Source organism: Pristis pectinata, chromosome 24 (assembly GCF_009764475.1).
Source record: "Pristis pectinata isolate sPriPec2 chromosome 24, sPriPec2.1.pri, whole genome shotgun sequence".
NCBI lineage: Eukaryota > Metazoa > Chordata > Chondrichthyes > Rhinopristiformes > Pristidae > Pristis > Pristis pectinata.
The window spans coordinates 26,512,033-26,584,121 of NC_067428.1; the positions used below are offsets into that span (position 1 = coordinate 26,512,033).

Consider the following 72,089-nt stretch of genomic DNA (forward strand, 5'->3'; position numbering starts at 1 on the left):
CAAGAGCTGGCAGACGATCGGTGGATCCCAGTGAGGAGGGGTTGATTGGGCAGATGGAGTCAGAAGGAATGGGATCTACCTATAGCTTTGCTAACTTTTGTTCTACCCCTCTGCCTATCCTCTTTATATTGGTTGCCTCCCCTATATTCTTTCAGTCCAGATGAAGAGTGTTAACCTGAACGTTGACTGTCCATTTCCCTCTACAGATGCTGCCTGACCCGCTGATTTCCTCCAGCAGCTTGTTTCTTGTTCCAGATTTCCAGCATCTGCAGGCTCTTGTGTCTCCTTTGTAGAATAACGCCTTTGACCACAAGTCAATGAAGCAGAGATCTGCATGGAATGTTCCCAAGCCCTTTCGGAAAAGGAGGCAGTGGAAAAAGTGGGCAGTGGAGCCGAAACATTCTCCTAGCAAGTCATTTGGCAGAATGCCTCATCCCCAGATCTTTCAGACAAGCACCAAGGCCTTGCTTGTCTGTCCAGAAGAAGGACCTTCCCCTGCAGATCCTTCTTGCACAGCCAGAGTCTCAGTACCTCTTCAAACCGCCCTTAGAAATTCTGCTTTGGAGCTTAAAGAATCATTCCCCCCTTTTCTGGAAAGCACATTTTCTGAAAGGGATGGAAAAGAGATGTAGTTTTTTTTTGTCAAAGTTTATCCCAAACTTGCTCTATGGGTTGTTCCTAGAGACACACGCATGAGACACAACCAACTGCTCCTGGAAGATTACCAGTTCAGTGAAAGGCACTTTGTGATTTGCCCAAAACTTGCTTGTATTCCATTGCAGGGAACTAAACACGGCCGAAGGTTGCTGACTGGCACAGTCCATAGTCCAGGACTATGTGCTCGGGGTGTACAGAAAGTCAAAGTTGAGTTTATTGTCATATGCACAAGTACTTGTAAGCACAGGTGCAATGAAAAACTTACTTGCAGCAGCATCACAGGCACAGAGCATCAGATAAGCAGCAGTCACAAGAAAAGAATATAAATGAAACATAAATTATGCATAATTTTTACAAGAAAGAACACAATTAGAACAAAACAAAAGCAAAGTCCATTGTAGTGCAAAGTGATCAAAGTGGTCATAGTGTTACTATACTGAGGTAGTGATTAGGGTTGTGTAGGTTGGTTCAAGAACCAAATGGTTGAAGAGAAGTAGCTGTTCTTGATCCTGGTGGTGTGGGGCTTCAGGCTTCTGTACCTCCTGCCCAATGGTAGCAGCGAGAAGATGGCACGGCCTGGATGGTGGGGATCTTTGATATAGATGTTGCCTTCTTCAGTCGATGCTTCATTTAGATATTACCGATGGTAGGGAGGGATGTGCCTGTGATGTATTGAAGTTTGGAGCAGTTGCTGTAAAACTCTATAGGAGAAGGACTACAGCTTAGGGTCCTCCCACCACTGAGGGGATAGAACTTGCCTTGCAAACTGCACCTTGGGCTGCTTGGTCAAGGAATTCATATAAAGGAAAGTTGATGCCATGTTGATGTAATGTAAATAGAATGATATGGCTTGCACTTGGAATGTTGATAAATGAACAGAGTAAAATCTATATTTTGCAAATCTCATGAATAGTGTAACTTTTTTAATTAACAGGATGATCCCAATGAAGCAAAACTGAAAGAACATGGATGGTACAAAAGAACAGAAATGATTGTGTACCATTGCAAGGGATGAAACATAAACTTCCTTTGAATTTTTCCATGAAATATAACATATAATGTTGTGAATGACAGGATATAGCCATACTTGTGAGATTTAAATGAACAAAATAGCAACTAGAGATGTCCTGACTGTAAGACATTCCCCATCACTGGAAGAACTGTATGTATAAACTTTCCATAAAGTTTTCCATGAAATAAAGAACTTAATTTTGTATGGAAAATGAGGGTAAACCAATCCTCGACCGAACCTTGTCGACTGGCACAGTCCGAGCTCCACTGTTCATGCTGTGAGACACATTCAAGCAAGATGCAACCTCAGTGTAGGACCTAGGGTGGGTGGTTACTGTGGGGTACACCCCCTCTCATCCCCTTCACACACAATGTTCCAGAGGACACTGCCCATGGGGTATGTTATATTTTTCTAAAAAATGCAATTGCCTTGGTGTATGATATACTGACTGAAAATTTGCAAAAAGTTGCCCTGTGTTTGCATGAACTTTGTTCGTACAAACTGTTCTACCTATTTATTTCTCGGAAATACTGTGCGTAACTTTGTACATAATGAGGGGAGGTCCTAGCAGCTGCCATTGGTACAGAACCAATATTTGCATTGACCAGAGAAGTCTGAGCCTGGCACAAATCAGGTGGCAGTTTATAGCAGATAAACTCCTGTCAAAGTCCCCATCCAGTATTGTCAGGCACTCCCAATAATACCCATGTGTGAATTGGCTGCTGGGTCAGTTCTTGGCCATTTCAGGACTCAGGCAAGGACAAAATCAATTTCAAATTGAAGCTTTGGACCGGAAATTCTTCTGAACCTTGTTTCTGTTGTTCAAGCAGCAATCTCCCTAACCCTGTTGTTAAAAGTCTTAAAGAAAATTGTAATGGCCCATAAAAGTCCATCACTCTTTCACCTCTCCCAATACATCATGGGCACATACCTCCCTACCATTGGTAGTATCTACAGGAGGTGCTGCCTCAAGAAGGCAATGGCCATCATCAAAGATCCCCACCATCCGGGCCATGCCATCTTCTCGCAGCTACCATTGGGCAGGAGGTACAGAAGCCTGAAGTCCCACATCCCACACCAGCAGGTTCAAGAACAGCTACTTCCCTCAACCACTCAGTTCTTGAACCAACTAGCAAAACCCCAATCACTGAAGCTTAGCAACACCGTGACCATTTTGACCACTTTGCATAAAATGGACTTTGTTTTTTTTGTTCCAATTGTGTTCTTTCTTGTAAAAATTCTGTATAATTTATGTTTAATTTATGCTTTTCTTGTGAATGCTGCTTATATGATGCTATGTGCCTGTGATGCTGCTGCAAGTAAGTTTTTCATTACAGCTGTGCCTGTGACAATAAACTTGACTTTCACCTACGGAGGAATGTATGGGAGGGATTGGTAGGGTCTTCCAGGGGCCAGAGGAACTTGCATAAGCTTCTGAAGGGCAGTACGTGCACTTGGCAACTTTCTGTGCAGCATAATTTGCCCCACGGGGAGGCATCTCCCACCCCCTCCTGTCAATGGAGCAGACACTCCTTCTTGGCCAGCAGATGAGTGTTGGTCACATGGTGATGGGATCCTTTAAGGGCTGCCTGCCGAGGTTAGAACTGTGAGGAAAGGTGGGGAAAACTTTTGTTGTCACTTATTTTTGTCGGAAATCTTTCTTCAGTGATTTAACCTGACAAACACAGAACCACTTCTCTTTTTGTAGGATCTCTGCTCGCACTTCTGGCCGCTTAACTTTGAGGGGAAACCTGCCGAAACCACCAGATGCCAAGATGACTGGGATCCCGGTTTCTGCCATTTGAAGGTTCTCTGGCAAGAGGGAAGGTTTGGTTTGGTTTGGTTTATTATCATTGTCACAAATACAGTGAAAAGCTTTTGTTTGCGTGCCATCCAGACAGATCACTCCATACATAAGCACGTTGAGGTAGTAAAAAGGATAAACAGAATGCATTATATAGTGTTACAGAGAAGTGCATTGCAGGCAGACAAATGCAAGAGCAACAACAAGGTAGATTGGGAGATCAAGAGTTCACCTTTTAGTGCATGAGAGGTCCGTTCAAGAGTCTGATAACAAAATAAAGTGTAACAGCTACTGAGAAAGTGCAGTGCAGGTAGACAATAAGGTGCAAGGTCATAAAGAGGTAGACTGCGAGGTCAAGAGTCCATCTTATCGTACTAGGGAAGAGTTCAATAGTCTTATAACAGCGGGATGGAAGCTGTCCTTGAGCCTGGTGGTACGTGTTCTCAAGCTTTTGTACCTTCTGCCCAATTGGAAGGGGGAGAAGAGAGAATGACCAGGGTGGGAGGGGTCCTTGATTATGTTGGCTGCTTTCGGGAGGCAGTGGGAAGTGTGGACAGAGTCAATGGAGGCTTGGAAACGCTCTGCCTGAGGTGGCAGGAGTGAGCCTGGCCCTTTAAATAATGTTCAGAGTGAACCTTCAGTTACAAGCCAGTTCCTTTGTCAGTGATCAGCACCAGTTGTGATTCAAACTAATGCGGTTCCAAATCTAGCTAGAGACAAACTTGGAGTGTGGCACTACTGTTGAAATTAGCCGGGCAAGCTGTATGCCACAAAATGGGTGCTGGGATACACAAAATTCTCATACTCAGCAGCACATTAATAACTGGTATTAACTTGCTTAGAAATGTGTGTGTGTGAAATCGACTAATGCTACATTAATGCAATTTTCATCACTGCAACGGCAACTTTTTTTCAGTCTCACACAGGTGAATTTCTAGGTCTTGCTAGCAAGAAATGAGTCAGCATCTTCAGGGAAAGAGTTAAGCAAGGGGAAAAGATAAGAGCTTTCCCCTTGTGGTTAGATGTCTCGACCAGTAATAATAATCAACAACAAGACTGATGAAAATATCAACTATTCTGAAATTAAATTAATGTCATCAGTATCTTTAGGGATTCCCATTAGTCTGGAAATTCATAATACCTCTGCTTGTGGCTCTTAATTCTACAATCAATGTTTGAAACAGAAAATGCCAAAAAATATTTAGTTTAAAATAGAAATTGCAGCAAAGACTCAGCAGGTCAGGCAACATGTGTAGAAAGACCAACAAAATTAACATTTTAGATCAAAGACCCTTCAAGTATCTTGTCTGAAGTGTTAACTATTTCTCTTTCCACAGATTTGGTATTGGTATTGGTTTATTATTGCCACTTGTACTGAGGTACAGTGAAAAACTTGTCTTGCATACCGTTCGTATAGGGCAATTCATTACACAGTGCAGTTAGATTGAGTTAGTACAGAGTGCATTGAGGTAGTACAGGTAAAAACAATATCAGTACAGAGTAAAGTGTCACAGCTACAGAGAAAGTGCAGTGCAATAAGGCCTGACCCACTGAGTCCTGCATTTTCTGTTTTTAGTTCAGATTTCCAGCATCTGCCTTTTTTTAAATTTTCATTTACTGCCAACAATACTTACCAGTATCTGAGGATAGGGAAGCAGAATTAACATTTCATGCCATCACAACCTACTGGTTTCCTTGTCTAACTGATCCTTGTATCTGTAATATGCCGAAATAGTCCAAATATTAAGAGTTCCACTGCTTGTGCATGGATAGGTAGACAGCTGTTCGTACAATACAGGTAGACACACCCGCTGAAGAGGGAACACATGTTTGAAAACATAAACGTCCATATTAGGAGCAGGAATGGGCCATTTGGCCCATCAAGCCTGTTCCACTACTCAATAAGATCATGGCTGATTTGTCAGTAACCTCAACTCCACGTCCCTTCACCCCTAATCAAACTTCAGTCTCTGGATCACAGTTACCACATTTGCTTTATCCAAGTAAGCATTAAGCTTCCTGCCAATTCCTGCATCTACCAAATCAAAGTGGGAGCATGGAAAAGGTGAACTTTGGATCTCTAAAACCAGTGGGGATATGGGAAAGTCTGCTGGAGGAGGCAAGTAAAGCAAGTTGGCTCAGAAAATACTGCTCCCCACTGGCCTGGGACTGAGAAAGAGGATGCTCAGGCAAACAAGGGCACTTCAGTTATCTTGCAGGATCCAGCAAGCAAAATAATGAATGACATCTTACAAAGAAAAATCCCCTGCCAGGCAATACCTGGTACTGCAACTGCAGTGTCAAACCTCACAGCTCATAGATTTTGATATATGATCTCTCAACTACGTTGGTCTTTTATCCTTTGCAAATATTGTTATAATTAATGAAATAAATGAAAAAGACATTCAACTGTTTTAAAGGTCTTTCTGATTTTTCTCCCAGTGGTGCCTTGGAGATTAACTTCTGATTCCTGGCGCATCCAGGAGGATTGGCAACCAGACTGCACTTATGCCTTTGTCCAAATGTAGGACCCATGCCAACTATAGATGGAGTGGGATGTACTTGCAATCTTTGGCCAAGTAATACACATATCATTCTTTCAGTTTGCCTTTCTCTCTTACAAGCATTTACAGATAATAAATCAGGGTTTCCACATCTTCCTGGGTAGGCTAGTACCTCCTTCATACCTGTCAAGGCCAAAATGGAACATTGAAAAACAAAAGACTTGCTTTTATTCAGAACCTTCCACAGCACCAATTAAGTACCTTTGAAGTGTAGCTACTGTTGTAATGTGAGTTAGGAGTCAGGCAATTTGTGCATAGCAAGCCCCCACAAATAGCAATGTGAAAAGGACTGGATAATCTGTTTTAGGATGACTCAGTGAGGGAAAATGTTGACCAAGGCTTTGAGCTCTTATTCAAAATAGTGACATGGGATCTTTCACATCAGTTTGATGGAACCGGCGAGGGTTTTGAACAATATCCAAGATTCCCTCAATGCCTTATTGGAGTCATAGCTTTATTTAGTTCATCACGAGAGTGGGACTTGAACCCAGAACCTTTGGGCACACAGTTGAGAGTGCTACCAACCAAACCACAGCTGGCGGGATGCATACTCAGAATGTCAATGTGAACCTTGCACTTCATGACAGCCATAACATAGTTTTTAACTACAAACAGTATATTAAGAGAACTTTCACCCAATATATCGATATGGATATATTAAGTATACCAAGGGGAAGTACCTTGACATGCAAAAGGATTACACAATTTCTCCAAAGTAAACTATCAAAATATTTTTCCTTTCATGAAGAGCCACCATTTTGGATTGACTTCAATATTCTTGTGACATACCAGGAAGGATTGGTCCACCTCCATCTTGTTTCAAAGAGGGAAGAGTTTCCCAAGTTTGCTCAAGGTCAGTAGATAATTTCATGCCTTCTGTTATAGAAGTATTAACTACCAGGTTGTTTCAATCAAAAAACAGAACAAGGAAAACTGGATTAATGACGAGGAATAGTTTTCTGATAATATTCATATTTGAAACCGAGAAAACTCAGAATAAAATGTATTTGCTTTACCCCCTTCAGAAAGCAAACCTGAACTATTCTAGTTCCAATATTTGAATAGAATACAGTAATTGAATGGGGATATGTTATCCCACTATAACACTGACCTTTATACAATTGTAAACTGTGTATCATTACACCACCTCACATGAATCATCAAACAACCAAGTAGATCCTTAAGTATTTTTAAACACTAAATGTGGACTAAAAGAAGTGTTTCATAAACAAGTACTACTTCTTTTTTTTATTTAATAAACTCTAAATAAACTGGCCCAGTGACCCCTGTTGACAGAAGAAGGTATTACAAAATTTAGAAACTAGTGCCGTAAAACTCTGATAATCCAGCACACCTAAAACCTTGATGGTGCCAGATTAGCAGAACTTCTGGACTATTGGATGTTAGTTCTACAATACTCCAATGCACTTTTAATTCATTTTTTTAGACACTACACAGCAGAATAATAAATATTCCAGTGAACCTGGAAAATTTAAAGGGAACTCAGGAACAGAGGCCTAGTGAGTTAAAAGTAGTGCAGGAACTGGGGCCCAGTGTGTGAAAGTGAGAATGGGAACTGGGGCCCTAGTGTGTGAAAGGGAGAATGGGAACTGGGGCCCCAATGTGTGAAAAGGAGAATGGGAACTGGGGCCCCAGTGTGCGTAAGGAAGCAGAGGAATCAGTACCTGGTGAGCCAGATGCCAAATGATTGGGATATCCAAATAGTTAAACAGTGTATTATTAGAGTTTTACTCTACTTTTTAATCACAGGCATGTCAAGCACATCATTGCAATGCCAAAAAAAAACAATAGCAAACAGGCACTGTTGATGTTTACATGACAAATGGACTCTAGTCACCTCTACTTCTGTAATATTTCGAATACTTCTAAAGAGGCATTTCTTATTAGTGAAGTACTGGTCATTATCTTGGCCATTGGACTGTTATAGTACTGTCCCTTGTTGTATTAAAGTTATAAAACATGAAAATGCATGAGGAAAAAACTGCTCAGATTTAATACCAACAATAAAAAGATTGGACAAAGCATATATTTTTGGTCCTAATAACTTTGTGATACTTTGAATTCAAAGATCCTATTTCAGTCACCTTTCACAGGGTCGAAATGTCTAATACTAGATAGCATGCACTTAAGGTGAGAGGGGGTTTAGCTCAAACGAGATTTGCGGGTCAAATTTTTAACAGGGTGGTGGGTGCCTTGAATGCGCTGCCAGGGATGGTAGTACAGGGAAATACGATAGAGGTGTTTAAGAAGCTCTTAGCTAGGCACATGGATGTGCAGAGAATGGAGGGATGTGGACATTGTGTAGGCAGACGGGATTAGTTTAGTTAGGTGTTCCATGACTAGTTTAATTAGTTTGGCACAATATCGTGGGACGAAGAGCCAGTTCATGTGCTGTACTGTTCTATGTTCACTGAAATTGCAGAGCTATACAAGGTCCTCACCAGTCTCATGTAAAGTCTTGGAACTGGAATTGGAATTGGTTTATTATTGTCACATGTACCAAGGTACAGTGAAAAACTTGTCTTGCATACCATTTATACAGATCAATTCATTATTGGTATTGGTATTGGTATTGGTTTATTATTGTCACTTGTACCAGCACGGTGCATTGAGGTAGTACAAGGTAAAACAATAACAGAATGCAGAATAAAGTGTAGCAGCTACAGAGAAAGTGCAGTGCAGGCAGACAATAAGGTGCAAGGTCATATTGAGGTAGACTGTGTGGGCAAGAGTCCATCTTTCCATACCAGGGAACCATCCAATAGTTTTATAACAGCTGGATATAAGTTGGCCTTGAGCCTGGTGATACGTGCTTTCAGACTTTTGTATCTTCTACCTGATGGGAGGGGGGAGAAGAGAGAATGTCCGGGGTGGGTGGGTCTTTGATTATGCTGTCTGCTTTACCAAGGCAGCAAGAAGTATAGACAGAGTCCCTGGAGGGGAGGCTGGTTTCCGCGATGTGCTGAGCTGTGTCAACAACTCTCTGCAGTTTTTTGTGGTCATGGGCAGAGCAGTTGCCATACCAAGCTTTCTTATTTCATACTAAATATTAAGTATCCTTATTTAAATACAAAAAGAATTTTAAAAAATCATACTGTATTCTTGTTTTCATTTTCTCCTAATGGGATTGGGATTTCCTTTGGCAATGGTTAGCCTCCAGCATCTCACCCCAGGAGACTTTATTCTAGGGAAAGGCTAGACAATGAGAAGATCATTGACGGGTGTCCACAGAGTCGGGAAGCATTTAGATGTGGGAATCATGGTCAACTTTCATTCGCTCGATAAAACTTGGTGACGAGCTTTAATGGTTTCTGTTGCCAATATAACTGAACTACATTTAGTCAACATTTATAGAATTGACTACGTAATAGAATGTAGGTTTTTACTGGTCTGTGTGACTCAGTTACTTACTGGAAAACTTGCAATAAAACACATCCAGATGTTATGGTTGTATTTTATAAATAACTGGCATCGTTAACAATGACAAGCTGCAGAATTGACATAAACCCCATTTTGTTCACTACTGACCTTCAAGGAAGGAAATTTACATTCCTCATCTAGCTGCTCCCAGACTCAGCAATCTGGTTGACTCTTAACTGCCTTCTCAATACAGGGGCAAATAGGGATTGAGAGCAAATACTGGCATCACCGGCAACATCTGCATCCCATGAATGAGTAAATAAAAGGCAAAGCTGTGAACATCTGTCATCATCACACTATTAAAGTGACAGCATTTTCTGCAGTTAGACACAGAAACCAGAAGTATTGCCCTGCCCTCCCACACAGTGCTCTATTGAAATCCCCTTGAATAAAAATCTTGCTTAAATTGCTGAATTGGCAAACCGTTCTTGGTGTAAAAACCCTTGAAAATTGTTTGTTATGTTGAATGAGACGTAATAGAGATTTAATGACATACTAAGCTATTATTGCAATTGAACAACCTCTTTCACCTTAAAAAATTAATTTATGCATGCCCTGAACATGATTGTTTCAAAATGTTGTGCTATTTAGAATAATTAAAAATTAATTTTTATTTTATTCTTTTTTTGAGGAGGGAGTACAACAGCACTGATAATGTGTATTTAAGGCAAAGATTGATAGGTTCTTGATTGGTAAGGGGGTTACGGGGAGAAGGTGGGACAAAGGGATGGAAAAAATTAGCTATGATTGAATGGCAGAGCAGATTCGATGGGCTGAATGGCCAAATTCTGCTCCTATATCTTACAGTCTTACAGTATGGCTAGTTTGGTTGCCTGTCCTGATTTGTTCATGATATTTTAGTTCTAGCATAACCTCATTTGCTCATTCCAACTTTTGTTTGGACATCTACAACAAGCAATGTCTCAGGAAGGCGACGTCCATCACTAAGCACCCCCTCCATCTGGGTCATGCCCTCTTCTCGATGCTGCCATCAGGCAGGAGGTACAGGAGCCTGAAGACCCACACCTCAAGGTTCAACAACAGCTTCTTCCCCACTGCCGTCAGGTTCGTGAATTGACCTGATTCTAGCTCAGACCATACTTCCCTCAACTTGCACTCACGTCATTATGTTTGTTTTTGTTTATTTTGTTGCAATAAGTTATATATAATTTATGTTAATTTAAGCATATGTAATTCATGTTTGTAACGTACTGTGCTGTTGGCGCATAAAGCTAATTTTCATGGAATTTATACCCTGGGTATCTCTGCCCATGACAATAAACTTGAACTTTCTTTCAGCCTCTGCAAAATACTTAAAAGGTTCATTAAAATTTAGAGACTTTACTGCCTGCTTTGCTGCCTTTGATGGGATGCATGGCAGAGACCATCCAAAGATGATGCCAAAATGACATTTTGCTATAGATCTCAAGATCTTTGTGGGGAACATTCTTTGAACAAGATCTTTGTGGGGAACGTTCTTTGAAGTTAACAATGAGCATCATCACTTCACAGCTGACCACAGAATCCAGCCCAATGTTTGATTGACCACCCAGTAAGAGAGGGTATGTACTGACCTTCTAATACTCTGTCTTGGATTTGTCACAATGAGGTTTTTAATGTAGAGAAACAAAACACCTCTTGCTCATAACCACAGCAATTCTTCAAGGCAGAAGACATATCCTGCCACGCCCAATCAGTAAGATCAGGAGATGGCTCCTGACTATGACTTGTGTAGGGTTCGCACAGAGTGTGCTGAGCTGTCCATTTCGTGAGAGCATCTGAGAAGTTGGTGATGCATGTGTCGACAGAATCTGGCAGTTCCCATTTGTTCTAAGGCAGGCAGGTGAGATATAATTAATGTGACTGTGTCTGGGAACAATGTTTCTGTCCAAATATGTTTCACTGATGCCATTATCCACTCAATATATGTCTCACATTTCTCACAGATACTTCAATGGTAAATAATGACCGTCAAAAATTGTGTAATAAAATATCACAGTGGCTTTCAATGCTCCTTGGTACAAACAAATCGCAGGAGTTTTTTTCTAATTTATTCATTTTGTTAGGATTCATGCATCAGTGACAGGGCCAGCATTTATTACCCATCTCTCATTGCACCTGAGAAGGTGGTTGGTGATGAAGTCCTCTGGTGAAGATACTCCCACACTGCTGTTGGGTAGGGAATCCAAGATTTAGCCCCATTGATGATAAAGGACTAGTCCTTGTGCCACTTGGAAAGGTATTCCCGTTGATCATCTTGGTGTATAATTTACTAAGTACAAGGAATTTTGCAGATGGTGCACACCACATGCTCTGAGTACCAGGAATGGAAGGAATGAATGCTTCGGGTGATGGGTAGGGATTGGTCAAGCAGGTTGGTTTGTCCTGGATGATGTTGAGTTCTTGGGTGCTGTTGGAGCTGCACACATCCGGGCAAGTGAATGGTATTCCATCACACCTCTGACATGTGCTTTGTATATGATGGTAAAGGCTTTGTGGTGTCAGGAGCTAAGTCAATCAGTGGAGGGTTCCCAGCTTCTGACCTGCTCTTGAAGCCAATGTACTAACACTCAATCTACTAAGACCCACACTCAACGTCTCAGGAACAGCTTCTTCCCCTCCACCGTCAGATTTCTGAACGGTCCATGGACCCATGAACACTACCTTGTTATTCCTCTTTTTGCACTATTTATTTATTTTTGTAACTTATAGTAATTTTTAAGTCTTGCACTGTACGACTGACACAAAACAACAAATTTCACGACATATGTCAGTGATAATAAACCTGATTCTGATTGGTCCAGTTGACCATTGGTCCAGTTGAGTTTCTGAACTGGGTAATGGCAGATGGTAGATGGTTAGACTCTCGCTTGTAGGTGATAATCATTGGCTTGCACTTTTGTGATGCAAAGGTTACTTCCCATTTATTAGACACATTATCCCCACCAATACCATCCTCCACCTTCCCCTTCATTCCCCACCCATCTGATTTTCAATTGCCAGCTACCCATCTTTTCTTAAGTTCTTTTGGGATGTGGGCATCACCGGCAAGGGTATCACTTATTGCTCATCACTAGATGCCCTTGGTGTTGAGCTACTTCCTTGAAATGCCATAGACCTCTGATAAAGATACTGTATTGTTTGGTAGGATTTAGGTTCATCATTGATGAAGGAAAAGCACTAGGTTTCAAGGGACTCAAGGGTCTCAACTCGAAATGCCAACTGTCCATTTCCCTCCACAGGTGCTGCCTGCCCCGTTGAGTCCCTCCAGCTCTTTGTGTGTTGCTCCAGATTCCAGCACCTGCAATCTCTTGCTTCTCCCTTAATTTCGATAAAGTTTGTAAAGTGCAAATTTAGGAGGTAAAGGGGAAAGAAAATTATTTTAGATTAATATTTTTACTTATTTAATGTTTAAAATTATTATTTCTTAAAGCATTTTAATGTTTTAACTGTCCTTTTTATGATTTTATTTTTTTAAAACTACCTGGTTCAGTTTTATTGGATTTTAAATGGTTCTGAATGTTGAAGCCATTTATAAACTGTTAAAATCACTTACAGGTGCCAGCTGATGGGATGGTTCAGGAGGGACCACCACACTTTGCCACCTGTGGCCCAGACCACAGCAAAGCACAGAAAGCCAGCAGGATTGGCCCCTGCTTCCATCCCAGGTTACTGCGAGTGTGCATGGACTTAGGATGGAATATGCGGGTGAGGAGCTGGTTCAGCATGATCTGGCCCCATCCGCTTCTTAAATCATTTAAAGAATATATATATTTTGTGATATTTATACACTTTCCAACACTTTACCAATAACCTAACCACACAATGGGCAGTAGATACTAGGAGAATAATGACCCATTCAAAACTGGTAGCAAGGAAAGAGGGTGAAAAGTAAGAATGTGTTCTGTGACATAGAGTAAATGTCAGTGTGTTTGTGTCAAGAGAGAAGGAAACAAAACCGTACTCTATCTTCACATCATCATGTGAACTACCTTTACGCATCTCACTGTTAGTGAGTCACATCATCATTGTCTGCTCTGACCTTTTCAAATGCTCAAAAAATATTCCAATCTACCAAGCGTAAAATTCTGACTGTGCCAAATCTCTGTATCCCGCTCCAGCTCTCCAAGACTCCAAACTTCTTTCATTTTCTGTTCTCTTGAACATACTTGCTTTTACTTGCAATTGGTAGCCATGCCTTCAATGTCCACTCTGCAAGTTTTATAATTCCCTGTGTCAACCTCTCCACCTCTGTGCTCTACAAAATTTCTCTAATCATGTTTTTGGTCAGTTGCCTAACATCTTGTGTATCTCAGGTTTTTATATCCTTCTTCCATGAAACTTCTTGGGATATTTTATGACATTTTATGCATGTTAGGCAAGTCAGATGATTTTTCTTGCCATTTGGCAGGAAAATGGCGTGCTGCCTAAATTTGCCTTAAACCAGTTCGTCGAGAAAGATGCCCCATAAGAAGGGCTAACTTGAAAAATTACAATCAATTATTTGTCTCTTAGACTGCTACTGCAAGCAAAAATTGCAAAGCATGAATCTGAATCAATGATATTAGTTATGGACTGAAACATATCTCACAGAACACCATACATTTTTAGAATTTATCATAAAGCATCCATTATATTTAAGCTACTGATCCCCATGCCTAGATTTGATATGTCTCAATGCTAAATGCTAATTAGGCATTAAATAATTGGTGCTATTTGGCATTTGGTATTTCCAGGGTATAAGTAACATTTAAAATGCTGAGCATCAGATTGTATTGTGTGACCTTTCCTGCTGTTACATTATGCTTACCCCACAGGAAAATTGCATTTCATCATCAGATGCCTATTGTCTGAAAGAAGTCTGATATTGCACACAAGCTGCACTGATACCTCAAGCATGAAAATTCTGCTTTCTTTAGGCCTGGGGCAAACATATCTTGCAGGGGCTTTCATCTACGGACAAGTCACTATTTAAAAGCAGGATTCTTCCATCAGAATCAGAGTCAGAGTCAGATTTATTATCACTGACAGATGACGTGAAATGTGTTGTTTTACAGCAGCGGTACAGTGCAAAGACATAAAATTACTATGGATTACAAAAATAAATAGTGCTAATAAAGGAATAATGAGGTAGTGTTCATGGGTTCATGGACCATTTAGAAATCTTCTGAAGACAACCTGTTAGTAAACAGCCAAAGTTACCATTCTCTGCATGTAATACATGACAGTATGTGCTACCAGACTATTAGACTGTAGTAGCATGTGACACAGTGGGTTATGGTACTGCCTCACAGCTCCAGTGACTTACCTCTAGTGCTGTTGGTGTGACGTCTGCACACTCTTTCTGTGAGTGTGGATCCCCCCAGGTGCTCCACTTTCCTCCCGCATCCCAATGGCTTGCTGAATGGTAGCTTAACTGACCCCCTTAAATTACCCCGAGGGTAGGTAGGTGGTTGGAGAGTCAGTAGAGTTGAGTGTGTGAGAGACTAGGTTACAAGGAAATAGGTGGGGGAATGGGATTCCTCTCAGAACTGACATAGACTCAATGGGCTGAATGGCTTCCTTCTATGCCATAAAACATGAAAGCACAATGAGAACTACATCTTCAGAACTGATAATAAACAACTGGTGAGATGTAGGAATCCTGACTGATGTTTTCCACTGCAACCAGTTCCTGTCCCCTCACTATTGAGAAACATCCTGACGTCAAATAATACAATTAAACCAGCGTTAACCACTGAGATATGACTCAAAAATAAAAGTGAAGCTAAAGCAAGAATATATTGGAACTGGTATCCACCCCCACCATCCTGGCCATGTCCCCTTCTCATTGCTGCCATCAGGCAGGAGGTACAGGAGCCTGAAAACCCACACCTCAAGGTTCAACAACAGCTTCTTCCCCACTGCCATCAGGTTCTTGGACTGACCTAATTCTTGGTATTGGTATTGGTTTATTATTGTCACTTGTACCGAGGTACAGTGAAAAACTTGTCTTGCATACTGTTTGTACAGATCCATTCATTACACAGTGCAGATACATTGAGTTAGTACAGAGTGCATTGAGGTAGTACAGGTAAAAACAATAACTCTGAGTAAAGTGTCACAGCTACAGGGAAGTGCATTGCATGTAGACAATAAGGTGCAATGTCACAACAAGGTAGATTGTGAGGTCAAGAGTCCATCTCATCGTATAAATGAACCATTCAATAGTCTTATCACAGTGGGATAGAAGCTGTCCTTGAGCCTGGTGGTATGTGCCCTCAGGCTCCTGTATCTTCTGCCTGATGGGAGAGGGGAGAAGAGAGAATGACTCGGGTGGGTGGGGTCTTTGATTATGCTGGCTGCTTCACCAAGGCAGCGAGAGGTATAGACAGAGTCCCTGGAGGGGAGGCTGGTTTCCGTGATGCGCTGGGATGTGTCCACAACTCTCTGCAGTTTCTTGAGGTCCTGGGCAGCAGTTCTACCTGACACTTTGCACTAATTTCATTATGTTTATATTTTTTAGTTTTGTCAGGTAAGATGCACAATTTATGTCAATTTAAGCTTATGTAATTTAAGCTTGTCTTGTTTGTAATGTACTGCGCTGCTGTTGCAAAAAGCTGATTTTCATGGTATTTATACCCTGGGTATGTACACCCATGACAATAAACTTAAACTTTTTCCTGACTTTCTCCTCTCTAAGTCATGGATTTGAAACTAATGCAGAATCCCTTCACAACCTCAACATCGATAAGAAAAGGAACTTTCTGCGTTGAATGGTTCAATTGTATAAACAAATCAAATGGGATTGAAGATGTTCATTTGTGTAATGCTTTATCACATCTCTCAGATAGATAAAGGAGGAAATAGATGGTCACATTGAGAGATCAAGTAGGATGGGAGGAGGTTTGCATAGAACATAATTGAACACATGGATTGATTTAACTGAACGGCCTACCTCTGTGCTGTAGACTTACTTCTTTGTAAAAACACATTGCAGAGGCTGAGGCTAAGCAGAAAAATTACCATAAGTCAAATGATCAGTTAATCAACATTTGTGGTGGAATATTTTGAAGGTCATCAGGCAAACTCTGTATTCTTCATTTGGCACCAGGGTTTTGCTAATTCCATCAGAAAAGGCAGACTCTGTTTAAAGTGACACATGAAAGGCATTTTGTGGGAAGGACATTTAAAAAAGAATAAATTGTTTTATAAATACCTGTCACAAATTTAGAAGTTTAAACTGCAATTAGAGTCTCTTACAGAATTTTAACTGGAGTTGAAGGTTTCCAAATTGTACAATGATTCATAACATTAGTAACAAGCAGCATTTTAGTAAGTTCCTGAAATGAATGTATCATGACGAAGAGGTATACTTGTAATTCAGGTCTGTGCACAGGAAATATTACATTTAGCTTACAACTACTCAGACCGACTGGTCTGAGCAGGTATACCTGATAAGGTTCCAAATGAACCTTATTTTGTTCTGCTTTATCTAACACAGTAGGTTTATACTTCCCATTATCACCTTCCCATTATCAGATCCCAGCACAGGTAGTCTTTGTGTTCCTGCTCATTATCCTCCAGCAGCTGTCTGTACCTTCACCCCACCTGGCTCCATCTGCCTTTTATTCCTTTTCCTCGTCTGCTTCTACCTATCACTCACCTGCCTGTGTCTCCCTCCTCCACCTCTCCTCCTCCCCTACCTGGCTCCCATCTGCCTGTCATCCTCCACTCCTCATTAGTCTGCCAATCACCTATTGGCCCCTGTCTCAGCCCTCCCCTTCTCCTCGTTATACTGGCTATCTTCCCTCTCTCCATTTAATCTTAACAAGATATCTTTATAAGTCACATGTATGTCGAAACGCACACTGAAATGCATCTTTTGCGTAGGGTGTTTGGGGGCAGCCCCCAAGTGTCGCCACGCTTCCGGCACCAACATAGCACGCCCGCAACTTCCTAACCCGTATGTCTTTTGGAAAGTGGGAGGAAACCCACGCAGACACGGGGAGAACGTACAAACTCCTTACAGACAGCAGCTGGAATTGAACCTGGGTCGCTGGCGCTGTAAAGCGTTACGCTAACCGCTACACTACCAAAAATGTTGACATTTCCTTCCCCCACCCCTCGACCGACGCTGAGTTCCTCCAGCACATTGCTTGTTGCTGCAGGTTGCAGCATCTGCAGTCTCTTGTACCACATATTCCTTTCTCCCTCATGTTTGGTGACTTCCACTTAAGTGACCCAATGCTATTTGCCTCAACTGTTCCTTATGACAATTGACTTCAATTTCTAATTTCAAATACGGTATTGGTATTGGTTTATTATTGTCACAGTGAATAATAAGTGAAGTGAAAAACTTGTCTTGCATACCGATCATACAGGTCAATTCATTACACAGTGCAGTTACACTGGGTTAGGACAGAGTGCATTGATGTAGTACAGGTAAAAACAGTAAAGTGTCACAGCTACAGAGAAAGTCATCTCAATGTAAAAATACGTCACCTCAATGTAAAAAAGTATACTTCCAGCACTCCCCGAGAGTTCTGTATGCTCTGTGAGTGGCTAAAGCATTCGGGCACAGTTTGGCCATTGGTCGATTTCAGCCAGGATCTAAAGTTGCCCTTGAACACCCATGAGATGGAAAGAGAACAAAGAGCCAGACTTCATTGCTGTCCAGCAATTGCTGCCGGTTGTAAGTATGTAGATGGTAGGTAAGGATAGGACTAAAATGTTCTATTCCTATTGTTGATTTTCCCTCTCACAACTCACTCATTAGAGCCCTGCCTTTATATAATGCATTATAAGGCTCCCTCATGAAAATAGTTCTACATTTATATCACATCTTTCATAACCATGATATACCAGTGTTTTATACCTGTTGACATAATATTGCAGTTACTATTATTTTGTAGGCAGACAAGTTCTGTACAGCACACTCCCACAAAAGGCATTGTGATAATGACCAGATTATTGGTTTCAGAATCAGAACCAGAGTCAGGTTTATTATCGCTGACATACGTCGTGAAATTTGTTTTGCAGCAGCAGTACAGAGCAAGACTCAAAAATTCCTGTAAGTTACAAAAATAAATAAATAGTGCAAAACAGGAATAATGCAGTTGTGTTCATGGGTTCATGGACTGTTCAGGAATCTGGTGGTGGAGGGGAAGAAGCTGTTCCTAAAACGTTGAGTGTGGGTCTTCAGGCTCCTGTACGTCCTCCCTGATGGCAGTAACGTGAAGAGGGCATGTCTGGATGGTGAGCGTCCTTAATGATGGATACCGCTTCTTGAGGCACCGCCTCTTGAAGATGTCCTCGATGGTGGGGAGGGTTGTGCCTATGAAGGAGCTGGCTGAGTCTACAACCTTCTGCAGCCTCTTGCAATCCCATGCATTGGAGCCTCCATACCAGGCTGTGACGCAATCAGTCAGAATGCTCTCCACCGTACATCTTTAGAAATTTGCAAATGTCTTTGGTGACATACCAAATCTTCTCAAACTCCTAATGAAGTAGAGCTGCTGGCATGCCTTCTTCATGATTGCATCAATGTGTTGGGCCAAGGATAGATCCTCTGACATCCAGAAACTTGAAGCTGCCCACTCTTTCCACAGCTGACCCCTCAATGAGGACTGGTGTGTGTTCTCCTTACTTCCCCTTCCTGAAGTCCACAATCAATTCCTTGGTCTTGCTGCCATTGAGTGCGAGGTTGTTGTTGTGACACCACTCAATCAGCTGATCTATCTCACTCATGAACGCCTCCTCGTTGCCATCTGAGATTCTGCCAACAACAGTGGTGTCATCGGCGAATTTATAGATGGCATTTGAGCTGTGCCTAGCCACACAGTCATGAGTGTAGAGAGAGTAGAGCAGTGGGCTAAGCACACATCCTTGAGGTGCACCTGTGTTGATTGTCAGCGAGGAGGAGATGTTACTACTGATCCGTTCTGACTGTGGTCTCCCGATAAGGAAGTCGAGGATCTAGTTGCAGAGGGAGGTACAGAGACCCAGGTTTTGAAGCTTGTTGATTAGTACTGAGGGGATTAGTCAATGGGGCCAATCTGGATATAAATGTTTGGCAGGATATCCATGCTCTTCAGAATAGTGCCCCAGGATCTCCTATAGCCACTTGAGAGGGTGGACAGTCAACTTAACATCTCACCTCTGATGCATCTCTGACTGTGCAGCACTCCCTCACCATTGTACAGGCATTTCAGCTTGGATTTTGTATCTGTTTAAATAACGAAAGACTATTGAGTGAAATCCTGTAGGATGTCTGATGCATGTGAGATTCTATTTCAGGAAGGAGTCAATTGCTTACAGAAGAGGGGAGAAAACTGGAGGGGGACAATGAAACATCTTTGTTTAACACAAGTGAAGCCGATCACAATCACAGCATTCCAAGTGGGCACAAGGTGACACACTCCAACTTAATTACAGATACCGTGACCTTAAATCAAAGAAAGGGTGTTAACCAAATACTCAGGTTCATTGTGTTGGTGCAAGAAGTTGTTTTTGTTATGTCTGAGTCCAGACAGAAGTATTTCAGGGATGCAAAAGACCAGAAGAATACGGTGTTGACTCATATAGAAGCCAGTAAAAGCATTAATTGACTTCTGCTTTAGAGTAAAGGTTATACAGCTATTTCATACCATAAGAGCACTCCATGATTCTAAACATCCCAAGCCCAAAATTGGCAAAAATCTAGGCTACTTTAGTGGAGTACTGGGCAGAGAACCGGAATTGCTTACCAGTTCCATTTATTTTCTGAGCACTCAGCAATCCTTAAAGCTTGCTCAGAGACAGAGCAAAAATACAAAGCAGACACATCCATTTTGTGCCTGGTGTGGAAATAAAAATGGAAATCACCTTTGTTATCGTATGCCAACTCAAGCTGCACTCAGAATCAGAATCAGGTTTATTATCACTGAATTATGACATGAAATTTGTTGTTTTGCAGCAGCAGTACAGTGCAAACATAAAAATTACTATAAATTACAAAATAAATAAACAGTGAATAAAAGGAATAATGAGGTAACGTTCATGGACCATTCAGAAATCTGATGGCGGAGGGGAAGAAGCTGTTTATTGAGTGTGGGTCTTCAGGCTCCTGTATCTCCTCCCTGATGGTAGTAACGAGAAGAGGGCATGTCCTGGATGGTGAGGGTCCTTTTTGAGACACCGCCTCTTGAAGATATCCTCAATGGTGGGGAGGGTTGTGCCTGTGATGGAGCTGGCTGAGTCTACAACTCTCTGCAGCCTCTTGCGATCCTGTGCATTGGAGCCTCCATACCAGGCAGTGATGCAACCAGTCAGAATGCTCTCCACCAAAACTCAAATTCCTGATGTTTTGGGCCCAGGATAGATCCTCCAAGATGTTGACACCCAGGAACTTGAAGCTGCTCACTCTTTCCACTGCTGACCCCTCAATGAGGACTGGTGTGTGTTCTCTCAACTTCAAGCTTGTTTCCAACTGGACAGCAGCCTATCAGCCCATAGCTCATGCAGTATAAGTAACAGTCCCAAGTGGTTATGTCCTCAAATAAAATGAAAGTTGATCAAGAACAGCGACTATAAGAACACAAAATGAAGGAATACAAAACATTTCCATAAATAACTTCTCTGGTGCCATAAGAAGTAAAATGGCTTTTAGTTGGACTATAAAAAATTAAGCTGGGAAATAGACAGTTGATGCTTCGGATCAAGACTCTACATCTGGATGAAGGGTCTCAACTGAAAACATCAACTGCCCACTTCCCTCCATCAATGCTGCCTGACCCGTTGAGTTCCTCCACCTTTTTGTGTGTTGCTCCAGATTCCAGCATCTGAAGTCTCTTGTGTCTCTAAAAAATCAAGCTGTGTAAGCCAGCCCAGCTTACTACATTTGGCTTTGGACTCCCCTGGACACTGAAGATGACCCCAACTTGGCATTCAAACATCAGGCCCTGAAGATTAGTTGGTGATGTGGGTGAGGGGGCTGGTTGTTGCATGCTTGCAGTGCATCTCAATTCAAATGAGGCTCAAAGTTGAATTTGTCACAGACTGAGGAGTGAAGACTCTCCACAGGTCCAAAGGTAAGTTTTGACTTTTACTTATAAAGCAGGCATTTTGTGGAAAATTCATTCCATAGCTCTCCATCAAGTCCACACCCCACTGCCCATATCAGTCCACACTTCAATGAGCCCTTGAACAACAATCAACTCCACACTGAAACGAACCATCACACTAGCCTCAAGTTCTGGCATTGGTCATTGGGTATCCACCACCAATGTTGGTTCAATTCCTACATTGCCATGGTTTGCCATGTTCCATTTTGTTTTATACAAGACTGTCACACTGCTCACATCACACCTGCCTTTCCTCAATAGATAGATTTTTCTACAGTGCTTCATAAATTAATGTCATCATACCAACGATGACAACTCAATTTTGACTTGAACTTGAAGATTGCTCTTAATCATGTTGTAACAAGGGTCGCAACCTCAATCCATCCCAACGTACACATTTCTCCTGCTGCCTCATAACCATCAGGTTCCTGGATCAGAATTCCAAACCCATTTTGCCTCACAGCAATGAAAGAAAGAGGGACAACTAGCTTTCATTACAGTATGGAGCTAGAATCGAGCCCAGGTCAGGACATTGTTCTCTTGAAGTTCATTTTAACTTCAGCCTTAATTACTTTATTTTTAACATTTGGAAGTCATTCTTGCAAATTACAGGTCTGCACTTTATTGCATAATAAAAAATTACATGCGGTCCAGAAACAAGTTACTTTAATAAAAGGTTTTATTAACTCAGAGCAACAAACCAACTCCATGACAGATCTACCTGGACTGGTTTGCCATGTTTTGTTTTGCTTTATACAAGACTGTCACAATGCTCACATCACACCTGCCATTTCTCAATAAACACCAAAAAGGTTTTTCTACAGTGCTTCATAAATTAATGTTTGTTCCATCGTTCATCGGGGGTAGATATTACAAGGTAGAAGTTTTACAGTATTCTGCTGGCCTTCAACTTCGACGCAAAGCAAGTAACCACAAAGTCCAATTTTGATCAGGGCTCAAGCTTCATTTAAGTTCAGCTGGTGAGCCAATTGTGCACTTCCCAGGCAACTAACTAACAAAGTTAAAGTGCTCCTACTTTAGAGTATCCCTCACATTGCAAAGCCCTTCAGTCAAATGCTGGAAATACTTTGGGAAATGGAAAAAAAATTGGTTGCTGTTTGGGGATCAAATGTACTGCTACTGCTGCCGCAAAACAACAAATTTCATGATATATAGGTCAGTGAAAATAAAAAAAAGTAAAGAATCCTTTGAATTTATTAGTGAGGCTACAGTAGATCGAGCATAGGCCATCTCACAGCTAAATTAGTTATGTTCACCGCCCAAATTACAGATGCACTTCATATTATTCTCCGTCCCTGTGATTTCTCACTATGGAGCAGCAGATTATAACAGAGAAGAATTCAAACTTTATTTTTAAAAATTGTAGGCTGCCTGAAATGGTGGTGGAGGCTGATACCATAGGGTCTTTCAAGAGACTGTTAGATCGGTATATGGAGCTGAGTAAAATAGAGGGCTATGGGTAAGCCTAGTAATTTCTAGGGTAGGGACATGTTCGGCACAGCTTTGTGGGCCGAAGGGCCTGGATTGTGCTGTAATTGTTCTATGTTCTATGAGAGATTGTTTTTTGCAGTGTCAGAATCTTAAAGAATTTTCCCCAAATTCCACTCCTGAGTGCATCTGAAATTTTCTACAAACTGTTGGTTATTCTAATTATAATTAATGTGCCTGTGAGAAGCATCCCGCATGCTGTTCTGATCTGAGATCTGAATATTTTTTTTAAACCAAATGCAAGCACTTTACTGACAAGTACATAAACTACTATATGCTAGGGATTATTTTCCCAAATGTAAATCAGTAAGTTTGACCTGAATTTACTTTTAGGAATATTGTAATCTTTTGCTTTGTCCATATTCTGCTTTTACTATATTTTCCCCTCAGAGAGTTCTGCCTTGAGGCTACTACTTTTCTCATGCCTAATTTCAAATCCCAGCCATGCATGTCCAGATGGTAGAGGGCAGCTGCTAGCCAAGAAAGAATTAAATATGAAAGGAATCTGACTAAAACTTCATTAGTGTTGTTTAAGAGATGTGTGCATTATTCACTTGGAACATAATAAGCCTGTTGTACATGGCTGGACCTTGCACCATTGCTGCAAATTATACAAAATGAATGCACTGTAGGACCCTGAAGCTATATTTATGCGGGTGTGTCCTAGTAGCAATCCATTAATGAACTCAATAAATTTTAGGCTTTGGCTTATAATTAAAACTGCACTTTCGTTGTAATGAAATGAAATAGAAAATGATTTGAGCATGACTCGCAGGCTAAATCACAAAGGTTTCTCTGTATGAAAAAAATGGTTATTTGTGCTATAAAAAGTCTCACAGACAAAAGTTTTACTAGTCTACCAGTTTACAGCAATTCAAGTTTTGAAAAGCCAAGCAAGCAGTAGGCTGAAGATTGAAATGAGGTACTTTTAAAAATGGAGTTGGAGTACCAAGCGTTGGTTTCACTGGACAAACAGCTTTGAAGTCATCTACACCCACCCCATTTCTGCAGTGTTCAGTCATTCAATTATGATTCACTGTGCATCACTGCAAAAGTGAGTAGCAGACCTCTGCAACAAATCACAGTACAAACACTCTTCAGTGCCTCCAGAATACTCTACTGGCATGGGTGTCCTTTTACAGAAAGCACGGCACGAAATGGTACAATTCAGATGTGAGCTGTGCACTCTGCCTTATTGCAACTATTACCAAGGATTACTTTATCACACAAGAAAATAGGAGTAGGCTACCTGGCCAACCATTCAGTATGATCACGGCTCATCTGCCCCAGGTCATGACTCTCCTTCTGTGCCAGTTCCACATAGACCTCAATTACCCAATCTTTCAAAAATGTATCTACTTCGTCCATAGATACCTCCAATGATCGAGCCTCCCCCTGTACCCATGCAACCATGTCCTGTCGTTACAGGTGACCCCACCGGTAGAAACATCCCACCAGCCAGCTCGTCTCATTCCATGTTTCGATAGGATCATCTTTCATTCTTCTAAGCTCAAGATCTTCTCAATTAGGATTGTTCTGCAATTAGCATACCGAAGACAAAGACTGACCACAAACTTAGCCTGTTAGAACTTATTCTAATTTCAGTCCAAAGTGATTTGGAAATTGAAGTAAAACTACTGGTGGAAATGCTAACTCAGGCAAGCTATTCGTCTTCCATTAGGAGTCAACATGGACGATGTGCAATCAGCCCCAGTGATGAAAATGGCATGCACTGACAAATCAACTTGCATCTCAAAACAATTACTTTCTTTGCTATCCATATTTAAACAGAAGCACTTAGCTTACTTACTTGGAATACTGAAAAAATAAATTGTTTAACATTACTAATACTACCAAGGAAAAACATGAAAAAAATTGCAACTGTTAGCCTAGGGCAAGACAGAGAAACTTTGAAAGTTATGAATAACCCGAGTATCAAGGTGAATTTTAGCATTTAACATTGGTACAGGCATTTCAATGCCAGCTTCCACTCCTTCTGTGCAAAACCTCAGAATCCAGCAATGAGTCCAAAATTCCCTGGCTCACTGGAAGGCAGTCAGATGAGCAACTTTTGGTTGTGAAATAATTAAACAGTTATAATTACTGAAGCAACAAGATCACCAATTGTTTAAGTACACCAAAACATCTGAATGCCAAAGGGTATGTGTGATGCATTGTTATTTGTCATGACTTATAGTTACAAAATAGGGGTGGGTCATTTAAAACAGAGGTATGAGAAATTTCTTCTCTAAGAGGGGAGTGAACCTTTGGAATTCTCTGACCCAGAGGGTGGTGGAATCTAGATCATTAGAAATATTTAAGGTGAAGATAGATAAATACTTGAACGATCGAGGAATTGAGGTCTATGGAAAACTAGCACAGAAGAGGAGTTGAGGCCATCGTACACCTTGACGTACAAATAAAATTCAGTTAGGGAAAAACTTCTTGAACATGCATTTCTAAAATGCAAGCAGAAATGACTGTCAATGATATTACTACATAGGTCAAGGGAGAGGACAGCAAGCACTAGTCATTAAATGCTTCAAATATCTCATTTTCAGTAAGCCTTAAAATCAGTTAGGCTTTTTAGAAATGCTTTCATTCTCCTGTTAACTCCTTATAGACTAGAGGAGTACATTTTCTCAATGCCAGATCACAACTGTTACCACTTTATAAACCAATTGAGAAAGGCAGCAACCACACCAGACCAAGATAACCTTCCTTGCATCACATTTCCCAGCAATGAAAATGGCTCAGTCCAGGAATTCATGGTATAATGAGCTGGTCAATGCGAATTAAGGTCCTACACAAAGAACTGGTATTACCTAGCGGCATTTTGGTTCTTAGTTGCCCTCATCCAAGTATCGAATTTGGAAACTGGTTTGCTGTATCTTTCCTCCATCCTGTGCTTCTTCCCCACACTCAATATTCTGGTGAGTGCTGGAGACAGCGAGGATACGACAAAGGTTAGTACTGTCCATATCACTAAAACAACTTAATATCAGGCACTATTAAACATTATGAATATTGTAGGACTACAATGTGAAAGATACTGCTATGAATAAAGTTAACAATAATGAATAATCAGGGTACAGATGGCATCCATGTGTGAAAGTAACTCCTAGACCCTGAAAGTAGTGACTCCATAATTCCTTCAGTAATATGTTATTCTCTGTATTAACCCAACAATATTTTAGGATTACTCCCTTCACTTTGGATCACTGATTATACAACTGAATAAAAGCAATGATTTAAAAACCTGCTTCCAATATCATTTTAAGTAAATGAACATTTGATAATTTGAACAGAGATTTGTATATGTACATAAAGTGCACTTCCTCAAATTGTTGAGCATCACTCAGTTATAAGGTATTTTGTTAATTGTTTACAAAAGTAAATAAATAGTTACAGGGAAGTGTTGATGTAAAGGTAATCACTTGCATGTTCCTGCGATGCAATCATAATTACCTCCTTAAAGGTACAGCAGAAATTTTAACTTACTACATTAGCTACAACCAGAAATCATGGTATGATCTACTCAGGTTTACACGTGGCAATGAACTTAACTTTTAGTTTAAAACAAATGTCAACGAAATTCAGAAAACCATGGAAATTACAAGAATATTCAATGGTATTCAAGCAGAAAGTAACTGATCTCCAAAAATATACCAAGATTGTAGAACCAATTATTTTAAAATTATGCTATTAAGTTCTTATCTTAAATATTATTTAGCATTACACAATTTTAACCGTGCAAAAATGTAATAAAATTCAGTTCCCCAACTAATTTTGCTTTACCCCAGAGAAATACCTTTTTTTTACCCCAACACTCCTCGCCTAGCTTCTCTTAATTATAAGCTTACTAAATAAAAAATTACATCTTCTAAGTCAGAAAATCTATGATCTAGATTTTTAATCAAATCCATTGTCAGTTGAAAGTGTTTACAAGTAATAAATATTAAATATTTTCTGGTCTTGCTAAGGTCTTCTCATACTTCAGATTATACTATTCTTTGTGGCGTACAAGACATATTCAATCCCAATTGGTTCTGTGGTAGATATGCACAATCTTTCACCACCAATCCTGTCCTCCAAACAACCAAGTAAAACGGCATAACATGGTTTCATGTATATGATGTACAACTTTCTGCAGTGTTATATTGTCCTTGTCTATTAAAACTGGATTTCTCCATTAACATAGCAGAAGGGCATTGCTGATCATGTTCAAGATGTTAAGAAGTGTTATGCGGATATTAAGAAGTGTAAAATTTTATTCCACTCAGCACACACTTTCAGAATTGTGGCACTGGGGGAAAAATTGTGTACCAAGGATGATGCAGCTTTCCTCTTGCAGATAAACATGGAAGCTCATTGTTCTCCAAGATCCAATGTACCTATTTCTGACCTATCTCGAGTTGTTATTCCATAGGGGAACAGACGATCAAGGCCATCTGCTATCTTATCCAATTTTGCCCCAACTACCTTAGAGAAAAGCCAGTAAAATAAATCCCCAGAAAAACTGTGGGGTTGGCAGAGGAGGAGGAAGGGAACACGGACAGTGATTGGCACTGGCTTGTCATGGGATTCAATTGATGGGTTGTCAAAGTCTCCTTATTTAACATTTTATTCTAACCTTGCAATGCAAATCTCTCATTGAGTGGGAGCTGTTTTAAGGTTAGTCTTTAATCACCACCGCATGTGGAAATGTGTCTTAAGCGCTATGTGGATTGATCCATGGAGTGTAAAGAGGGAGTCCATTGATTTTTTTTAAATAGTTCACAGCCCCTGAGGCAAAGAGGGGCAAGATTTAAAGAGTGGAAAGTTTAATGCTGCAAGCACTCTGTTTAAAGATCAGCCATGTGGTGCATATAGTAACTGCAGGGCTAAAAGACAATTCACTTCTTCCTCTCTCCTATGACCAGAAAGAAATCAACAGCTCACGAAAGCAGAGGAGTGTTTATAGCACTGACAAGCACCAATGCCTTAGATGGCGCCAGTGTGGTGACTCATTGCAAGCTGCTCCCTGCAGATCTATTCATTACTTCTATTATAATCTTTCTACTCTTTTAAATCTAAATTCTAAGACTCCAAGAATATATACTGCATTGCTACTGCTTTTCCCTTGTACTACCTCAACGTACTGATGTGATGAAATGATCTGTATGGATCGCATGCAAAACAAAGTTTTTCCACTGTACCTCAGTACATGTAACAATAATAAACCAATTTATCAATATTTGATAGCCAGAGTAGCTGCAGATTCACTCCAGAATGGTAGTAACAGCTACTTTCAATTTAGGGTAGTGCCAGGGAACTGGATGGGGCTCAGCACACCAACATTTTCTTTTTGAAAACAAGAAACAAACAATAAGTGCCTACAGATACTTGCCTATGAATCACTGCCATGATCCATTACAACTCTCTAGCTTATCAAGCTATCAAGTTTGGATTGTTACCGCTCTTGGCCTCATGCCTGTTCTTGACTTGAGGAGCAGATGTGACATCAGATATCAAGTAGTACTTGGTGCCAGAAAGATCCAGATTAGAGTTTCTAACATGCATTTTCCTTCTTGGATGCATGAAATGGGGGTAAAGAAGCATGCCTTTGTGAACAATCTGAATGCTCAAACTTTTAAACCAGAAGGCTGAACAACTACTCAGGCCTACAATTACTATCACTACATACAAACCATGGGCCAAATTTTACATTCATAAATTTGCATAAAATTCAAAGCTCTTGGAGAAAAGGCATTTTTTCCATTTAGTGTCTCCATTGATCAAGGTCATTCTAATCCTGTCACTGGCAGGTCAGGGATTTTGTCTGTGGTGGGTGGTGAGGCAGGGTGTTGAGAAAGTGAGAGCTCCAAAAGGTCACTTTATAGCCCAAGAGATGATACAGACTAACTGGATACTCTGTATATTTTATTAATTATACTTTCTCCAAAGATTAGCCCCAGATTTGAAGCTAAATGCAAATTCCTAATACATGGAACACATTTAAAAGATGATATTAACTACAAGTTACACCCAACCAAGGAAGTCAGTGTATACCCCAAATATCAGATAAGCCTTCTCAAGTATCTAGATTCAATAACACACCCAAAACTGGCAGCTGCTCCAAGCAAAGGAAAGTATTTTAATTAGTTTACTTTATTTTAACTTTAATACTTTGTTAGCATTGTGGTTTTTGATTTTTAGAAATATTTTTATTCGAATGGTTTTAAATGTCTCCATCAGTGACATTCAAGTCAAGTGGAAGTCTTTAAAGAGCTGCCAAAGGAGGCCAGGGCATTAGCAGTACCCTGTCAGAGACCAACCTACATCTTGGAGCGAACTCCAACTCATGGGATACTCAGTATGTTCAGCCTTCTGCACTCAGAAAAGGCTTTTCCTTTTTAAGTCTCAGTTGAACAGTTTGACATATTTAACTATTTGCCCCATTGAAAAAAGTTAATCAAAGTTGCAGTGGTAATAGAGGCATGATAATTCATCATTGCATTGACCACTGGCATCTGCCTTTGCGAAATAAAGGAATATTTTCCTCAGGAGAAAAAAAAACAGACATAAGTTTTTATATATTTATTCAGATAAATTCAAGCCATTTTACTGTACAAAGTGTTGGTCTTCTTCCCAAATGGTCGAGCAGTTTCATGACATTTTCTTCATCCTGCCAAGATAAAGAGACATTGTGAGAAGGAGTCTAAAAACGTGGAGACGCTAAAGAACAAATACAAGTACCAAGCATTGGATGTGATCAATGTCATACCTTGATGCAAACAATGTATCCCATGCTTGCTTTTTTTGGATTGAATGCTTGGAACTCATTAACCGTGAGGTTATCAGTGCTGCAAATGTAAGAATTCTCCACTTAAGCTTCCCGTGATTGTATTAAATATTCCCAGAACTGGGAGTAAAATGCAGAAACTACACCACACACTCGATGGGCAAGGTACTGGTAACAAACTCTTCTCATCAGCCCTGGGATTGTCATTGAGTCCTGGGAAATATGTTTGGTATGCTCACTGTTGCTTCAGTTTTCTCTCTAAATGGTATAAAATTGAAGCAACACTTTTCCCATTTGGTGACTCCTGATGTTAATCAGCACTGCCCTACAAAAAAATGCTAACTATCTTGTCCCAAGCACATCCTAAAATAGCAGTGCTCCCAGGGGGAAAAAGGGGCATAGTTCACTCCCACTATCTAGGGTATTGTTTTTGCTTCTATAAACAAATTTATACAACCTTGTTCATAATAAAATTTAAAAACTCAAAATCTGTAAACTTTTAAATTATACTTGGGATTCAGAAACTTAACCAAATTTTATTCCCTTTTTGAGTCAATTAAAACCTGATACTGTGCTGACACTAAGTAGTCTTAAGCCATAATAGGATTGATATTTTCTTCACGACATTGTGCAATTTTACAAATGGAAAGTACCTGAAGATGATGAAGATACATTACCAGACTCCATTCAAATTCATACCCCTGACCACGTAGGGGGCTTTTTATCAGCAGTGGTATGGACTGACATGCAACCTATGTTGATACAGTCAGCTTGGAAAGTAAATAGACTCCATAAATTTAAATGGATTCTGTCAATCCAGCTGGTATGTCACTTCAGTTTGTCTGACAACTCTGATTTGCACATGCAAATTACACTGCCACAGTCAGAATTTAAACCAATGTAATTTATTTGATGACACTGTAATCAAATAAATGACACCATCACAATCAGGGTATTAAGCAGCTTATTAGGTAGAAAATAATAAAAATCCAGGTGAAATGGGCTCAATTTTTCTTAGTGGAAATTTAGTCTGCTGTAAAAGGAATCAGCAAGAAAACCACTAAATTACCCCGAGCATTCTGTGGGATCTCTAAGAACACTGCAAGGAAGAAGTGGTCTAAAGTTATTTCTGGGATCAGAGGATTAACCTATGAAGAGAGAAAAAGACTGGGCTAATCAGGAGGTTAAAAGAATGAGAGGTGATCTTACTGAGACACATAATTTGGAGAGGGCCTGAGAATTTATAAGCTGAGAAGGCATTTTGTCTCAGTGGAGAATGTAGAAATGGAGCAGAGGCGAGAAATTTCTTTACTCAAAAGGTGTTAAAAATGTTTGGAATGCTCTGTCCAAAAGGAATACATATTCAATGATAAGACAGGTTCTTTTGGTACTGAGGAAATCAAAGGATATAGAGATCAGGCAGGAAAGCATCATGGTACAGCACGGGAACACGAGAAGTGGGGCCTTGGTGGGCAGGAAGGGAGTGCGAGAAAGACTCAGATGCCAATCAGGATATGCAAATAGTGGATTATCAAAGTTCAACTGTATTCATTATTCCCTATAAATTACAAAATATTACCTAATCCTAGAGGAGGAGGAATATATTTTGTAGTTTTCCCTATCTAAAGAGTGCACTTTCCCACAACACAAGTTTGGCAAGCTGCCCATGTAGAGAACTGGTCATAAAAGGTATTTCATGATTCAAAACAAACTAAACTGTAGAAAAAAGGTAGGTACTAAATGCAGTTCTTAATGCTGTGAGGAACTTCAAAATTATGAATATTCCATTGAACACGGGGAAAGGCAAATTCTAAATTTGCAATCCAGCTATTGTTGGAAGTATTCTACCAGTGAAGGCGGTGTGGATTATGTTAAATTCCACTGCACTGCTCAAAAAGCAGAGAACTGTGATCACTATTTTTCACTCAAACAATACATTGCACTTTGAGACACAGGAAACACAGGAAAGCCACCATGTCTGCAATACTTTGCTGATGAAGCACTTTTTAGACCTGGAGACAAGAAAATATGTCTCTTTGGTGTTTGCTTAAATTTGTGAAGTGCATAACTACAAAAAGAACAAATTAAAAGATACTTGTTCTTCAAGTTTCTTAACTAAAAGTTAAGAGATTTTACAGAAATCCAATAGGTACTTTTCAAATATACATGGTTACCAATGAGCAGAAACACACTTTAAAATTTTTTAAGTGTCACCGGCAAAACAACTTTTAGAAAGCTATGTTCAGTTAGATTTTGTCTCAACCTCCACTAGGGCTGCATTCTTGTACATTCTACAAATTAAAACATCTTCAAGTGGTGTTGTAGAGTTTTCCGCAAGTCTAATAATAAACTTTCCTTGATCCAAGGAAAATTAAAATTACAAGTGGAGTCTTTTATTAAATCAGTTCCACATCATTTACACAATTCCAAAGTAAATAATTTAATTCCCAGGAACTCTTAACTCCTACCTTTCTGTTCAAGGTCCAGAACCCCGAAAACAAATGGCATCCATTTTCAAAAAAAACCCTCACTGTAAGTATTAAAAATATACAATCCAGAACCCCGAAAACAAATGGCATCCATTTTAAAAAAAAACCCTCACTGTAAGTATTAAAAATATACAATCTTGATATGCTAGATACTACTGCTCCATAAAAATAAAATGCTTATAATAATCACCACTTCATCAGAAGTGGCACTTAGCTTGTTATGTTGACATTGTTATTACTGGAAATTTTCCACTTTACTACTTTGTTTTGGAATAGGTTTCTTTTCACGTACCCTCACTCTTTCCGCTGCCCTTATAAACTGAGTCACAAACAGTTCCGTACTCGTGGGAGCCCAGCCAAGCAAAGTTGCTCTGCAACAATATATCTACACAATAATTATGTGCAATGGAGCAACTTTGTTTATAAACTACTTTTATCTCCACACCCTTGCAAATTTAAACATTTATGTGAAGAAAACCTAGGTCAATAAAGTAGGTGAACCTCTTCCCTGCCCTCAAATTTCCCATCGCTTTGGTAACAAGAAATAGGTTTCTTGCTTCCTGCTCCATACTCCTGAAGATAATGACATGCACTGAACCCAACCATCCTTTTCTAACATTTAAGAATTAACAATAAGCATTTCTGGCCAATTCAACAGATATGGTTATCTAAGCTGAGCTCAATTTTACTCCACCCAATGGATCTCTATCAGAAACCTCAATATGCAAGGATGAGAAGCATGTCTGTTTTTGTTTATCCCTTTGGTCCAACATTGAAACCAAATTCCAATTACAAAGCCACTCTTTGAGAGCAGTAAATTAATCGCAGTTCAAGATCACAATCAAATAGAAACCACTGTTGCAAGAATCCAGAGAACTAAGTGTATCACCTAGTGGCAGAACACCAGCAGTGCAACCACACCAAACAGCATTAGCTAAAAACTGCAAAAGCACAATGAAAATAAATTACACATGCCCCTTCAAGGCTTGATATACAGCATGCAGAGTGCAAGATGATGATGTTCAGGGGGTTATCTCTGCCAAGTTAATCCTGAGTGAATAACTGTATTGGAACTTCTGAGCCATGAAGCACCCACCATGTCCAATTCTGATCACTGTCCAATCACATCACTGCATACCAAATACAACCACACTTCAACCCCATTGCTCCATTCCATCCAGCTAGAAGTGCTTGCTTCAAATCACAGTTATATCATGCATTAAATCGGATAATCTTGGTACCCACACCTCCTCCAGTTCTCAAGAGCAATTAGGATGTGTAACAAATGCTACTCTTGCCAGTGACACCCAGATCTTAAAAATGAAGATGAGGTTATCTTGCCAATATTTGACCTGATGCTATGAGTTATTCAATTTTTGCAACACAACAAGATACAAAAACCTGGTCAAGATCAACAAAACCACAGAAAGTTATCTGAATTCCAGTACAATGTGAATTAAGTTCTTACCCAAAAGTCAAGCTATTCCAGTGCTTTTATGATTGCTTCATTGGTTTCTATACTAATTAAGGCTTCCGCTCGTTCTACCGCATCAGTGGCAGATGAAAGTTCAGCGTTAGCCTTTTCCAGGTTGGCCTTTGCAGCCTGCAATGAAAATTCAAAAACATTAATTTCTCGATACCAATGCTGCTGAAATTTTCGTCCGGAATTTTTTGCGGGGTGGCGTGGCGTGGCTTTTGGAGAAAAGCGGAGTAAGTATCAATTTAATTATTAACATTCTTGACAGAACTGTTTAAAACAGCAATGAAGTCCTCACTTTCATGCAATACTTGACACATCTGCTCTCGTGATGACCTACGGAAGGCCGTCGTGAGGGTGAAAAGGCAATTCCGTGCAAAGTCAGAGACACAATCGGATGCACGACAGCTGTGGCAGGGTTTGTATGCCATTACCTCCTATAAGGCGAAACCCAACAGCATTAATGGCAGTGATGCTTCACTCCCTGATGAGCCCAACGCCTTTTATGCACACTTTGAAAGGGAGAATAACACTACACCTGTGCGAATCCCCACAGCATCTGGCAACCCTGTGATCTGTCTTGGAGGCAGACATCAGAACATCCTTCAAGAGGGTAAACCCTCGTAAGGCGTCAGGCCCCGACGGTGTACCTGGCAGGGTATTGAAAATCTGTGCCGACCGACTGGCTGGAGTGTTCAAGGACATCTTCAACCTCTCACTGCTGCAGAGGTTCCCACCTGCTTCAAAAGGGCATCAATCATACCGGTGCCCAAGAGCAGAGTGAGCTGCCTCAATGACTATTGCCTGGTAGCACTCGCATCTACTGCGAAGCGGTGCTTTGAGAGGTTGGTCATGGCTAGAATTAACTCCTGCCCGAGGAAGGACCTGGACCCACTGCAATTTGCCTACCGCCACAACAGGTCTACAGTGGATGCAATCTCAGTGGCTCTTCACTCATCTGTCTAGCTGCTGTTTATCGATTACAGCTCGGTGTTCAACACCATCATCCCCTCAGTACTAATCAAGCTTCAAAACATGGGCCTCTGTACCTCCGTACCTCTCTCTGCAACTGGATCCTTGACTTCCTTATCGGGAGACTACAGTCAGTGCGGATCGGTAGTAACATCTCCTCGCTGACAATCAGTGCAGGCTCACCTCAAGGATGCGTGTTTAGCCATCTGCTCTACTCCCTCTTCACTCATGGCAGAATCTCAGATGGCAATAAGGCAGCATACAGGAGTGAGATAGATTGGCCGGTTGAGTGATGTCTCAACAACAACCTCGCACTCAACGTCAGCAAGACCAGGGAATTGATTGTGGACTTCAGGAAGGAGCGAACACACACCAGTCCTCATCAAGGGGTCAACGGTGGAAAGGGTGAGCAGCTTCAAGTTCCTGGGCATTAACACCTCAGAGGATCTATCTTGGGACCAACACATTGATGCAATCATAAAGAAGGCACACCAGCTGCTCTACTTCATTAGGAGTTTGAAGAGATTTGGTATGTCACCAAAGACTCTTGCAAATTTCTACAGATGTACAGTGGAGAGCATTCTGACTGGTTGCATCACCAACTGGTATGGAGGCTCCAATATTCAGGATCAAAAGAGGCTGCAGAGGGTTCTAGACTCAGTCAGCTCCATCACGGGCACAACCCTCCCCGCCATCGAGAACATCTTCAAGAGGCAGTGGCTCAAGGAGGCGGCATCATCATTAAGGACCCTGACCATCCGGGACATGCCCTCTTCACATTACTACCGTCGGAGAGGTAGTACAGGAGCCTGAAGACCCACACAATGTTCAGGAACAGTTTCTTCCCCTCCGCCATCAGATTTCTGATCAGTCCATGAACACTACCTCATTATTCCTCTTTTGCACTATTTATTTTTGTAACTTATAGTCATTTTTATGTCTTGGTCTCCTCCCACATTCCAAAGACGTACGGGTAGGTTAATATGGATTTAAAATGGGCGGCACGGACTCGTTGGGCCAGAAGGGCCTGTTACCACGCTGTAAATAAAATTTTTTAAAAATTAAAAAAAAAATAAACCTGATTCTAACCTTAAAAGTTGGTCCAACGACCTGTTCAGTTGAGTTATCCAAAAGGACAGCAAAATATATTTTCCCATATTTATAGCTGCAAAATTACACTTTTTGTTAACTATTTTGTGAAAAACCCAACCCTAAAATGCATTATGACAATAGTTGTACTTTTATGCAGGAATTCTTATCTAATCCACTCTAAAAGTGTCAAGGCTATTTAAAAACTATTTCTGGACACAATCACTGGAGCTTCCCTCACCCATCAACATAACCTTCAAGTTTGAAAGGAGGACAGATTTACTTGGATGTTCCAGAGATTCAAGAGACCCAAACCAGGTGTTTTTCTACTGTTAACAGCACATAAAACACATCAGTGCTTAAAAATTACAGTGCTTAAAAACGTATGCACAGGATACCCTTGCAATATATTGTGGATAAATACAACGTTATTCTCTTCACTAGGGTAAGCAAAAAGGCAGAGTTTTATTTAAATGGTGAGATTGGTAAATGTTGATGTACAAAGACTCTGGTGTCTTTGCACACCACTGAAAGAAAACATGTAGCTGCAGCAAACGGTTAAGGTGGCAAATGGTACATTGCATTCATTACATAGGTTTCAAGTTCAAGAGCAAGGATGTATCACCACAGTCAAAAAGAACAAGGGGAAGGTTTCATTGAAACCTACAAAATTACAACAATGCTCAACACAAGAGTGTCCCCTGGCCTAGGTCAGAATATGGGGTAAGACCCTTAGGACTGAGATGAGGAGAAATTTCTTCACACAAAGCGAGCTGAACTTGGAGAATTCGAGAACAAGTTGTTGAATCTATTTGAGGAGATAGATTTCCAGACAAAAAGCATCAAGGAGCACGGGAAGAGAACATAGGTATATACAGCACAGAAATGGCCCTTAGGACTTACCTCATTCATGCCAACCATGAGACCTATTCACATTAACCCCTTTTTCTCATTAGGCCTGCATCCCGCTACACTTTTCCTGTCCAACTATGTTGGTTTTCAGTCTCCCATCGATAAAATTGTCCTGCTTTTCAGGTATTTCCTGGCTTCACCCCACCTTATCTCTGCAACCTACCAAGCTTCAACCTGCTCCTCCACAAATCAGTACATTGTGTGTTCCTGCCAACAACCTGCCCTCACCCTCCTTTACCTTCCTCCTGAGAAAGAGATCAGGTATGATTGTACTGAATGACAGACCAAGCTTGAAGGGTTGAATGGCCTTTTCCTGCCCTTATGCTTCAGTAGGAGACAGGAGCAGGAAACAGGCTTTATTATACCTATAAAGTATTTGATCCAATGTTAGTAACATAGGACCATCCTACCTCAATTTGCACAATTAAGTACAAACCACAATTAACATTTTCATGATTCTAAAAAAAAAATTGAGAGTTATAAATATTATATCAATCTAGACATACAAAATCCAATGGGCAGCATTTCACTAAATGATGTTTTAATCTGCTTAGTTGGGAAGTGTTTTTTTAAAAAAAGACATTGAATTCAGAACATTTAGAGAATTTAAAGGTTTTCTAGGTTTCCTAATCTCACATAAATACATTTACGTGCTTAGCTTCTGGTTCAGAAGCAGAAACACGAGTTCCATATTAAGAAAAGTGAGGGCAAATGATATTATGATAATCTTGAGTCACAGGACTAATACATCCCAAGTCAAATTATACAGACCAGAACTAGCTCAGATCTCATCAGCACAAAATAAGCAGTCGTCCATGAAGGCAGATGAGTGAATTTCTGCCAAGTTGTTCAAACTAAATTGCCACTTAAAGGCAAAGATAGGACAACATTTTCAAATGAAGGAAGTATGGCTGCTCAGCAGGACAGATTCAGAAATGACACGCAATAAGATTGTTGCATGACCATCTACATTTCTTCTATAATTAATATTTGTCTAGAAATAATTACCAACATCCTACAGTACTCATTAAGTCAAGACAACTTTTAACCAACACAATAGATATCACACCTCAGCTTTTCTACAACAAAGATACAACCAGTTAGCCAGTTCCCCTCCAACACTCTCATCCACCTGGCTGAACTTGTTCTTACCCTGAGCAACTTTTTTGACTCCTCTCACTTTCTACAAATTAAAGGTGTAGCCATGGGCACCCACATGGGCCCCAGCTATGCCTGTCTTTTTGTTGGCTACGTGGAACAATCCCTGTTCCAAACCTTCTCTGGTACCACTTCCCAACTCTTTCTCTGTTACATCGATGACTGCATTGGTGCTGCTTCTTGCACCCGTGCAGATCTCATCAATTTGATCACCTTCGCCACTAACTTCTACCATGCTCTCAAATTCACGTGGACCATTTCTGACACTTCTCTCCTTTTCTAGATCTCTGTCTCCATTTAGGAAACAAACTATCCACCGATATTTACTATATATCCACCAACTCCCACAGCTGCTTAGACTACACCTCTTCCCACCCTGTCTCTTGTAAGGATGCCATTCCTTTTTCCCAGTTTCTCCATCTCTGCCACATCTGCTTGAGGCTTTCTGTTCCAGGACATCTGAGATGTCCTCCTTTTTCAGGAAGAGTGGCTCCCCTTCTGCTGTGATTGATGGCGCTTGATCTCACACCTCCTCTGTTATTCATACTTCTGCTCTCACCCCACCTCCTCCCAGATAGAACGGAGAGAGTTTCCCTGCTTCTCACCTTTCACCCTATGAGCATCCGCATCCTTCATTACCACCAGCTGCAAGGACATCCCACCACCAGCCACACCTTCTTCCTTTGCACCTTCCACAGGGACCACTCCTCCCCCCCTTCCCCCCGTGACTACCCGGTCCACTCATCCCTCCCTTACCCCGGCACTTTCCCCTGCCTTCACAGTAGATGTAACACTTCTCCTTACACCTCCTCCCTCACCAAATCCAGGGACCTCAATAGTCCTTCCAGGTTGTCCTAGTCAAATCACGTAGATGCCACAGCCAAGAAAGATCACCAGCACCTCTACTTCCTTAGGAGGCTAAAGAAATTTGGTTTGTCCCCTTTGACACTCACCAACTTTTATTGATGCACCACAGAAAGCATCCTATCTGAATGCATCACGGCTTGGTATGGCAACTGCTCTGCCCAGGACCGCAAGAAACTGCAGAGAGTTGTGGATACAGCCCAGCGCATCACGGACACCAGCCTCCCCTCCATGGACTCTTGTCTTTACCTCTCGCTGCCTTGGTGAAGCAGCCAGCATAATCAAAGACGCCACCCACCCGGGACATTCTCTCTTCTCTCCTCTTCCATCAGGTAGAGGATACAGGAGCCTGAGGGCACGTACCACCAGGCTCAAGGACAGCTTCTATCCCACTGTGATAAGACTATTGAACGGTTCCCTTATACAATGAGATGGACTCTGACCTCACAATCTACCTTGTTGTGACCTTGCACCTTATTGCAAGGCACTTTCTCTGCAGCTGTGACACTTTACTCTGTACTATTATTGTTTTTACCTGTACTACATCAATGCACTCAATACTAACCCAATGTAACTGCACTGTGTAATGAATTGAACTGTACGATCAGTATGCAAGACAAGTTTTTCACTATACCTCAGTACAAGTGACAATAATAAAACAATACCAATCTCCTCCAACCTCGTCTAGTGCATTCAGTGCTCCTGAAGTGGCCTACTCTACATCAGCAAAATCAAGCACAGACTCGGCGACCATTTTGGAGAATACCAACGCTCAGTCCACAACGGCCACCCTGAGCTCCTGGTTGCAGACATTTCAGCTCCCCTTCCCACACTGACCTGTCCATCCTTGGCCTTCTCTACTGCCAGGATGAGGCCCAACGCAAACTGCATGAGCAACTCCCTGTATTCTGCCTGGGTTGTCTACAACGCAACAGCATGAATATTGAGTTTTCCAATTTTAGGTAATCCCTTTTCCTTTTATTCCCCCCCGCTGTTAAACACCCCCACTCTCTCTCCTTCTGATCCTCCAGTCCTCCGATTTTTGTACCTTTTCCACTCTCCCCCCAGCCCCCAACTTCGTCCCCTTCCCCCTGCTGGCTGCATCCACTCACTTCACACAAAGGTCCATCCCACCACCCCACAATCTGGTTCCAACAGGCATTCACCTCTCCCGTAATGGTTCCCATTCTCACCTCCTTTACTTATCCAAATCCAGCACCAGTAGTGTTTTGTGTTCCTGCTTATCTCCCTCCAGCATTAGTCTATCTTCCCACTGCCCCCCCCACCCTGCTCTGTTCTTTTTCCTCTGCCTGCCACCATCTCCCAACTCCACCCCTGCTCACCTCCCCTACCCGCCTGTCATCTTACACCCCTCCTCAGTCTTCCAATCGCCTTGGAACTCTTTCTCACCACTCCCTTCTCTTTATACCGGCCATCTCACCTCCCCACTCTCAGTCCTGATGCACGGTTTCGACCCAAAACATTGACAATTTCTTTCCTCCCACAGATGCTGCTCAACCCGCTGAGTTCCTCCAGCAGATTGTTTGTTGCAATGGATATCACAGGCTTGCCAACCCAAAAACCAGAAATTTATTCATTCACACTTTCCAACCTTTAGAAACCTAAAATAGAAGCCTGAATCAATGTATTCTCTCCCCACCCTCCAAAGCCAGAAACAACAAAACAATTCTCACAACTCAAATGCTTTCTTAACGGAACACAGCTAGGAAAATATATTAGAAAGTGAGATTAGACCCTCTGGTCTGGTTGGCTTTTTTCTACACTTAAATGCTGCCTTTATCCAACAAGTCTCTGGAGAAGTCAAGCTAGAATATTACAAAGAAAAACAGCAACAACATTATAGTTCTTATCCTCTTTTTTTCTTTATACAACTAAAAATGTATTGATTCTGATTTTCCTTGCAAGTTCTTTATTTTCATAAACCTTTTTGCAACTATCGGTTTTGCCATTTTTCGCTGTTCTTTCATTTCCTGTCATCTGGATCTTGCATTTTTCTACAAATGCAAGGGAGTGAAAGATGTCCAAAGGTACACAGGAGTGCAGAGTTGTGGCTGCAATCAAATCAGCCATGATCTTGGTAAATGGCAGAATAGGCTCAAGGGGCCAAGTGGCGCAGTCCTGCTTCCAGGTTATATGTTTGTATGTAATTCCTCCTTACTTCCAACAATTCAGGTTTTATTTGGGCATCCAGAACTCGTCCCTTAGCAGTATAAACTGGCCCTGCTTCACATCTGAATATGCTCCCATTTCCCATTGTTCTTAGTTGTTTCACCCATTAACAGATTTGCCTCCTTTACCACAGCCAGTATTTATTTCATTGCATTGAAGTAACAACTTCACCCAAGTCTAGAATCTTGGTAGCTATTTCTCACCTCTCCCTTTCAAACAGAATAATAAAAACAGAACATTAAACACTTATTTTCATGCAATTCCACCCCCCTACCCAAATATTGTTTATTTTGCATCTACAAGTCTACATGGTAAAGAACAACTACATTTACTGTACAGGGGTTAGTGATTCACCCTACCCAAGTCGCAGTGAAACTATTGGGGCTTCTGTGTACATTGTTATTCTCGGCAAGTACAGAACACAGAAACTCATTCTAATCACATGGATTAGAATGTAACAAATTCAAGGATTTGTTACTAATCCACTGACACAGATACAAGGAGGGAATAAAGAAGGACAGCTTAATGCATTTAAGGAGGACATCAACTCCAAAGACAGCATTATTTTCTCCACTCAAGATGGTAGTGGTGGTGAATTGTCTTCATGCACTGTTGCCCTCTATTTGGATGCTGCTGCTTCTTTCACCAGAGACATAGATCCTTCCATTGACAGGCACATTGCCAATCTCTCATGTTGGCCTGCCGTAACCCCAAACAACACAAGGACTTGGTTTAAGCAAAGGGTAGATCAAAAGGTGTGACAGGATCTGCTTCTTGCTACAGTCATAAGCCTTGGGTATTGTAGTGTAGCCCTACTTCACCAGGAAGATTAAATTGAGATTAAAGCAAATTTTAAAATAGTAAAGCTTCTATGGTCTTTGTACTGACAGTGCCTTTGTGACACTGATGAAGAATGGCATTCATAACAGAATTAACAACTTTTATTCAAGTAGTTTACCCAATAAGACAAGTTTGGAGACAAATGATTATGACCAACATTACTGCATGTTTTAAACAACAATTTTCTAAACTGTTCTCTTTCCTCTACTACTAGAGTGAGTCTGTTTCATCCCAACACTATCCTTCCAGTAAAGAAAACTGGTATGGAACCTCACCATGAATTAGTAAAGTCATTTAGGATACAGCGAGAAGTGTCATCAATCCATTGTGAATCTTTGAAATTCTCTATGCCAGAAGGCTGTGGAAGATCAGCAACTGTCCTCCAGTGAGGATAACATTGTTGGCATCAAAAGATACAAGGGTAGGTAAGAAAGTTGATGTACCAGTCCATTCAAAATCTTTATAACAATAGAACATGCTTGAGATTGTATGGCCTACAGGAACTACCATTTTACATTTTGAAGTATGTTCAATGAATGTTTGATAACATCACAATCCAATCAAAATGCTAATGTGAGGCAGTGGAGACAGGGTTTTGGTGGAGGGGGACAGGGTGTACTCCTACTTATTCATCATTGTTGGATACAATCACACATCATAAAAGCTCCAATAAATAGACAAAAAAAAGTCTTTTAGCATAATATAGTTGCAGACTATAGAACACTTTCACATGCCAAATAGAATAGGAAACTAGGGGAGAGAGATCAAGAAAAAATAGTCTATTTAAGAGTGCATTAAATAGTCTTTGACGTTTCTTTCCCTTGCTCAGTGTGCTAGTTGAGTCAGCTTGTTCCTAAATGAAAACCTAGTTTAACATAATTGTACCCTCTTTGCTAAAATCAAAGCTTCACAAGTTATTTTAGAAGTGCAATCATGCAGGCACCAGTTAGCAATTCTCAACCACACAAAGATTCATGACCCAAGCTGTGCAACATATCACTATCTTAAAATGTTGCTTTACCCATAAGAACTTAAGAAATAGAACTAGGCTATTCAGCTGATGTTTGATCTCAGCCCAACTTTCCTGCACTGATCCCAAATACCTTGATTCCCTTAAAATCCAAAAATCTATTTTTTCTTGGACATACTTTGCAACTAAGCCTCTGCAGCCACCTTGGGTAGAGAGACTAAAATAAAACCATCTGGGTGAAACAATTTTTTCCCTGTCCTGAATGACCAATCCCTTATTTTGAGACTGACCCCTAGTTCCAGGCAGAAGAACATCATACTTGCCCTCCATTCCCCTTAAGAATTTTGTCTAATTCAGTGTGATCATCTCTCGTTTCACTAAGCTCTGATAGTAGAAGTTCACCCTGTTCAGAGGACAACCCAACCCTAGGAATCAGATTACCTCTCATTTCATTCAGCTGCTCAGGACAACCTGGCACCAGGAATCAATGTGGTGAGCCTTCTGTGCATTCCCTCTATTGCAAGCATCTCAAGTAGAGACCAGACCTGCACACACTATTCCAAGTGCTAGCTCACTGGGGCCTTATATAACTGTAGGAGAAAGTCTTTACTTTTGTGCTCAAATCTTCTTGCAGTAAAGGTTAACAAACTATTTACCTTCCTAATTACTTGCTGAGCCTGCAGGGTAACATGAAAATTCCTTTGAACAGCAATGCATTCCAATATTTCACTAATTAAGAATACACTGCATCTATGTTTTTCTCCTGAAGTAGAGGAGCTCATATTTTTGCCCACTATATTCATCTTCCATGTCCTCACCCATTCACTTTAATCCCCAAAGCAGTTTGCATCCTCAAAACTCAGTGGCATCGAGCATTTGATCATCCAGCCATCAAGTAAACTGATACTTACAGTGACATCCAAGTTCTCCAAGGCTGCTGCCTCTTCAGCTAAAAGCTGAACTGAGGAGTCTGCATTCACTGTCACAGAACCACTGCTCACTGGAAAGGAAAAGAAACAATATATTTCAATGCAACGAGAAAAAACCAATCTAGGATTTGATCAACTATAAATTTTTAGTAGATTTCATTTAATCTTCTTCCTATAGATCTAGTCATTAAGCCTTTTGCCTTCACTGTGTTGAACACGGAATAGCATAGATTCTTAAACATGTTTTTTAATCATCAAATAATTGTGCCATTTAGAACAGCATTTTGCATTGCCATTGAGTCATTAGTGATAACAAGCTCACCACAAACTAACTCTATTATATCCTACTATAACATATGCCTCGATAATACAACTAGAATGGCACAACTAGAATGGTAAATGCCCCTAAAATGACAAAACCAAAAATTATAAATAAAAATACTAAGTGTGACAAATAAGAGTTATTGAAATCAACACAAATCCCAAACTTGTGGCATTCCAAAACTGGACTTTGCATGGAATCCAGGAGTGAAGCACAAACAAAAACATATGCCAGAAAATCTACCCACTGAAACTTTGTCAGAAAAGATCCAACATAGGAACTGTGGGCTCATTCATTGAATGGGCAAACAGTGATAAAGAATGGTAAGCATATGGTAATTTAGCTTCTTTTAATTGCATTTTCTTCAACATTTTTTCCATTACTAAGTGTTTAGACAATTTATTTACTATTTACATTTTTAAGAGATTTTAGTTTGAATGCTTCTGAAGGTCAAGAACATTTAAAGTCAACCTGGTGCAGTTAGGAACACATCTTTGCTGATGATCAAAGTTCTTTCAGCTGATCCATGGGCAAAACTTGCACTAATCAATCCACATTACAACATTACATTGAAAAAGGCTCTGCTGTCACACATGGTTTTGGCACTTAAGAAGCAGAGTTTACTTACTAACAAGTTAACACCGGGGAATCCAAAGTATAAAGTTAGTTTTCCTTTGTGAACAATAACTATAGATGGCTTGCCATTTTGAGCAAGTTGGAAATGAGGGCTGACCACAAAGGAAGCAAAAGATAATTTTCCCTTTCCCACTAATACAGATGTATTGCCCAGTTAGCAAAACCAAATGTTAATCTACAAAAAGCAAAACCTCTCTGGAATTGCTCAACAGAATCTATTATTCATATCATATTGACATATGTTTGGTCTTGATGCCAGGTCAGTATACACGAAAAGACATGAAGCAGCATAAATGTTAATAAAACCAACAAGGAAAAATAATTTTATTCAGGCCTACGCCCCTTTCAAATAGAATTCAGCCAGAGGTTGCTAGCTGTCTGTTATTAAGTAGAAGTCTAAGCAGCATAGGTTCTTTTCTAGACTGCTCATCCTTTTTCTACCCTTACTTCACAACTATCACCAACTTCAAACAGTGCTTTTGGTTCTTTATATACACATTTACTTACTTGGCTCTGACGATTACTCTGCGAGTCATTGATAAATTAACATTTCTGCAACTATCAGTTTCCAGTTCATGCTTTGAAAAGTCAGATATTGACAATTACACTGCATGTAAAAGCACCATTTGTCGAGATGCCCGAGCAGATTCTCGAATGAGCTTCTAGTTCATCAAAACTGAGGTTTTAAAAAAAATAACTGCAACTTTCAAATAGGATAATTGGCCCCAGCATCAATTCAGATATTTTTTAAAACAAGTTACATAACAGTATAGAGAGAATGGGAAGAACAGAATTCAAAAATGTAATTTTTCCCTTGAATAAAATCTTAACTTAACAGAGACAGTCATTCCAACCATCTGCAGTTCAGCTAAGTTCTGCATACTTTTATTTTTTTGTCATCATTGCTACTGATTAAAATTCACAGCATCAGTTTCACCATGTCTTCAGGGTGAATGGCCCAGATCTTGAAAACCAAGTGGAAAACGAAAAGACAGTTTACTTGGGATAAACAAAAACTGCAGATGCTGGAAATCTGAAATAAAAAGTACTCAGCAGCTTGGACAGCTCTTGTGGCGAGAGAAACAGAGTTAAAGTTTGAGGTTAATACTTTAATATTCTCTTTGGACATTTTCTGGGAGGTCGGGATTAAATGAAACCTTGACAGCACTTAAGGAAACAAAGAAAACAAGAATGTTTCAAAAAAAAGATTGAAATCATTAGTCATTTTCTTTTTGTTTTGTCATTCTCCTACCACTGGATGCCTTGTTCAAAACAACTGACAAGAAAGGGCTAGTTACCACTGGCCACAGTCCACAATGGCAGTCACGTTATTGAAATAACATCAGTCGGAACTCTGGACCATTGATCCAGACACAGAAAGTTCAATCCCACCACTGCAGCTGGGGAATTTAAATTCAAGTACTTAAATATAAAATTCGAAAAACAAAGCTACAATTAATAATAATAATGCTACAAGATCATAATAAAAGATATCTGGTTCACAGATATCCTCAAATTTTCCCATTGTGGCCCATATAATTCCAGACTCGAAGTGGCTGACACTTAACCAGCTCCTCACTTCAGGGGCAGTTAGGAATGATAAATAAATATGGAGGTTCTCAGTGATATCCACACTCTATGAACATATAAATGAAGAAACTGTGCTTCATTTGTATTTTCTGATTTTAACTTTTCCATTTTAGCATCCAATAATTTAAGCCAGTTACATAATTGAGAAAAGGAGACACCTAGACACTCCATAAAGTTTATTGCGCTAGATTTGGAGGAGCATACAAAACCTGTCTGCCAGTGACTGAGGTACCACAACTAGCAATAAAACTATACAATTACAAGATTAGAATCCTTACTACAAAAAAAGTATCAATGAAAAGACAAAAGTTGCACAAGGCATACAAATTTCTAGCACCAGCGTCACTTTGATTAAAAACACATCAAAAAATTCTTTACTACAAATTAATATTAATTGCCACTAATTTATGCAATCGGCAGTAGTAAAAATAATATAGAAAGTTTAAGTTCTGAAATTGTATTTCTAAGTTATATCTACTACAAAATCACAAGTTAACATACCAAAATACTTGGTCTGAACACCCTCTTCATCGAAAACAGTGACAACTCCAGGTTTTAGCACCTGCAGCGTGGGTACATGAGCTGGTAGAATACCAAAGCTTCCAGTCAGCGTTGGAACATCTACTTGTTTAACACTGGCTTCATTGTAAAACACCTAACAAAACAAACAAATTAACAGTTTAAAAAAAATCACATTTCAACATGCTTTCCCCAGTAAGTCAAAACTTTTGTAACAGTTTTATTTTAATTTTTCAGACCCACATTTATTGCCTATGCCTTAATGTCCTCAAGAAAGTGATGGTGAGTTGCTATCTTGAATCACTGGTGAAAGTACTCCCAAAGTGTGATTGGGTAGGGAGTTCCAGGATGTAGACCCAGCAATAAAACTGGAGATATTTCCAAATCAGAATAATGCCCTTGGAGGCAAACTAGCAGGTGGTAGTGCACCCACCACCCTTGACTTTCTTGGTGGAAGGGGTCATGGGTTTGGGAGCTGCCAATAATGCAGCCCAAATAAAGGCAGTGTCTTTCTCAATGATGCATGCTGCAGCCATGGTGCATTAGTGCTGGAGGGAATGAAGGTTTAGGGTGATAGATGGGTTGTTCATCATTGGTAATTGGTTTATTGTTATCACATGTACCGAGATACAGTGAAAAGCCTTGCTTTGCATGCCATCCAGACAGATCATTCCAAACATAGGTATATAGGGATAGTATAAAAGGAAAAGCAGGATCAGAATGCAGAATATAGTGTTACAGTTACAGAGAAAATGCAGTGCAGGTAGACAAATAAGGTGCAAGGACTACGAGGAGGTAGATTGAGAGACCAAGGATCCATCTTTTCAGTCATTGGCATTCACCACAAGGTGTGCAGTTTCTGACCTGCTCTTGCAGCCACAATATATACTGTGGTCCAGTTAGTTTCTTGTCAATCAACGACATTCAATGCCATTACAATTGCCAAGGGTAGGTGGTGTCGGGACGATTGTTGGAGATGGTTATAGATTTGGCAAACATATATACATACAGAGCAATAAATTTCAAAAGCAATAAGACATTTAAACACAGCTACCAGAAAAACTATTAACCAACTAAAAAAAATACAAGGTGTACATGCTGGGAGGGGTACAACCTGCAATAAGCTATACTCTTCTGAAGAGTAATGCTACAGTTTAACTCATTAACTATTTTTCTCCCAAACCATTACTGGAGATGTATGCATTAATATTATAAAAGGCAAAATTAAGAGCAAAGTAGATACTTCTGGGATCAAATGGCCCACTAATAATCAGCCATGATTGAGTGGTGGAGCAGACTCAATAGGCTGAAGGGCCTAATTCTGCTCCTATATCTTATGGTCTCTTCAGAGTCACCTTCATCAACCACACCGATGCTCTTAAAGTCAAAGTCGAGTTGATGGTCATATGCACAAGAATATGCATGATCCTTTAAAACTGAGATGAGGGGGAATTAATTCAGCCAGAGGGTGATGAATCTGTGGAATTCATTGCCACAGAGCGCTGTGGAAGCTAAGTTATTGGGTGTATTTAAGGCAGAGATTGATAGGTTCTTGATTGGTAAGGGTTATGGGAAGGTGGGAAAATCTGTTTTTTAAAAAAAAGCTGTGATTGAATGGCAGAGCAGACTCAATGGGCCAAATGGCCTAATTCTGCTCCAATATTGTATGGTCTACAAAAGAACATAAGAAATAGGAGGAGTAGACCATCTGGTCCATCGAGCCTGCTCCGCCATTTAATACGATCACGGCTGACCTGGCCATGGACTCAGCTCCACCTATCTGCCTTTTCCCATAACCCTTAATTCCCCTACTATGCAAAAATCTGTATCTCAAATATACTTAATGAGGTAGCCTCTACTGCTTCTCTGGACAGAGAATTCCACAGATTCACTATTCTCTGGGAAAAGCAGTTTCGTCTCATTTCTGTCCAAAAGCGGGCATGTGCATGTCGGACAGAATGGGTGCCTCCATACCATATAAAGGATCAAATAAGTCTATCATAAATCAAAGAACTGGATGCAATTAAAGTTAAAGCACCCACTAGAAACCAGTGGAGCCACTTCATAGTCCCGGGTCCCCCAATACCCAGGTTCCCGAGTCCCCTGGGTCCCCCAGCACCCCCATACCCGGGTCCCCCAGTCCTCCGCCCCCCCATACCAAGATGCCCCAGTCCGCCCCCCCCAATACCCGGGTCCCGCAGTCCTCCGCCTCCGCCCCCCCCCCCATACCCGGGTCCCGCAGTCCTCCGCCCCCCCCATACCCGGGTCCCCCAGTCCCCGCCCCCCCCAATACCCGGGTCCCCCAGTCCCCCGCCCCCCCAATACCCGGGTCCCCCAGTCCCCCGCCCCCCCCAATACCCGGGTCCCCCAGTCCCCCGCCCCCCCAATACCCGGGTCCCCCAGTCCCCCGCCCCCCCCAATACCCGGGTCCCCCAGTCCCCCGCCCCCCCCAATACCCGGGTCCCCCAGTCCCCCCGCCCCCCCCCAATACCCGGGTCCCCCAGTCCCCCGCCCCCCCCCCAATACCCGGGTCCCCCAGTCCCCCGCCCCCCCCCAATACCCGGGTCCCCCAGTCCCCCGCCCCCCCCCAATACCCGGGTCCCCCAGTCCCCCGCCCCCCCCAATACCCGGGTCCCCCAGTCCCCCGCCCCCCCCAATACCCGGGTCCCCCAGTCCCCCGCCCCCCCCAATACCCGGGTCCCCCAGTCCCCCGCCCCCCCAATACCCGGGTCCCCCAGTCCCCCGCCCCCCCAATACCCGGGTCCCCCAGTCCCCCGCCCCCCCAATACCCGGGTCCCCCAGTCCTCTGCCCCCCATACCCGGGCCCCCCAGTCCTCTGCCCCCCCATACCCAGGTCCCCCAGTCCTCTGCCCCCCATACCCGGGTCCCCCAGTCCTCTGCCCCCCCATACCCAGGTCCCCCAGTCTGCCCCCCAATACCCAGGTCCCCTGGGTCCGCCAGCCCCCCTGATATCTGGGTCGGCCAGCCCCCCAGTCCGCTGCACCCATACCCAGGGCCCCCCACATCCCCCCATACCCGGATCCCCCACACCCCCAGTCCCCCTGATCCCCGGCCCCCCCTCCCCCAGTCCCCAGTCCCCCAGCCCCGGTGTCACCCGCTGCGCTAGGCCGAGGCCCGAGCCCTTCGGCCTTACCTCGGTCGGAGAGGCGAAGGTAAAGGACATCTTGACAGCGGAAGCCGGCGCCGCCTCGGCATAGCCCCTGGCGAGCGCCGGCCGGACCCGGGCCACCACGGCGGGACGGAGCAGCGAGCAGATCCTGGCGGGGAACATGTCGCCGCGTCCGGCAACTCGGGCAAGGACAAGCCAACACCCAGCCTGCCCCGCGGCCTGACGCATGCGCACACGGACAGACGCGCTCCGGTCTCGGTGGAGAACTACAACTCCCAGAACGCAGTGCGGGGCACCATCTGACGTAGCTTCCGGGGTGCTAGCTCTGTATCTCTTGCCACAGATACTGCTGAGAGTTTGCAGTGTTTTCTGTTCATATTTGAACACTCCCGAGAGTTGCAATAAATCTGAATCATTTGGAGTAACATCTCTTCATTGTGATGAACAAAAACAGATCATTTGTTGCATCCCAGACATAACTGAGTAGTAACACTCTTGTATTTGAGTCAGTGTCGTGAGTTCAAACACAACTTCTGACACTTCAGGGCAATGTCTAGGTTCTCTACATTCAGGACTGAGTCATAGCAACAGTGTGGAAAATACTTCAAGGGGACATTAAATGGAGTTTGGCCGTTGCCTTGGGTTCTGGGAATTTTTCAAGTGTGCCCATTCTTCACCAGAAGGTCTGTAGCAGTTCAAAAAGGTGGTTCATCATCATCTACTCGAGGCATTAGGGCCTTGCCAGTGATGACCACATCCTGGAAAATGAATCAAACAAGGCCTTGAGAGCTTTCAGGCCACAAGTGCCATTTGGTACAACACACATGCCATAATCTGATATTGAGTTCTACGTCATCAGTGCGTACATGCTAACTGAAGCCTTCGGCATGAAAAGCGTGAGTTTCGATCCACACTCATATGCCCAAGTTTGGGTGTTCTAGAGTTAGCAAGCGGATCCTGAAAACCCAGTAGTTTTAAGAAATTATTAGAGGCTCCAGGTCAAACCTGAGGTTTATTATGTGTGGTCCTTTGCAGTATATCAAAGAAAAGAAAGGGAATTCTTTCTAGCGTCTTGGCCGTTATTTGTTCCACAACCAACACCAGTAAAACTGATCATGAGATCATTTCTCTCATTCCCATCTGCTGGAGTTTGCTGTGCACAAATTGTCTGACACACATCCCCACAATACAGCAGTGGATCCATTTCAAGAGAACACATAAAATGCACCAGTGAAGGTGTTCCAATGCAGGAGTGCCCAAAATTGGAACAAAAGACCAAAATGGTTACCTGATTTCTGTATATGAGGCTCACTACTACACAAAGGCTGCAGGGTATGCATAGTAACATCAGATGCCTGTTTGATGTTTCCACTCTGCATGCAAAGTCTGTGAGGAATTAAAGCAGGTAATAACTGGAGGATTGATCTTTCTCCAGCTGTATTCCATCTTTAATTTTCAATCATTACCAGTCATCCCAAGACCATCTCACTCCCAATCTCCTCAGCCTACCTCCTCAAAGTCCTCATCAACTTCCAGACCCAGCCATTATCCAGTAGGTTCTCCCCATATTATGTTCCTAGCCCACCATCATGATTATGCAACTGGTTCCCCTGACAATCATATACATGATCCTACCCTCATCATCTGTCCAGCTCTCTCCATCGTCTGCCCAACTACCTTGTGGCCTTCTACCCAGTCCCTCCCTGAATTACACGATCAACTGGTCCAAAATTCTCACTGATCCTCCTGCGCTATGATTATCTTCCCAGCTCACTTACTCTGCATACTCTAATCAGCAATATTTGGGATGTAATGGAATTCTGAGTCTTTGGGATGTGGGAGGAATCCCAGAAATCTTGGGGAAAACCATGTAGTCACAAGGAAAATGTGCTATCTTAATACTGACAACACTGGAAGTCAGGATCAAACTCAGGTCACTGGAGCTGTGTGGCAGTGACGCTGTTGCTGCATCACAGTGCCACCCAATCTGCCTATGGAGATCTAAAAATTACCCCAGTAACTATTTCTTAAATATTTCCACGGTTATTACCACCATTGCTTTATCTGGAAATTTATTACATGTCTGAATACTTTTTATATGAACAAAAGAGATGAAGGTATTAGTCCAAGGACTGACCCTTTATAATTTCAACCCCTGCTCTTAACTATCAGGTTAAATGAAAGTTCATCGCTTACACCACCAGCCTACTTCATCAACACCACCCTGCCTCTTACTGAAATTTTCTCATTTGGCTCTACTTTGCACTGTAGCATAAGGTTTCACTGCCCTCTCGCACTCTCTGAACCTGTTCCACTATACAGATGCTCTTCCTTATTTCACAGTCTCTTCCTCATGATCGCCAAATGCAGTGGTGCCTCCGTGCTGAGTATTTCAAGACTTCATCACTTCCTTGCAGCTCACATCACCCACATTTTCCTATGGCAATATCTCAGACAATAGCGGGTTTTATTACTGGGCAGTCAATATACGAAATCTTACTTTTTGGTTACGAGGCCTGTCCAGTATGGGTTTCTTTGGAACCTAATTCTGTTAGAAAATGTTCTATTATTTCTTTGCTTGGCTCTTCACTTCCTTTATCAATAAATAAATTAACTGGCAATTTGGTAGTTAAACATGCTTTGAGGATTTGGTTACCATTTAGAAAATATTATGGTTTATTGAGATTTTCTTTGTCTAGTCCCATTTTTGCTAATTTTTTTAAAACCTTCTATGACTGATATAGTTTTTAAAGAATGGGATAGATTGGGTATTACTTGTTTTCAGGATCTATTTGTTGGAGGAAATTTCTTAACTTTTGAACAATTGTCAACTAAACATAATTTGCCAAAAACTCACTTTTTTCGATATTTGCAAATTAGAGATTTTCTCCAATCTCAAGTACATACTTTCCCTATAAGTCCTGATAAGAACTTACTAGATGTAATTTTTAACTTGAAGCCTTTTTATGATGCTTCAATATCTAAGATTTATAGTAGGTTATCAGGAACGAATAAGGTCCCTTTAGACAAAATTAAAAACGCTTGGGAACATGATCTGCAGATTTCAATTTCTGAGGAAACTTGGAATCAAATTTTTAAACTGGTTAATACTTCATCATTATGTGCACGTCACTCTTTCCTTCATTTTAAAGTGGTCCATAGAGTTCACCTGTCCAAAGACAAGTTATTGCATTTCAACTCCATCAAAAGCTCATCAAAATCCATGTCATTAAGATTGAGACCATTCCTTCTACTATCACTACAGCTTTCTCTATTCCCCATCAAAACAAACCTCCCAGCCTGCTCAGCCCCTGAACAGCCCTCTTCCAATTTCCCCTCATTCCCTCCCCACATTCATCACATCAGAAGTAAACCTCAAAAAAAAAACAAAATGCTAGAATCTCAGTTGCTTTTAAGTTTATTTATGGTTTTGTAAAGGATACTGAAGAGACTTGTTATTCAACAATAAACTGTAAGATAATTCATTGAACCTTGTTGGTGATGATTCACTTACCCTCAGTGCAACACCGGTCTTCACATTCAGACTTAGCTCGATAACTAATGGAGCACTGCAAGACATTTCTCATCAAACTGAATGGTATCTGACTTTCAAGTATAGCATATGTTGAAATGCAGTCTCAGGCACTCAATTCAACGACTTACAGAGTTATGAATTGCTTTAGGGTAAATGTGGGTGTTAGGCTGTGTTAGGCTGCAAGAGGCTATGTAAAATATTCTTAGTAGAAGACTGTTTTCCACTCTTCACTGGAATACATTGCAATGGCAAGCAAGCAATTTGTTCAGTCAATCAACTTATTTTAAGAAACAGGATGAAATCCAAGAGTTGATTATTTCTCAAGTCAAACCATTGAATAATGGCACAAAGACTTTAAATGTTAAAATAATTAAATAAATTGAAAACAATATGTTAGATACTATTAAGTTGGACAAGCTCAATGGGACAATATACAATAATAAAACAAAAGCTAATAGATATCCCTTGCTCTTGAAGGAATAATAATATTGACCTAAAGCTATATATAATGAATATAAGACTAGTTCAGATTTTTTTGACTATTGCTCACTTGGAATGTAATATCTTCCCAAGTACAAAAGTCAAAAAAAGAACAAGGATGCATTTCAATGACTTTTATACCTCTTACTATAGTTCAGGACTTCCCAAACTTTCGTGTTGGAGAGCTTGGAACTGCAGCTGAGCCACTGCCTCCCTTATAGTCTGAGTATATTTCAAGTATATTGATGAGGTGAGAAAGAGTTTCAAAGGCTTCTTGCCTTGGTTGGACATTCCCCAGCCCAGCCACATCCATTAAAATGTAGAATCTCACTCAGCAAACTCCTCATTCTCTCCTCTAACCTTTCTGGGAGGTGGGATGGGGTGTGTGTGTGTTGGGGGAAGTGGGAGTCTTTGGGATTCTCTATCCCAGAGAACTGTAAAGGATAAATCATTGAATCTATTCAAAGCAGAGTTTAACAACATTTGAACTACTTGGGAGTCAAGGGGTATGAAGCGGGAAAGTGGCATGAGGCCAAGATTGGATCAGCCAGGATCTTATTAAATGGTGGAGCAGTCTGGAGGGACAGGTTGGCCTACTCCTGTTCCTGGTTCTTATATGGCAGAGCTCTACGCAAAATAGAAGGAGACTATCTAGCCAGTACTCAGAGAAATTCCATCAATCCCATTCCCCTCAACCCATTCTCTCATGCATGACCATTGATTCCCTCTGATTCTCCGACCACTCAGCTGTACGAGGAATAATTTACTGTAGCCTATTAAACTACCAATGGACATCTCTCTGGCATGTAGGAGGGAACTGGAACAAAACCATAGGCTAAAAAAAATACATGCAAACTCCATACAGACAGCATCAGAGGTCAGGACTGAACCCAGATCGCCGGATCTGTAAGGCAGCAGCTCTACCTGCTAAGCCACTGTGCCACCTACATAACATAAAAAGAAACCTTTAGCTCTTATCTAACATCCACAAGCAAGACTGTCTGGGCTGACCCAATGCTTCAGCCCACTCTAGCCCTATCAAATATGTCTGTTCCGACCTTTACTCCTTTCTCCCCTGATCCAATTCCATCAGTACCTCTGATGCCCTCTACCCTTCTGACAGTTTCCAATTCCCTGGTCCCAACCAGGTCACCTTTACCTGTACGTGCGAACCCTCTACACCTCCATCAGATGCAGCCCTTACGCTACAAGTAAACGTGAGCATGAGGTTAGCAACAGGGAGCAGAGTGCATGCAGCAGATTGGATCAAAAGCAATTCAGCCACTGTAGAAAGGAAAACAGCCACCTGGCACAGCAAGGTCCCACAAAAACAATGGGATTCATGGCACTTCCAAAATACTGTATAACACACTGGAGAACCAGCTGGAACTTGAATCTTGACTGGAATTTTGACTCAGCAGTGAGAATATTACCTCTGAGGTGCAGCTGACTTCTTTTCATCCAACAGAAAGTACACCTGAGGCAAGGAAGACAGTTCGAAATTCTACAAGTATATAAAAGGGAAAAGAGTTACTAACTGTAGACTTAATGACGAGAAATGGGAAAAATGACAGAGCAAAGAGATTTTCAAAGTAGAAGGCTTGGAAAGCATTCCATTAATAGGAGAGGATCGGGGGGAGGAGGCAAAAGGGAGGTAAGAACTTAAAACAGTCCTTATATCTAGAGAATTACTTTTAGGCAAATATAGGGGATTAAAGGTTGATAGGTCCTTTGGACCAGCTGCCCTGCGTGTTAGGGTTGAAGAGTTGCATTGGTTGTGGTCTAAAAAAGGAGAGGGATAGAAAGCTGGAGGATTTAGGCCAGTTAGCCTAACATCAGACATTGGGAAATTGCTGGAATCCATTATTAAGGAGGTAGAGGCAGGACAACAAGAAAATCTTAATGTCAGAATCAGAATTAGGTTTATTATCATTGACTTATATGACATGACATTTGCTGTTTTGCGGCAGCAGTACAGTGCAAGACAAAAAAATTACTATAAATTACAAAATAAATATATCGTGCAAAAAAAAGGAATAACAAAATAGTGTTCATGGGTTGATGGACCATTCAGCAATCTGATGGTGGAGGGGAAGAAGCTGTTTCTAAGTCATTGAGTGTGGGTCTTCAGGCTCCTGTATCTCATCCCTGGTGGTAGTAATGAGAAGAGGCCTGTCCTGGATGGTAAGAGTCCTTCGTGATGGATGCCACCTTCTTGAGGCACCACCTCTTGAAGATGTCCTCAATAGTTTTATTGAAAGAGAGGCGGCACATGACAAAATAATTACAAGGAGGGTAAACAAACAGGAAATAGTACTTTGGATTTTCAAAAGTGTTTGATAAAGCTCTACATAAAAAGTTACTGCACAACATAAGAACATAAATCAGTGTGGATAGGGGATTGACAAACAACAGGAAGACAATTGGGATAAATGGGTGATTTTCAAGTTAGGAAGTTGTAACTAATGGGGTAGAATAAAAAGGTAGGTGATTCAAAAAGTTGTGAAGAGGACATGAAGAGCCTGAAAAGAAATTATAGGAAGGTGAACTTCCTGAAGAGAACAGGTTCAAGGGATTGAATGTCTTACTGCTGCCCCTATTTCTCATTTTCCCATGTCTTATGTAACATAATGTGCACAGTGCTTCATTTTTCATCAGGAATCATTAATCTGAGAACATATAAAAGGAGCAATAGAATCTGCCTGGGCATAGTTCAACATTCTGTCTACCAACACTCTGCCAATCATCTTCACTCCATACTCCATCAGCCAAATCTGGGCAAATATTTGGCAGATGGAGTATAATGTGGGGAAATATGAGATTACCCAATTTGGTAGAAAGAATAGCAAACAGTAGTTCATTTAAATGGAGAAAGACTACAGAGGGAACTGGATCTCCTACATGAAACACGGAAATATGGTAAGCAACAATAGAAGGTAATTAGGAAGGTAAATAGAATGATGGCTTTTATTACAAGGAGAATTGAACAAAGAAGTAGGGAAGACTTACTACAGTTGTACAGAGTGTTGGTGGATCCACTTCTAGAGTACTGTGTACCGTTTTGCTCTTCTTATTTAATGAGGAATGTACTTGCATTGGAAGCAGTTCAAAGAAGATTCATAAGAACATAAGAAATATCAGCAGGAGTAGGCCAGTTGGCCCATGGAGCCTGCTCCACCATTCACGGCTGATCTGGCCGTGGACTCAGCTCCACCCACCTTTTCCCTGTAACCCTTAATTCCCGTACAAAGCAAAAATCTATCTAACAGTGTCTTAAATATATTTAATGAACTAGCCTCTACTACTTCCCTGGGCAGAGAATTCCACAAATTCACTACTCTCTGGGAAAAGCAGTTCCTCCTCACCTCCGTCCTAAATCTACTTCCCCAAATCTTGAGGCCCTGTCCCCTTGTTCTAGTCTCACCTACCAGTGGAAACAACTTTCCCGCCTCTATCCTATCTATCCCTTTCATAATTTTATGTGTTTCTATAAGATCCCGTCTCATTCTTCTGAAAATCAGCATGTATAGTCCCAAGGGACTTAATCTCTCCTGACAGGCTAACCCCCTCATCTCCAGAATCAACTCGGTGAACCTCCTCTGCACTACCTCTAAAGTCAGTATATCTTTTCTCAAGTAAGGAGACCAGAACTGCTCTCAGTACTCCAGGTGCTGCCTCACTGAGGTTTGATCCTGGGACAAAGTGGTTATCTTATTGTAAAAGATAAGAGCAGGTTAGGCCAATACTCAATGGAGTTGAAAAGAATGGGAGGTGATCCCATCAAAATATATAAGGTTCTGATGGGTCTTGACAGCACAGATGCTGTTGGGAAATTTCTCGTTGTGTGGGAAACTAGATCTTCAGCTGTGGTTTCAGAATAAAGGATTCCCCATTTAAGGTGGAGGCGAGGAGGAATTTCTTCTCAGGTGGCTGTGAATCTTTGGAATGCTCTACTCCAGAGGAGAGTAGAAACTGAGATTTTAAGGCTAAAGTGGTGGTGATGATGGTGGGATTGGGGTGGGATGGGGTTAAGTTGGGTGGGTAGGAATGGTCAACAGTTATGGGGATCTGGCAGGAAGGTGTTGTTAAGATCAAGATCAGATCAGTCAGGAGACACAAGAGGCTGCAGATGCTGGAATCCAGAGCAACAAACAATCTGCTGGAGGAGCTCAGCAGATGGAGCAGCGTCTGTGGGAGGAAAGGAATCGTCAACGTTTCAGGTCGAAACCCTGCGTCAGGTTTGGAGCATCAGATCAGTCAGAATCTTATGGAATGGCAGAGCAGGTTGGAGAGATTGAGTGCCTTTACTGCTGCTTCTATTTTTCATTTTCCCATGTTTTATGTAATATTACGTGCATAGCACTTCAATGTGCATCAGGAATCATTAATATGAGAGCATATAAAAAGAGCAATAGAATCTGCCTAAGTGTGGTTCCACATTCTGTCTACTAACAATTTACCAATTATGGTTACTCTATTTTTTCAGATAACAACCTAGCCAAGCATAAAATACTAACAAGAGTCATACTTAACTTTGGGAAGAAAAAGAAAATGTTTCAGATATAAGATTTATTTACATTCTTGCAGGATAACCTTGGTCAGATTTAATCATAAATTAGTTGCTACAGCTATTATACCCCACAGCAACAATTGTTGCTTGCTCTGTAAAGCAGTAATTTCATCAACTCAATAAGTATTTGATGGATATTTGGGAAACTAAGCAATTCTGAAACAACTTCAGCTAAATCTAAATGAGTTTATTAATAAAAATACATTTACATTTCTAATGGAATATATTTGCAACAATGTTTGATGTTCATCTGCAGAATTTTACAAGATCTACCATGTATGTTTATTAGAAGGCAGACTTCTTCTGAGATATCAGTCAGTTTAAAGAAAAGCAGATGGCAGGATGGCAGTACAACTGGTTAGCCTGATTATCTTAATATTATGCCTTTAATTTCTAGATTTGAGTAAATGCTTCACAGGTAAAGGGTTTTGAATTTTCTTTCAGTAAGATTTCTATTAAATTGAGTCAAACCTGCCTTCAAGGCACAAAATGTTATAACTTTGCTCTGTTTTCTTATGTATGGGATGTGAATGTCACTTACAAGACTATCATTTATTGCACATCTCTGATCGTCCTGGAGAAGGTAATGATGAGGCTAGGTTTTGAACCAGATAGTCCATGTGGTGAAGGTACTTTCATGAAGTTAAGAAGGTGCTCCAGGATTTTGACCTGCTAATAATAATGTAAGGCAAATTGGTAAATTGGCTTATTATTGTCACAGGTTCCAAGGTACAGTGAAAAACTTTGTCTTGCATGCCATCCATACAGATCATTTCATCACATCACTACATCAAGGTAGTACAAAGGAAAAGCAATAACAGAATGCAGAATATAGTGTTACAGTTACAGGGAAAGTGCAGTGCAGGCAGACAATAAGGTGAAAAGCCATGATGAGGTAGATTGTGAGGTCAAGACTCCATCTTATCGTACAAGAGGTCCATTCAATAGTCTTATAAAAGCAGGATAGAAGCTGTCCTGGAGCCTGGTGGTATGTACTTTCAGGCTTTTGTATCTTCTGCCTGATGGGAGGGGGGAGAAGAGAGAATGTCCATGGTGGGTGGGGTCTCTGATTGTGTTGGCTTCTTTACTGAGGCAGCAAGAAGTGTAGACAGAGTCCATAGAGGGGAGAGTGGTTTTTGTGATGTGCTGAGCTGTGTCAACAACTCTCTGCAGTTTCTTGAGGTCTTAGGCAGACCAGTTGCCGTACCAAGCCATGATGCATCCCGATAGGATGCTTTCTGTGCTGCATCTGTAAAAATTGGTGAGAGTCAACGTGCCGGATTTCTCTAACCTCCTAAGGAAGTAGAGGCACTGGTGTGCTTTTATGAATTCAAAATGGAAACTTTGAGGGAGTTGGTGTTTCCATCTGCCTGTTGACTTTGTCCTTTTAGAGATTGTGGTTTAGGAGGTGACGCTGAAAAATCTTAGGAGATTTGAAGTCATACATTTTGTAAGTGGTACATTCGACAATTGGGTGAGCTACCTTGTCCTGGATTATAGTAAGCTCCTAACTGTTGCTGGAGCTGCACTAATTCAGGCAAGTGGAGAGTATTCCCTGATGGAATTGTTCTGGGGAGTCACAAGGCAAGTCATTCCTGACAGAATAGTTAGTTTCTGACCTACTCTAAAGTATTTTTATTGCTGGTCCAGTTGAATTTCAGCTCAGTGTTGACTTCCAGGATGTTAATGGTGGTATCTCAGTGACAGTTATGCTGTTAAATGTCAAGGGAAGTTACTTTAACTCTTCTTGTTAGAGATGGTTATTGTCTTACACTTGTGTGTCATGAATGCTACCTTCTATTAACTTCAGTTAATATAGTGCATGGTAGTATAGAAGTTAAGTTATTGGACAAGCAGGAAGAAACCTGGTCCATTAGTGTAGATACATGGGTTCAAATCTCATCATGGCAGCTATGACGTTAAATAACTTTATATATTTTGTTTAGAAAGAACCTGGTCTCAGCAAGGGAACCACTAAATCTGAATATTGTCCAGATATTGCTGGATGTTGGTATGGAACATTTCATTATTTGAAAGGTTGAAAGTGGAAGAATATATTGTGTAAACATCCGTAACAGCTGACTTTACAAAGTAGGGAAGGTCATTGATGAAGCACCTGATGGTTGAACCTTGGACATTGCCTTGAGAACCTCCTGCAAGTGACTCAATAATTTATCTGCTCCCAATTACTCCCTCGGATAGTGGTGCTTTCAGGCAGGCTAGCAGTTGGAGCACCTAATATCAGAATCAGAATCAGGTTTATGATCACTGACTTATATGTCATGAAATATGTTGCCTTGCGGCAGCAGTACAGTTCAAGACCACCTTGGCTTGGTTTATTTGGCACTTTGAGGAAGAATGTTTTGTTTAAATGCCATTATATACTTAAATGTAGAACCTTGACCAATATTTTAATAATATACCAAGAGAGTGCTACATTTTCAGAGAATTCTGTTTCATTGTCTAATGTGTTAATAGCATTCAGATGGACATAAATATCTTCAGGGCATTTTGATTGAAGAGCACTGGGCTCCTTAAGTTTCAGCATGCCTTCTTCAACCAACACCAATGTCAAAGCATCTACTTCTCTCTGGTGTTGACTCATGTGATTATTTACTGTCTACAAACTAGCTGATGTTTTTGCAATTCACAGAAAATGTAGGTTGGATTAGAACCTTCAGAACCACTGGATATACATGACCCCGTGGCCAATGGGAACCCCAAATTCCAACTTGTCTTCCAGTACCCTTTTAATTCAATCGCATCATAAGATAAGATTTCTTTATTAGTCACATGTATATCGAAACACACAGTGAAATGCATCTTTTGCGTAGAATGTCCTGGGGGCAGCCCACAAGTGTCACCACGCTTCCGGTGCCAGCATAGCATGCCCGCAGCTCCTAACCCGTACGTCTTTGGAATGTGGGAGGAAACCGGAGCACCTGGAGGAAACCCATGCAGACACAGGGAGAACATACAAACTCCTTACAGACAGTGGCGGGAATTGAACCCGCTCGCTGGAGCTGTAATAGTGTTATGCTAACCGCTACACTACCGTGCTGCCACCATGATCATTTTACTCCTGCATTTCCTGTCCAAATAGCCAAAATCACTCAGATTTTTTGAGTGAACCATTTTCAAGCAACTCTGTTTTCATGAGTCTGGATCAATGTGGTGAACTTCAGATACTGGAATCAATGGAGGTCAGGCAGGAGATCCAAACCAAAGTAAGATACTCAGGGAGATTGAAATAATTTCAAATGGATCCTTCCCTTTCCTCCTGTGCCCTTCAGACTTTCTATTTGGATCTGAGGGAAAGACACAGTGCTATGTCCTCTAGGTTGCATTCAATGTTGGGTGGAAGAAGTACAACAGGAAGCAGTGACTGCATGCTTCTGCTCCATGTGGATCGTTGTGACTCACTCGCTCCATTCCTCTACCAGGGAAAGTCTGAGAAATCCCAAAACAACGTCAAATGGATCAAGGTCTGATACTTCATGGTGGCAAAGGTCAGGAAACTTAACCTTTGTATGACTAAGTAGAATAGAATCAGATTTATTATCACCGAGTTATATGACGTGAAATTTGTTGTTTTGTGGCAACAGCACAGTGCAAAGACATATTACTATATATTGCAAAAATAAATAGTGCAAAAAAGAAGGAATAACAAGGTAGTGTTCATGGGTTCATGGACTGTTCATAAATCTGATGGTGGAGGGGAAGAAGCTGTTTCTGAATCATTGAGTATGGGTCTTCAGGCTCCTGTACCTCCTCCTCTCTGATGGTAGTAATAACAAGCAGGCAGGTCCCAGATGGTGAGGGTCCTTAGTGATGGATGCCATCCTCTTGGGTTGTGCCTGTGATGGAGCTGGTTGAGTCCACAACCCTCTGCAGTCTCTTGCGATCCTGCATTGGAGCCTCCATACCAGGCTGTGATACAATCAGCCAGAATGCTCTCCACCGTACATCTATAGAAATTTGTAAGACTCTTTGCTGATATACCAAATCTCCTCAAACTCCTAACAAAGTAGAGCTGCAGGCGTGCCTTCTTCCTGATTGCATCAATGTGTTGGGCCCAGGATAGCTCTTATGAGATGTTGACGCCCAGGAACTTGAAGCTGCTCACCCTTCCACTGACCCATCAATGAAGACTGGTGTGTGTCCTCCTGATTTCCCCTTCCTGAAGTCCACAATCGATTCCTTGGTCTTGAGGAGGCATACAGGAGTGAGATAGATCAGCCGATTTGAGTGCGAGGTTGTTGTTGTGACACCACTCAACCAGCCAACCTATCTCACTCCTGTACGCCTCCTCATTGCCATTTGAGATTCTACCAACAACAGTGGTGTCATTGGCAAATTTGTAGATGGCGTTTGAGCTGTGCCTAGCCACATGGTCATGAGTGTAGAGAGAGTAGAGCAGTAGGCTAAGCTTGCATCCTTGAGGTGCCCATGTGCTGATTGTCAGTGATAAATATAAGGCAATAGGTGTATATTGTTGTAGCTTTCAAAAAACATGCAGTTTTCAAAAGGGAGCAGCATAGTACAGAGCTCATTCAAGTTGTCCTGGAAAGGATGTAATCCCTTTGCTTTCTGAGGTTCCCAGTCTCAGTTCTGTTTCACTATGCCCTCAGTATATTTCACTTCACTTCCACACACACAAAACAGCTAACCAAACAAATTCATGATATGTGTTAGCAGATAGGTTAAGTACACGGCTAATAAAGTCTCCAAGTTAAGTAAATACCCTTGCACATACTGTATAAACATCATCAGGGGGCAGGTGACTAAAACAAATAAAGCACTCATAATGCAGTCACCGTAAGCCATTTGATGATTTACATTAAGTACTCCTTTACAGGATATTGCATTGCACATCTAACTTGGCAAAGTCTTAGCTAATGTTAATCCAGCAAACTATAATGTAATCAATGGCATATAAGGAATAGCTTCCACCAGCAGAGGTCTCTGTCACTCTGTAACATTTAGTCTGGTTATCTGGATTAGGCAGATGAGTTAATTGATAAAGTTATTTGTGCTACTTTTTGCAAGATGACTAAAATGACCTTTATGAAATAACAATAATTCATTTTGTCACAAAGGACTTACAATTGTCACAAGCACTTAAAATACATTTCAATATTAAAAATAAAAAAAAACTGCAGATGCAGAAAGTGTGGACGCTACAGTGATTGAACAGTGTGTTTATCTACACATTCCCAAGAACAGTTCCGTCCGCTGACACTGGCTTTCCTGATTATCCCTCTTTTCCATCAGTTCCTGAACTAACTGTCCACCAACCTTTGGTGTTTGTCCCTTAACATTGCTGCCTTGTCAATTCTTGTGATCAAAAGTCACCCTATCAATTTGTTCGAGCTTTCAATCCTCACATTTCCTCCCTCCCTCCCTCCCTAATGCCCAGTATACTACATTCTCTTTGCTCTCCACATGAAGAATCCTATGGATCTTATTACATATCAGTGGCCCATATATAAGTAATTACTGTTATTGTTATCAATTAACCATTATTTACTTTTCTCAGTCTTTCTCTCTATAATGCTGCACATCAACTTCTTCTAGGAGACCAGTTAATCTTGAGAACTAATTGGAAGTTCTTCAACCTGAGATGACTTATTCCAGAACCAAGGTGACCCCAAGAAACACCGTCACCCCATTCTAAGTGTTTGAGCTGCAGTACACAGATGTTGCTTTGTGTTTGCTTCACTTGGAAGTTGAGCAGCAAGGTATCACTGACTAGTCCTCACACTCAATATCTGTAAGACAAAGATTCTCTAATAACCTGCCTCCACTGTACATCACTGCCCTCCGACAAACAAAGCTTCATGGCAAAAACCTGGAAAATCTAGATAATTTCCTACCCCTCAGGAGCCACCTCTCAGTAAAGGCAAACATTGATGATGAAATTAACCACTGCCTTTTAAGATCTCTTTATTAGTCACACTTACATCAAAACACACAGTGAAATGCATCTTTTGCGTAGAGTGTTCTGGGGGTAGCCCCAAGAGTCGCCACGCTTCCGGCACCAACATAGCATGCCCACAACTTCCTAACCAGTACATCTTTGGAATGTAGGAGGAAACCAGATCACTCGGAGGAAACCCACGCAGACACAGGGAGAACATACAAACTCCTTACAGACAGTGGCCAGAATTGAACCTGGGTCTCTGGTGCTGTAATAGCGTTACACTAACCGCTACACTACTGTGCCTGCACTGGTACAGTTTTTGGCTGATATGGACAGACAAAAAGGTTCAAGGATGTGCCAAAAGTCTCTTTGCAATATCCCCACTGAATTTCTGGCCCACGATCGCTCAAAATAGAGAAGGATCATTCAAGATGGAATTGAGAACCTCAAGTCCATGCATTGGGAGCACACAGAAACTCTGTACAAGGCAGAAGTAGGGCACTACCTTGCAAACTATCCACCCACTCCTCTGTGCTCTCCTGCACCATCTGCGGAAGAGTCTGTGGTTCGCACAATGGCCTCGTTGTCAACCTCAGAACCCACAAAACCAAAGTGGAAGCAAATCGTCCTCATCCTGAGTGACATCATAAGAAGAACAAAGAGGATTATTTACTCTTAACTCACTTCAAAGATATAAAGGCTATGTTTTATTAATAACTGTGCATTACTAAATATTGGTTTACCTTAGCAGTAGCCTTCTCATCACCGAGTTGGAACGTTGCAAGCTCAAGCCACCCTCTAAGAGTTGAGCAGGTTATCAAGGCTGTTACTTCAATACACTAATGGGAAAATGCTTCATGGTTCAGATATAATGTTAAAGTGAAACTCATGGCACTGCACAAAATTATATTTGTTCAAAGAGTTGAAGCATTTACCAATGTCCAATGGGACACTTATCATCAGTCAGCATTAACAAATCTGATTACAGTAAAATTCTGATCAACCTGCACATGAATGACATGGCCCTTTGAAAACAGCTGGAGTTTGGTGGTGCCAGATTTTCCAACCGTTGGATATATTCCTATTAATACCCCAATGCACTTTTAATTTGTTTATTTTTCAACGTTAAACAGTATTATAATACATTTTCCAGTGAGTCCGGTACATTTAAAGGGAGCAGGGGAAACAGGGCCTTGGTGAGTTTAAAAGGAGCATAGGAAATGAGGCCCCGGTGAATTCAAGGAGACCACAGGAAGCGGGGCCCTAGTGAGTTTAAAAGGAGCACAGGATCTGTGCCCGATGAGCCAGTTGCAGAAGCTTTGGGAATTCCAAATTGTTGGATTGCAGATTATCAGTTTTTATGTGAACAGTTATTTATCTGACTGCTCTGTCGGACATCTAGCTGTGCACATGCAGCCCGTTGTGTTTGTTTTTGTACCTTGTGTCTCCACTATATTTGAAATTGCTTGCATGCAAAATGCTTTGAGATGGCCTGAGGTCATAAAATTGGTTTCATTTTCAAGTACTGTCTTTGATTCTATGCAAACAAGGTTAATATGTTTGTCGATAAAAGCAGAATACTTTGGTTTCATAATTCATTTTGGGATTACAGAATCAATTGTAATGCTTAGTAGCACAGTGGATGTATAACAGTGGTCCAGGTACCTGGGTTAATGATCGTGAGGCAAATGTTCAGAATCCCACCAAGAGCAACTGAGGAATTTAGATTCAGTTAATAAAATAATATTGAATTAAAAGGTTGGTCTCAATAATGGTTAATCAACCGGATTGTTGTTAAAGCTCAACTGGTTCACTAATGTCCTTCAGCGAAAGAAGTTTTCTGCCTTTCTCTGTATGTGTGACTCCAGGCACATACATACCAATCTGTTTGACACTCAATTCCTCCCTAAAATGGTGTCACAAGCTACTGAATTCTAGGGAAATGAATATTTGCTTTTCCAGTCATACACACATCCAGAGAACAAATAAAAAAGTACAAGCTTGGCTTTCTCTATTTTGTGATATCATAGAAGTGATAATCCAGTTTTGAGGGTTACAGTTGTTGTTATCACTGCCAAACCTCCAGCATTAAATCTGTTGCCAACTGTGGACAAACCTTTGACAAATTGGTTATTTTAAAAACAGTGAAGTTTTCAACTTTGGAGGTTGTTCTCAATATGGGTACAGATTGGCCAAAATTGTTTGAACCTTCCACCCCAGTTCTTGCTCAAACACAGGTTCTACCTCAATTTGGCAGAGTATTAAAACACAGTATAAAAAGTATGATAAGATCTCTTTATTGGTCACATGTATATCGCAACATACAGTGAAATGATCTTTTGCGTAGAGTGTTCTGGGGGCAGCCCTCAAGTGTCGCCACGCTTCCAGCACCAACATAGCATGCCCACAACTTCCTAACCCATACGTCTTTGGAATGTGGGAGGAAACCGGAGCGCCTGGAGGAAACCCACGCAGACACGGGGAGAACATACAAACTCCTTACAGACAGCGGCAGGAATTGAACCCGGGTCGCTGGCGCTGTAATAGCGTTATGCTAACCGCTACACTACCGTGCCTGCCCTACACTTGGCAGTGAACTTGGATTAAAAATATTTCCTGTTAAACTTAAGAGTGGTAACTTGTAACTTGTTGAGTTTGATTGCTACTGTTGAAGACTGACTACAAAAAATAAATATTTTTAAACATTCCATCACCTCTGAATAATCTGATTCTAAAACACTATTAATAAAAATTACCATTTTGAGTTATAAAGGGGTATAGTTGTCTGCTTCTTAGTAAAGAAAAAAACCCACAAAACAGCTTAAAACCTGTCTATTCGTGTCCTTGGGCCCCACGGATCCAGTTTGACTTTTATAGGTTCCTCAAAGCTCTGTAAAGGAGAGCCATTAACAAAAAAAACATGGTGATTAGTTCACCAGGGTGGCAGGACCGTGGTCATTTTATGGGATGCTACCTGCTTCTAAATCAATATCAATAAATAAGCATAAAAGACCACTGATGGTCAAGTTGTGCTGAATGTAATTGGAACTTTAGATTCTGCTACTTTAGGTTGATCTTGGCTGTAGAAATCAATGCAATTAAATGTAAATTCCAGATCAATATATATGTTGTAATGAAAAATACATGTCAGAAAAGCCTCAATTTTAACCCAATTCCAGGTAGAAAAGGATTGGTATTGAAATATCAGGAGTGGGCAACTTAGGCCCAACTGGTTCATGCCGACCAAGATGCCCATCTAAGCTAGTCCCATTTGCCCATGTTTCACCCATATCCCTTTAAACCTTTCCGATTCATGTACCTGCCCAAGTGCCTTTGAAATATTGTTAATGTACTTGCCTCAACCATTTCCTCTGGCAGTTCATTCCATACATGGACCACCCTCTGGGTGAAAAAGTTGCCCTTCAGGTTGCTAGTAAATCTCTCCCCTCTCATCCTAAACCTATGCCCTCTAGTTCTTAATTCCCCAACCCTGGGAAAAAGACTGTGCACATTCACCTTACCTATGCCCCTCGTGATTTTATACACCTCTATAATATCATCCCTCATTCACCTATGGTCCAGTGAATAAAGTCCCAGCCTGCTCAACCTCTCTCCATAACTCAGTCCCTCGAGTCCCAGCAACATCTTCATAGGTCTCCTCTGCACTCTTTCCAGCTTAATAGCATCTTTCCTATAGCAGGGTGACCAAAACAGAACACAATATTCCAGATGTGGCCTCACACTGTACAACTGCAACATGACATCCCAACTTCTGTACTCAATGCCCTAACTGATGAAGAGCAGTGTGCCAAAAGCCTTCTTCACCACCCTGTCCACCTGCGATGCCACTTTCAGGGAACCATGTACTTGTATTCCTAGGTCCCTCTGTTCTACAACACTCGCCAGGACTCTACTGCTTACCATGAAAGTCCTACTCTCATTTGTCTTCCCAAAATGCAATACCTCACACTTAGCCAAATTAAACTCCATCTGCCATTCCTCGGCCCACTGACCCAGCTGATCAAGATCCCTCTGTAATTCCTGATAACCGTCCTCACTGTCTACGATACCATTTATTTTGGTGTCATCTGCAAACTTACTAACCAGGCCTTGAATATTCTCATCCAAATCATACATATCACAGTTTCAATGAGGGAATGTTATCAAGGCTGTGACTTAAATTTAGTGTTATGTAAGTTGGTTTGTAAGGAAACATGGCAGCAATTTGCAAGCTCCTGTCATCAGCAAAGCGTTTGATCCACTGGGACATGATCTCCAACTTGTTCTGGATTTCCATGCTCACCTTAGCTATCAGGCAGCTGAATTCATTCCAAAGTAGTATCGTATGAATATTGTACTTTGCTATATATTGCTCCATTGAAATCAAGAGCCAGATCTGTACCACATGTTTTGTGAATGTGACCAAGGACATTCTACGTTGTTGGACTCCAGAGAAGGCTGCCATGCTGTCGATGCTTGTGAACAGCACAGATCTTGAGCACCTCGCTCAATTGAACTCAAAAAATTATCTTGATCTTTTAGAAATACCAAGCCAATTTGTCAAATATTGTTGTAGAAAGTAAAGTCTGCAGGTTAACGCCTTTGATTAAATTATCATCTTGCTTGTCAATTCCAATCAGCAAGAACTCTATGTATTGAAGTAAAAAGAGAGTTTAATTACTGTGCTGTAAATCACTTCATAGAAGACAAATACTCCTTGTGGTTTTAGACATATGAATTGGTGCAGAAGGTTAACTCCCTTTGACTGGGTTGGAGCAGAGTGGGTGAGCACTAAAATGGAGTGGCTCCATTTCCAAATTCATTCCTGCCCAGTTCCTGTATTAATGTTGCTGATGAGGGCTTTCAATATAGTCAGGCTTTGTGCATGAATACTATTAACTGAAGATGTTAGCTTTGTGGGGTCAAGAGGAGTAGGATCCACAAGAAAGATCCTCCCTACCACAGATTCTCCACATCCCTACCTTCTCCCTGCCGATCAACTACTTAGAGCAGCTGCATGAAAATGCAGGGATGTATCGGTGTTACTCAAGTCTGAGCAACAAAAACAAAGGGTAACAACATTTATGAGAATAAAAGAAAATTGTTTGGCACATTGAACGAGCCCACAAAAGGAATCAATTGCATATTAATAGGATTTTGTATCATACATATGTGTTCTGTTCTTAATAATTTGATAGTGCAAAGCTTGGTAAATAACAGAATAAATCAGGCATTTGATCCCTGATTTTGGCCAAGAACACATTCATATTTAATTAGTAGATTTCATTACTTGGTAGCATCTGTTAAGACTGTAGTGCAAATACAGTGAAATCAATAACTAGCAGAATCAAATGCAAGATATTTGGATTTGTAGTACTTCAACTATCTACACAAAAATTCCCCCAAAGTATTATTTAAATTTGACCAAAGGCTTATTTTTGGTTCAAAATCAAAACACTGCAAATTATGGAAAGCTGAAATAAAATAAAAACTTGCTGGAAACACTCAATAAGTCAGACATTGATAACAGTTCATTTCAATGTCCATTTAAGAGAACTTTTATCAGGCCATCAACCTGAAATGTTATCCTAGCTTATCTCTTTATAGATGCTTCCTGACCAGCTGAGTACTTCCAGCAATTTCTGCTATTATGTAATTACTAATTTTGAAAATGAATAAAAGAAACTTTGACCCACACTCAGGCTATGGGCTGTTCTTTGAAGATGCTTTCCGGTTAGAGAGACTGAATATGTGGCCAAATAGAATGAAGGTGATTGGCAAAATCACCAAAACTAACATGAGGAAAAAATGAGGTGGATACTTTGGAAAGAATTTGCAAGGATATGGGAGAGAGAACATGGGAATGGTATGAGCATTAATGACCTTCTCTGCCAGTTGTCATCTATGAATAAGATTTGAAGCAACTTATTGAAGATGTTCCTTGAGACCTGTGGGCCAATGATGTCAGAACTCCCATTTAAAAATCCTCACTAGCATTGGTCACAAGTTCTCACAAATCTATTGGCTGGCAAAACTATGTTTAAAATTCATTGAATGTTGTCTTTTTAATAGCTGTATATGTAGTACTTTTTAGGATAGACCAGTACTGACTGATTAAAGTGGATATAATCCACACTTCCAAATTTTGTTGGCGTTAAAAATGTAACTTTCTTGAATGCCTACACTGAAGGAAGTACCAGGCCTTTTTAGAAACAGAAAATAATATCACCTTTGACATTCAGTCTGCTGGAGGAACTCAGCAGGTTGAACAGCATCTGTGGGAGGAAATGAATTTCAACATTTTAGGTCGAAACACTACATCAGGATAAGATGCACCTTTCTAGTCCTGGACAGGATCCTGATGCAGGGTTTTGACTTGAAACTTCGACAGTTCCTTTTCCCCTACAGATGCTGCTCAACCCACTGAGTTCCTCCAGCAGATTGTTTGTTGCTCCAGATTCCAGCAGCTGTAGTCTCTCGTGTCACCTTTTACATTGATTCAATTATCAATTGGTATAGGGCAAATAGTAGCATCTAATTAATCCCTGTAGGCTGTTGTCATATTTAACATTGTGTCTTTAAAGGCTATCCTTTGACTTGCAGTTCTGAATAATCACTAAGGTTGGAATTAATATTCAAAACTAATATCAGCCCAGCTCCTAATAGCCATTTAAGGCACCCATTATTTTATTGAATGTTATATTAATTGATTTGAAAGTGGTTCTCTACTTCTTCTTCTTAGGCAGTCCCTTGAGATTGAGTATTACCTCATTTCACTCCAGTTTTGAAGTGACTCTTCAGGCTACAATAGCTGATGGGAGGAAGGGCATTGAGTGCTAGTTTGTGAGCTGGTGGACTCCTTCTGCAATTGACACTGGACATCTGTGTGCACCCAATGGAAGGACTCAAGGTTAGAATACAAGAAAATAGGAGTAGGCTATTGAGCCCCTCAAGTCTGCCCCACCATTTTGTCTCAGGCCTTGTCTCCTCTTCCGTGTCAATCCCTAGGCCTTCAATTCCTTGATCTTTCAAAAATCAGTCCACTTGCTCTTTAGATACCCCCAACAGTCTAGCCGCATAGTCTTAGATATCCACCACCCTCTGTGAGAAGATGGTTCTTAATACCATTCCAAATGGTCAGGGATTCCCAAGCATCATTGACAATGTTGCATCTCTTCAAGGAGGCTTCAGGAGCATATTTTAGCCTTTTTATTTGTATGGCTGATAAACTCATCCTGTAACATAACTCAGTGGAGTGTCTACTCCAGGAGTCTGGCGTCAGGAATGTCAGTGATATGGGGTCAAATAAGTGTAAACAGGGCCACAATACTGGGGATATTGACCTGGAGATGATGTTAGCCAAAGGCTGTGCTGGTGCATTGAAGGCGATGGTGATTCTATCATCAATGTCTGCCTTCTCTGAGGGCTGGCTCCCAAGATATGAGAAGTGGTCTATGTTTTAGTGGTCTTTGACTTTATGTGTTCCAGGGTCTACCATGAGCATTTTTTTTGATGGTCTTGTACAACAGGAGCAGATTGGTACAGGACTTTTTGTCTTGCAGATGTAGAGACTAAGGTCCTTCCTCTCATTTCCTTCGGTGAATGACTCTACAATGACAGAGCTTCAAACAATCTGTTGT

General features: G+C 41.2%; 1 protein-coding gene across 1 annotated transcript; it reads right to left on the reverse strand.

Moving 5' to 3' along the window:
• Positions 1–29,634: 29,634 nt before the first annotated feature.
• Positions 29,635–50,154, reverse strand: atp5f1d (ATP synthase F1 subunit delta). The gene is made up of 5 exons (XM_052037867.1): positions 49,966–50,154; positions 46,794–46,947; positions 43,727–43,815; positions 33,812–33,946; positions 29,635–29,737 (listed from the first exon to the last, which is right to left on the reverse strand). Exons 1-4 carry the CDS (start codon positions 50,101–50,103, stop codon positions 33,824–33,826), a joined length of 504 nt encoding a protein of 167 aa, XP_051893827.1. The 5' UTR covers positions 50,104–50,154; the 3' UTR covers positions 29,635–29,737; positions 33,812–33,823.
• Positions 50,155–72,089: the final 21,935 nt, after the last annotated feature.

What these genes read in the sequence shown, in the direction of transcription:
- atp5f1d (XM_052037867.1), bottom strand. Translation starts at nt 50,103, where the DNA reads ATGTTCCCCGCCAGGATCTGCTCGCTGCTCCGTCCCGCCGTGGTGGCC. An exon ending in CCTTCGCCTCTCCGACCGAG is followed by an intron (nt 46,948 to 49,965) that starts GTAAGGCCGAAG and finishes TTGTTTTGTTAG; the next exon opens with GTGTTTTACAATGAAGCCAG. An exon ending in TGTTCAGACCAAGTATTTTG is followed by an intron (nt 43,816 to 46,793) that starts GTATGTTAACTT and finishes TTTCCTTTCCAG; the next exon opens with TGAGCAGTGGTTCTGTGACA.